The sequence below is a fragment of the Thalassophryne amazonica genome, chromosome 21, assembly GCF_902500255.1.
Source record: "Thalassophryne amazonica chromosome 21, fThaAma1.1, whole genome shotgun sequence".
Lineage (NCBI taxonomy): Eukaryota > Metazoa > Chordata > Actinopteri > Batrachoidiformes > Batrachoididae > Thalassophryne > Thalassophryne amazonica.
The window spans coordinates 3768852-3840940 of record NC_047123.1 but is presented as its reverse complement, the minus strand read 5'-3'; the positions used below and the strand labels follow the sequence as shown (position 1 = coordinate 3840940).

The window sequence follows — 72089 nt, the reverse complement described above, 5'->3', positions numbered from 1 at the left end:
CTGTGTGGGAGGAGCCAGAAATGCCAGTGTTGACATCAAACGGTGGAGTTTGGATGAAGGTCGAGGATGACGGAAACACACAAAATGATTTTTAGATATGGATTCAGCGCATCTTGACATTATTGTTCTTTATTCATCTTTCGTGGTTTTGCTGTAATTGAAGTGCACATGTGTAATGAGCACACGCTGGCAGAAAATCACACCGGCCAAACACAAAGGAACACCTCAATCTGAGGGGAATGCCTAGATTCCAGAGGGCAGTGCCTTGATTCTGGCAGGGAATGCCTCAATCCTGGAGGGGAAATGCCTGAATTCCATTGGGGAACACCTTGATCCTGGCGGGGAATGCCTTGATTCCAGCTGGGAATGCCTCAGTCTTAGTGGAGGAACGCCTCAATCCTGAAAGCCTCAATTCTGAAGGGGAACACTTTGATTCCGGCAGGGAACGCCTCCATTCCAGCTGGGAATGCCTCAGTCTTGGCGGGGGAGGGCCACACACTGAAAATAACCTGTAAATGTTCCAGAAAAACTGTAACTAAAAGAAAGTGAAGTTCCCATCTGACTGGTGTTCCACTGGAGGGTAATGGTGCAGCTCTTCCACCGAAATGATCCAATAGCTGTAGTCCATCTCTCCAGGGCTGTGTGAAGACAGAGGTCTGGTTTTTTCCCAATGACTGAATCCAGAAAGCCACTGAAAGCCTGGATCCTAGTCTTGATCCGGAATAGTCGCTGTACTTTTTATCCCTTGTTAATTTGTGTACTTTGGATCAGGGACACCAGGTGATGTGTCTGGAATTCTCTGTGATCCAAATGGAAGCAGTGGGGAAAATGTTTTTCTATATCTGCTACAAATGAGGATATGTACACTTTTTTGCAAAACTGGCCTTTTGTGGAAAAAGGGACAAAAATCCACAATACTGGAATCACGCACACGTTTGTCTTTGTGTCCACAGTTTGTGTCCAAGCGACTGGACTCAGCAGGTTTTCTTATTGGCCTCTTGTACAGCAGGAACGCCTCGTGTGAAATGTGATCAACAAGGCAAGAAGCTTACAGTTGGAACCACAACAGTTCATCAGCTGCGGCAGCGCTGCAGATTTATGAGGAGGCTGGCCGGACTCCCATCCTGCACCAAGCCGGAACAAAGACCCCCTGAGCCACAATGACAGGCTGCAGCTGCTTCCTCTGCTACGATCTGAGAGCAACGCTGCCCTCTAGAGTGTCTGCATCTGTAAGTGCAAGATAGAGATGAAGGCTGCAGGTACAGCAACAGACGGACGGACAGGCTGATTTTTACTGCTGTGATGACAAATCAGACTTGATCCAGACTCTGTTGTCTGACGTTCATGAAGCTCATTCAGTCATTTTTTTTATTTTCTTCAGACTGACATTCAGCCAAAACACCTCAAAATGATCTGCTGTCCAGCTCTTTTGCTCCATGCTAACTCCGTTCAATGACCTGTTCTGATCTGATTCCTTTGTTCCTGTAATTACATCCACCAAGGGCCTCATAAAATCATCTGCATTTATTTATCTGTCTGTCTTTTAACAGGATTATATCAAAACTACTACATGGATTTTGATTAAATTTTCACCACAAATAGATATTAGGCCACGGAAGAACCCATTAAAGTTTGGAGGTGATCCCGATCTGGATTCTGGATCAAGATTTCACTTCATATAGGCTTTGAAGGATTACGTCAAAACTACTTCACAGATCCTCATCAAATTTGAACCACAGATAGATATTAGGGCATGGAAACGCCCCGAATTTTGGAGGTGATCCAGTTCTGGATTGGTGGAATTCACCCAAGTACAGTCTTGTGCTAAATATGAATGAAATTGGTCAACTGGTCCTTGAGATCTTCAGCTAACAAGGGTGGCAATGACAATATCTTTAATATTTCGCTGTGACCTTGAAATTGACCCCAAGGTTACCGCAACTGACTGGTGTTAGGGGCTGACCCAAGTACACTCTTGTACTGAATATGAATGAAATCGGTCAACTGGTCCTTGAGATATTTAGCTAACAAGGGTGGCAATGATCATATCTCTAAAATCATGCTGTGACCTTGAAATTGTCCCCAAGGTCATCGTAACTGACTGGTTTTAGGGGATCACCCAAGTACAGTCTTGTGCTAAATATGAATGAAATCTGTCAACTGGTCCTTGAGATGTTCAGCTAACAAGGTGGCAATGATCATATCTTTAATATCTCGCTGTGACCTTGAAATTGACCCCAGTTGACCGTGACGAGATCCTGAGGCACATTGTTGTGCCATACATCCAAGAACATCACCTCATGTTGCAGCAGGATAATGCACGGCCCCATGTTGCAAGGATCTGTACACAATTCTTGGAAGCTGAAAATGTCCCAGTTCTTGCATGGCCGGCATACTCACCGGACATGTCACCCATTGAGCATGTTTGGGATGCTCTGGACCGGCGTATACGACAGCGTGTACCAGTTCCTGCCAATATCCAGCAACTTCGCACAGCCATTGAAGAGGAGTGGACCAACATTCCACAGGCCACAATTGACAACCTGATCAACTCTATGCGAAGGAGATGTGTTGCACTGCATGAGGCAAATGGTGGTCACACCAGATACTGACTGGTATCCCCCCCAATAAAACAAAACTGCACCTTTCAGAGTGGCCTTTTATTGTGGGCAGTCTAAGGCACACCTGTGCACTAATCATGGTGTCTAATCAGCATCTTAATATGGCACACCTGTGAGGTGGGATGGATTATCTCAGCAAAGGAGAAGTGCTCACTATCACAGATTTAGACTGGTTTGTGAACAATATTTGAGGGAAATGGTGATATTGTGTATGTGGAAAAAGTTTTAGATCTTTGAGTTCATCTCATACAAAATGTGAGCAAAACCAAAAGTGTTGCGTTTATATTTTTGAGTGTATATATATATATGCAGGTTCGGTGAATCGGAATCTTTAAATTGTCCATAGGTGTGCATACAGGTGTGAGTCTGTTTGTGTGTATGTGGGCCTGTGGCAGACTGGTGAGAACCCGCCTCACGCCCTGTGACTGCTCGGATAGGCTCCAGCTCTCCTGTATAGAGAAAAAAATGGTGTTACTGACATGAAATTTTCACCAGATGTAGGTAACAATCTAAGTAATACATAAAGAAACTAAAACAAATAAATAGAGAAATTAAGTTATGTGTTATAAAATGGAATGACAGGGAAAAAGTACTGAACACGCATACTGAAATTTATTTCATACTTTGTAGAAGCAGCTGACACTGCTGGTCGCTCATCAGACAGCTTCATAGACTTCACAAAGGTTAAGAAAACAGCAGCTCAGAAAAGAAACAAAAATCAGTCAGCATGAGTAATCCACCATAGCATCAGCTTTAACAGCAAATTAAGAGCCTGGTCAAGTCCTAAATGTCGCTAATAATCCCCAGGAAATGGATTTGGCAGAGACATGTGAAATAGTCTGTCCACTGGAGTTATTTAAATCCAGATTAAATACTCTTTGTCTGCTTTGACATCTGTTCAGGATCCAGCCTGGAGGAGTTGCAGTTGTCCAAGGTTCTGTCTGGTGGATGAAAATGGGACCACCAGGACTGGCAGGTTCCTCTGCTGCATTCCAGGGAGGATCGGCAAGGAGCACAGGTACTTGCAAGGTTGGGTAGGATTACTTTGAAATGTAATCCAAAAGGAATCAGATTACAAGTAATCCAAATGTATGTACATACATGTAATCCACATGTATTTTCAAAGTAATCCTACCCAGCTTGGGTACTTGTCAAGAGTTGTGGAGTGCTATGTTGAAGGGACAAGTCCAGGACAAGAACATGGGAGGTGTTTAAGATCTGGATCTTAACTAGGGGATCCGGACTTTTTCATGGGGTCATATGGACATGAATCATGAGTTGTTTTCAGCCAGAGACACCACTGATTACTAGTGACTGCAACAAAGTCAGGCTGATTTGTCATGAGACATGTCCGGTAGACTTTTTTGCAGTTGCGCACTTGTTTGTCAGGAAAATGATCATTCCTCCACATTGATTACAGACCTGCAGCGGGTCTGTAATCAACTTTTCTTTTGAACCTTGAACCAATCAAAGCAGTGATCCGCAGATCGAAGCAGTGCTTCGATCTATGATTCGTGGAGTTATTGTTTTATTTCGCTTTATCATAATTTTTTCATATGCATATGTCTGAGCATATGTCTGTGAGTAATATTTAATATTTTTATGTTAAACCGACCTGTTATGGTCTTCTGAAACAGTTGATAGATGTATTTTATAACTTAAAAACGGGACAGATACTAACGCGTTAGCATGTCTATGGCGTTTTCAATGTTAAAGTTAGCATTAAGCTGTTCGCATCAGCACGTTTGTGTTGATTTGTTTTCTCAGCATTCATTGTCGTAAGAGTCAAATTGTAATTTTTTTATTCATATATTAATAGCAACAATAATAGTCTACATAATAGACAATAATAGTCAATAATAATAGACTAATAATGTTACAATACAGTTTTAGAGAAAGAGACAAAAAGAACCTAATGAAACAAAACACAACAGAAAAGATAAAACCATGTAACAGTGAACATAAATAAATACATATAGAAATAACTGTTTCCTGTGAACACCTAGTGAGTAGCCTACTCTCGTTTAGGTTTTGAAACCTTGTTTCTGAAGTGGTTTTGTGTGTTGTGCACAATTTTCAGTATTTTGACTAATACTACCAGTCATTTACAAGTCTAGATCAACTTTGTAATATAAAAAAAAAAAATCAGTCCGTTTTTGATTAACATTTACTTGTACTTTTACTTTCAATACTTGAGTACATTTAGTTGTACATTACTTGCCATACTTAAGTACAATAAATACTAGATACTTTAAGACTTTTACTTGAGTAGCATTTCAGTTGGTGAATTGAACTTCTACCAAAGTCATTTTTTTAAAGGGTATCTGTACTTTTAATTAAGTGTGATTTTCCGGTACTTTATACAACACTGATCCAGTATCTTTGGGTCCCTGTGAGCAGCTTTTGGATCCTTTCACAGATATACACATATTGTATTTTCCAGAGTATCGGTTATATACAGAAAGTTATACACAGAGAAATCACATGTTCTTCTTTAAAAAATAAGTGGAGGAGTTCAAATAGCTCCTGGTCTTGTTCACTAATGGGGGTAAGATGGATTGGGGCTGCACCTGGTCTTCTGTGGACATTGTACCGGACTGTTGTGGTGAAGAATGAGCGGCTGCGCCAGAAAGCGAGACTCTCGATTTACCAGTTGATTTACACTTTTATCTTCACTTACAGTCATGAACTTTGGCTAATGACCAAAAGATCAAGGTCACAGATACAAGCAGCGGAAATGAGATTCCTCTTTTGGGTATCTGGACTTTACAGTCAGGGACAAGATGAGAAGCACAACTATCTGAGAGGGACTTGCATTCGAGCTGCTGCTTCTTGACATTGAATGGAGTGAGCTGAGGAGGTTGGGGCAACTGGTGAAGATGTCCCTTGGTCGTCAACCTCTCAATGGTGTTTGTATTGTGGGTCGATCACAGCAGCTTGTGGGCAGGCGGAGGTCGCGGTTACACTTAACTGTCCACTTCACCCACGAAGCATTTGATGCTGCAGGCTTTTCACCTATTTTCTGCAGCGCAGCTCTGAGTTGACAACAGTTGTCGTCTGAAAACGCAGTGATGGCAGCACATCTGCACTGAGCTTTATGAAGACATTTTTACTCTTTTTTCTTTAAAACTCTGTGCCGCTTCGTGTGTGTCCTTGCTAAAAACAGCTGATCCGCATGCATTAACAAATACTAACGCTTGTTTTTCCACACAAATGCGCCTAAAGTCTCTTTCTGAGGATGATGTGAAGTAAGAAATAAATGCTGAAAACGTAAAAAAAATTCCCTACCTGTCAATCTGGTTGTTTTTTCCGTAAATACATCGTCAATTCTTCCTGCACAGACAGCAAACCAGGGGAAAATCCAGAAGGGGGGGGTGCTCCCCTCCACACCCTTAGATTAAAGGTCCACTTTTGAAGACAATTTTTCATTTAATAGTTCCATTTATAAATAATGTAGATTAAAAATTGTAAGTTTTACTGTGACTGTTGTGTGTTGGGGGGTGTGGCTGGATATTTTGGTGTTCTTTTCTTTTCTTTGCTCTCCAGGTGGCATGAGAACTGATTTGTCCGTGGAGAAGGTGCTGGCTGAAGAATCCTTCACCCTCATCAACATCATGTGTAGCACCTGTGAATGGTGCTCACATGCAACCTTAAAGACTTTCAGCTGAAGCAGATAATTGGATGGCGTTCTGCATTTAAGTCATGTGTGATTCAAGCAGAACTGCCGGGAACTCGACCTTGTGATGTTCGTTTGTGAGACGCTGAGGACCGCGCCTGGGTTTGACACATCGAGCCCGTGAAGCAAGGAAGGGTGAGGGACACATGCTGTCAGCACACATCAAAGGTGATTAAGTGTTTGACTAATTGTTGATAGTAACTTGGTATTTTGTTACGCAGTATACTTGAATTGTGATGAGGATTGTGCAGCTCGCTTCTCACTGCTGTGGCATGCGGACAAGTGGTCCTCCACCTGTTGTGAGAAGCTGCTCATTTGCATAAAGCTTAAAATACAGACCTGTATGTGTTGCTGATAGTGTGTGTCTTTTGAAGGATATTAGTTGTAACTGCTAACTTACCTCACCTCTTCTATGCTTCGCAGAGAGTCGGTTTGTCGTGTCCACCTGGGGGGTGTTTGGCGGTGGTAGTGGGTCCAGGAGCGCCGGGCTTCGATCCTTTTGGGCGCTGGAGAGCGTGCCAGCCTTCACTCCACCAGAGGGACGCTATTTCTGTTTTTACACTTTTTATGCACCAGCGGGGGAAATAAATATATTGTTTTTGGAACCGCTTTTCTGGTTATTTGTAGCGCTGGGTTCCGTCTGACGCAGGTCCGCTCCTCAACCCGCGTCGACACATAACAGTAGTTCCCGGCCATTCCATAATGGACCCAGCGGCAGAGGCGGTTCCTTTTGCCGAAAAAGTTCAAGAACACTTGGAGAAAATATGGGAGCAATTACAGCATCTCGCAAACCAAATTAAACAAACAGACGCCCGTGTTATGGAGCTTGCAGCGCAAGCCGTTCCGCTTCCTGCTGCTCCAGCTGCGGCACCATCGATACTAGTGCAGATAACTCCGTCACCCAGAGATTCGGCGTCCGAACCGATTGTTTGTCGTCCGGAGCCTTGTGTGGTGATGCAATGTTCTCTGGTTTCTGCTCAGTCAGGTTGGAGTGCCGCAGCTTTACGAGGAATGTTTGTAGATGGGTTAAATGAGTCATTAAAAGACGAGCCGGCAGTCTGTGACGAGCCAAACGATTTAGATGAGCTAATATCGTTGGTGATTCGTATAGATGATCGGATGAAGGAGCTTGACGCGAGACAGGGCGGCCATCAGAGCGGGTTTTTTCATCTCGGGGCTTTCCCCGACACAAATCTGGGCCGCCTCTTCTTCGCCCCACTGAGGCTCTTCCGACGGGACCTCTGGCTCCTCTTGCTGACGAGCCCATGCAGCTCGGACGAACGGAGATCACTGTATTGCCCCGACATATAAGCGTCAAGAAAAATAATGGTGACGTATCTCCAGGTGTTCTGGGACAGGCAAAATAACACACATAAAAAAAAAAAAATAAAAAATCTAGTACGGGTTAATGTTTTGTTTTCTTTAAATAGGGGTTATAATTTGTTTGGGGAGTCAGAGGCGTGTCTGGTGGAGTGAATGTTAGGCGGATAGAAGCCCGTCTGGGCTCACTTAATCGTTAATTTTTTATGTGTTTTTAGGTATTTTCTGTTTGGGTTGTTGGGTCGTTTTATTTTGTTGTTTTTTATTTCCCTACATCCCTAACCCCAACCTCACTTACCCCAAGACTGTTTGTCTTGTGGGTTGTGGGGTGGTGCAGGTTGGTCACGCTGAGTGTTCTCAGAAGACCTCTGCACCTGGGGGGGGTGTTAGGGGCGTTTTTCTTGGTTTGGTTAGGGCCCGGTTCCACTCCAGCCTCGGTGAGCCTTTGTACCGTTCGTCATTGGTGTTGCCGGGGTGTGGTGCAGCAGAGACTTACCTCAGTTGGAGGGGTGGGCCGATCTGTTGCCATTCGCCATTTCGGTAGTTCCACCCCTCCCGAGAGGCTGGGGTATGGTCGAGTTGGGGCACCGGACGTATTTCCGGTTCTCCGCTGCGCCTTGGGGTTGGGGCTGGGTTAGTTTTTCCTGTTCCCTTCCCCGGCTTAATGTTTTGAGCCGTTCGCCAAAACTGAGCCGCCGAGGGGCTCTGGGAGGGACCTGGGGTCTTTCGGGGTGCCGGGGAGGGTAACAGGGTTTACGGTCATTTTATATCCCCCCGGGGTTGTTTTTGTAGTCCTCCGGGGGTTGAGTTTTGATTTTGTTCTGTTTCCTTCCGGGTTCCACCTCCAGGGTTGATGGGACGGTCCTTTGGGGGAAAATTGGCTTGGGGCCAACTAGCCAAGTGTGGCCGAGTCTGGGGTTCCGGGGCTGTGGGGAGGGTACATCCTGGGGTTGATGGTATGGTCTTCTGGGGGGCGCCGTTTGCTCCATGTATACCTGGGGACCTGTGTGGGATTCTGGTTCTGGCTGTTCCTCCTGGAACTGGTGGTAAAGGCCTTCTGGGGGGGGTTGGGCTCTGCAGGTCGTTCTGGGGGGGTTGTTTGTTATTTTTCTTTTATGTATTTATGTTTGTATTGTGTTTGTGGGGCTGTGTTGGGTTTTTGCGTTTGGGAGTTTTTCTTTTCTTCCCGGGGTTTGATGGGACGGTCCCCTGGGGAGGTTTTGGGTGGGTTTTGTGTTTTTTCCTGTGTGTTGGATTGTACTGGGGAATGTTTTGGGGCTTTTGTTGTTGCCAGCCGGCCTTCCAGCTGCGGTGCCCTGTCCTGCTGTCTGCTTCCTGACGAGGACCCCGGAGGGAGGTTCTGTTTTCGGGCCTGGTCTGTTCGGTCGCCGGGAGGCTTCCCGTTAAAGGGGGGGTACTGTTGTGTGTTGGGGGGTGTGGCTGGATATTTTGGTGTTCTTTTCTTTTCTTTGCTCTCCAGGTGGCATTTGTCTGTGGAGAAGGTGCTGGCTGAAGAATCCTTCACCCTCATCAACATCATGTGTCGCACCTGTGAATGGTGCTCACATGCAACCTTAAAGACTTTCAGCTGAAGCAGATAATTGGATGGCGTTCTGCATTAAAGTCATGTGTGATTCAAGCAGAACTGCCGGGAACTCGACCTTGTGATGTTCATTTGTGAGACGCTGAGGACCGCGCCTGGGTTTGACACATCGAGCCCGTGAAGCAAGGAAGGGTGAGGGACACATGCTGTCAGCACACATCAAAGGTGATTAAGTGTTTGACTAATTGTTGATAGTAACTTGGTATTTTGTTACGCAGTATACTTGAATTGTGATGAGGATTGTGCAGCTCGCTTCTCACTGCTGTGGCATGCGGACAAGTGGTCCTCCACCTGTTGTGAGAAGCTGCTCATTTGCATAAAGCTTAAAATACAGACCTGAATGTGTTGCTGATAGTGTGTGTCTTTTGAAGGATATTAGTTGTAACTGCTAACTTACCTCACCTCTTCTATGCTTCGCAGAGAGTCGGTTTGTCGTGTCCACCTGGGGGGTGTTTGGCGGTGGTAGTGGGTCCAGGAGCGCCGGGCTTCGATCCTTTTGGGCGCTGGAGAGCGTGCCAGCCTTCACTCCACCAGAGGGACGCTATTTCTGTTTTTACAGTTTTTATGCACCAGCGGGGGAAATAAATATATTGTTTTTGGAACCGCTTTTCTGGTTATTTGTAGCGCTGGGTTCCGTCTGACGCAGGTCCGCTCCTCAACCCGCGTCGACACATAACAGTGACAGTGCTGTCAACATTTCAATATGAGGTCAAGAAAGATGTCTTTATTTTACTTTTAATAAAACAAGTATTTATGCTCACTGAAGTCAAGAAAGGGTGACTATAAAGTGAGTTTTGGCAAAACGGGTTATCATTTTCAGATTGAGGTGACGGGGGGGTTGTTTTGTCAGCAGTAGTAACTAACTAATAAAGTAATTAGTAATCTAACTTAGTTACTTTTAAAATTGAGTCATCAGTAAAGTAACTAAGTTACTTTTTCAAGCAGTAATCAGTAGTTGGATTACTTTTTCAAAGTAACACGTGCTCACAGACAAAAAGTAAAGTTATTGTTGGACACTTTCAGTTCCTGGTGTTGTATATTTTACAGGTTACATTTCAGTTAGATGTCTGACAGTGTCATGTTTGTTAAGAAACACACAGTTAATGTTAAAGGACAATTTGTTGGAGTCAAAAAGTGAAGTTACATGATTTAAGTGAAATGTTTGTAAATAAAAACAAAGCTAATGATATTGGAAGCAGTTACAGTCAAAAAGTAAGGAACAACTGATGGATAAAACATTTTCAAAGTCATCATAAAACTGTAATGGTATCATTACGTATTTGTATCGGTACTCTGTATCAATGAGTGCCCAAAAGTAAGTACTTGTATTTGTACTCAGTCTGGGAAAAAAGTGGTATCGGTGCATCCCTAGTTATTTCCATTGTGGACATTTAAAAATGACAACAATAGAAGTAACAATAAAAGAAAATAATAATAATAATGTTAATAATAGTGTGTATATGACAACAGAACATAAACAATTTATAAATGGATTAAGACAATAAATTAACATTAAAAAATTATGTAATTAACAGCAAATAAAAGGGCTGAGTTCTTCTTCTAAAACCTTTTGAGGTCTAAGGTTCTAAAAACATTCTGGACTCACACACCATTGCAATGCATTATACAAGCTTTGTACAATTTATTACCACCCTTGAAAAATGTCAGCTACCTATTTTCTAAACGCTACCCAATCTAGAGTCCGTGGATCCCCATGGGCACCACGCTAGTTATTATTTTTCCTTTACATAAGGGGCCGTAACTTCAGTTTATGAACCAGCAGAAAATATTAATGGTCCAGTTCACACCAGAGAGCTGTTGTGGGTTTCCCCACGAAAAAGACGCATTAATGAGGAACGAATAAAAACGGTTTGGTGTGAAACAGTGGACAACTCTCGCTTCTTGCCTGTTACAATAGACAAGAGTCCCGGTTAGAGACTTTAATCAGCAGAAAGGTGAGTCACGATTGACATCTTTAAATGGCTTTGATGAAGGTTGATGAATAAATTGTCAAATCAAAAAAATGGCGAGATGACATCACGGTGGTGTTGCATAGGAGTTATTCCACTGTCTGGGGAGAACCTCGCGTCGCTATATAAACAGTTCCTGAAAGTTATGGATAAGAAATGTGTAAGATGGCGTCACTGCTTAATTATAAAGAATAAAACCTACTGAATTTTGCGGATGCCTCATTTTTAAAACTTATTTTTAAGTGTGTGATCAACTTTGCTCCAGAAATCCTCTGTTAGCTGGTAAACAAACAAACCCAGTTAGGGGAAGGGTTAGAAATAGTAAAATAAAATAAATGTGTTACCATATGACTTACATTTTTGTGACGGGAGCACGAATAAAAAGTGTGAGTGGGCTGAACAAAGCAGTGAAATAATAGGAGTGGAACGAGCAGTAACAGTAACTAAACTCTGGAATGAAAATAGCACCTGAAATTAAAACATTGACAGAGCTCAAGGTTTTTAACACACGAGCAAAACAATGACTGAAACAAAAAAAAAAAAAAGCCTCTGAACGTTGACTTTTGAATGTTATTGTACTATTTTAACTTCCTGTTCTTATACATTTTGTGTTATTGCTTTGGTCTTAATATGTTTTATAAACTTAGCTCTTAATCCTTTTTGTTTAAATAGTAAAAGTCCATCCAAGGATGGGGGTTGTGAATTAGTCTCCATAGAAACTTGCATGCATTAAATCTGTTTTATATTTCATAAGAAATAATGTTTCATGCATTTGTCCCTGTAGAAAAGAAGCAGAGAGAGAGAGGAAAAAAATCAGGGAAGTGCGGGATGAGCTGCTTGGACTATTGCCAATGATTGTTTTAGGGTTCTTCATATTTATTTCACTCTCTAATATATTTGTCTATCATCCTTTTCATCTTTTCATCCTCACTCAGAGCATCAAGAATCAGTCTCAATGCTTGTGCTGCTGGAAATCTTGCTATAGGTCTGTTGGCTCCGCTGAAAAACAGTAAACTGTAGAGATGAGCAAATTACAAAACCATCTGAAGTTATGATGTTGATAACCTCATGGATCTTCCAGGGAGACTACGTTTTGGATTATACTTGCCAAATACGGATCGGCCAGTCCTTGCAAAATTCTATGAACAAATGCAGAACAAATAGACAAATTCATGGTAGGAAACTTTTTCCAATTAAAATCAGAAAAATGGTGCAGAAAAATATATACCCAGGGTCATAAATGAGCCCACTTGGTCACTTGAGGGTTAATCGAACACTCAGTGATATTTATTAAGACCTTTTTATTAACGTTCATCAGCTGCTGCACATATTCAGCAGTGGATATGTGAGCAGAATCTGTTCCCATAAAATCAGACCTCTGCTCTGCATTTTTAACATGCACTGTCTCATGCATCCCATCCTCCTCCCATCTGTTCCTAATCAAACATCACTGCCAAGACTGAGATTCTCTTCCCCATAAAAAAAACAACTCTCAAGCTGAAGCAGGATCCCACTGAAAAACTGCACGTAGAAAGAAAACCATCTCGTCTGTGTACATTTGTCACATGAAGAGGAAGCACCGCTCGATGCTTCTCTAAATGTTTACTTTGTGCACATGTGCAAGAATTTGACACGTGAACCCACATTAAAATAAATATTTAGCTTTGCAGAAAACAACTCTTCAATATCTAAATGATTTACTTCATATAAACAAGATAATCGTACCATAAAGACTGAGAGCAATCTGACATTTGACCCCAGTGACCTCGACCTTCATCCAAGTGACTGACCTCTGGCTGACCTTGTCAGGGCCATTCTGGAAGTGTGTTGCATGTTTGGTCCAAATTGTGCTGATCACATTCCTTGACCTTTGCCAAAATGAATTCTTAAAGGACAGTTTTGGGGGTCAACCTTCATTGACCCCCGGAATCAGGTGGAAATCAGTAAACGTATCTTGGAGGAGTTTGTCAACAAACAGACGTGGTCTTGATTGGATCATGGGATTGAATTGGACAAATTTGACCTTGTTAGGCAATTCCAGAGCTCATCTCCATATACAGTGGTGTGATAAAGTGTTTACCCCCTGGAGCTTTTACACGTTTGACATTTTTAGGACATCAAAAAATAAATAAATAAATTGGGCGTTGTATATTAAATGATGCCATTTAAACTCACAGTGAAAAGAAATCTCTACATCATGAATTAAAAGAAATAAAAATCTAAAAGCCAAAATAATGGTGTGAAGAAGTAAGTCCTCCCTTCAATATAACACATGTAAACCATCACTTTTACATCCAGGTTTCTTCAGACAAGTCAGTGAATGGATACATGAACATTCCCAAGACACTGATTATGTCTTGGACTTTATTTGCATGAATTATGTAGAAATACAAACAGTTTGGCACTCTATGGTAAATCTGCATGGAATAGACACTTCTCAAAACCTGAGTGATTGTGCAAGAAGGAGAAGAGTGAGGAAAGCCACAAAGACACCCAGAAGAAGCTTCTGTGGCAGTGATTGGAGAAATTGTGCACAGTGTCCACCCCAGCTTCACATGCTGCATCCTGTCAGACAGGAAGTTAGTGATCCGCCTACAGACAGGTAGAGGTCAGGTAGAGGTCACTGAAGGATTACACAGGGGCCAACATTTAAAAATTCTCCAATGATATACCACTTTATTTGTCTGATTAGAAAAATTACAAAAAGATATACTTTGGACTTTGAATGTTCTGGATTTATGAGTTAAAACACCAAAAATGCTGATAAAGGTCAAATTCCATTTGTACAGGGGTCAAAAGTTAAAGTTGGTCCAATTTTGTTAAAAAGTGATGTAAATTATTGGTTGAGTTAATAGAGTTTTAAAAAGATCTAGTTTGCACCATCTGTTATGCTTCGTTATCATGTTGTGGGGTAACATATGTCAATGTTGTTTGACCTTTGCTTTGGAGACCAAACATTCAACATGGTCAGAAATGTTCCATGTTTCCTCCTGCTCATTTATTTTTAGCACACATGATCACCTGAGCACCAGTTATGTGCACGGTAGCTTATAGTTGTTGCAGTCCAGGCCATCTCCTGTTGTGTGGGCCGCTGAAGAGGAGGTACTGCTGGCCCACCACCACCAGAGGGCGCCCTGCCTGGAGTGCGGGCTCCAGGCACCAGAGGGCGCCGCCGCCCCACAAGAGCTGCCTCGGTAACAGCTGTCACCCATCACCTGAGACAGCTGACGGCAATTATCACTGGGGTATATCAGCAGGACGGCATCTCCACCTCATCGCCGAGATATCGTTCTACCTGGAAGGTAATAATCTCAGCTGACTGCTTGACAGTAACCTTTGTGATTTTTGTGAGTGCTTGCAGACTTTTTTTCTCCAACGAGAGGTGGAGGTAGCTTCCCTGCCGTGCAGGTTGCTGGGTGCAAACGCGCCCACGTTTAATTGTGTTCTTGTTCCTCGCCAGCAGTACCAGGTCCGACACGCGGAGGCAGTGGCCACCTGGGAGTTCGGAACTTGGCGGCTCCAGTATTCCCGGGGTCCTGTGGCGGAGGAAACCGTGTGGTTCCGGTTCTACTTTGGAGAGGCGTCTCCTATCTTCGAGCCTGCCCACACGACGCCTTTGTGAATTGAACTTTGTCCATTGTTGTAATTTGTTGTGTTTGTTGTGCACGTTCGCAACAGTAAAGTGTTGTTATTTGACCTATTCCATTGTCCGTTCATTTGCGCCCCCTGTTGTGGGTCCGTGTTCCTACACTTTCCCAACAATCTCCCCTTCCTTTGCAGGGTGGGACAAGTCCTTTCTTGTGTAGATGATGAAACAATGATCATTTGCAGTGCCAGGAAAAGGTCATTCATCATCGAACTTGATCAAGACCTTCAAGACATGTATTGTTTGTAGGCCAGTGCTATTTCTTTGAAATGTTATTCAGAGTATAGGATATTTCTGGCTCTATGGCCTGAAAAATGAGGTCAAGATCAGTCATAACTGAAGCAGTGAAGCCTAAATCTTAAAGGGAGACATGTTTGATCCAAATGTGATGAACCTGCCTGTCTTCATCACACAGACAGTAGTTTTGGCTCTCTGACCTTTGATATTTGTTCAAGGGCACTCATCATCAAACTTGACCTCAACCTTCAAGGGATGTTTTGCTGGTGCACATTAATATAACAGTAAAATTATAAATTAATTTAGGAAAAGAGATCATCACATTATTTTACAGTAAACATCAAAATTTCTTATATGATCTACAGGAAAACTGTTGATGTGTTTGTCTGTTTAAATCCAAACATGTTGAGATCAAATGCCTTTATGACATCACTTGGTGCCTTTCATCCTGATTTTAGTTTTTGATGGGTTTGTGAGATTAATCCAGAATGACTGAAAATTCTTCCTTTTAAAATTCTGGAGTGGTGAAAACACTGAAAATCACCCAAAATACGATATTTCCCTGAACTGCATTGTTCTTGAGAAAAACAAAATTCAGCGAAATAACACACGGTTCAAGAAAATTAACACGTTGTAAAGATTGTGGGAGAGAACTTCAACTACCAGTAAAAGTATTTACAGAAATATTTCACCTGGTTTCAGTCAAAACTCTACACAATAGTGTAAATGCTAAAATGACTCAGAAATCTCCAGCTTTTGGTAATAAATAAATAAATAAATTACACTGGTATCATTTTCTTCAAGTGCATAGTTTGTGGAAATGATTCAGTGACTAAAATGAACCAAGAAGCCTTGATGGTTAACCAAAAACATTTCATTCTGTTCTGCAAAGTCAAATCTCACACATACTGCTGGTAGTCCATAAATTCCAATACTATGAAGCAGTAATTAGTCAGTGTCCACGGAAATAAAACTGCAGTGCTGTAAGTGTGCGCACATCCTGACCTACTAGGCCTACGGAAGAGGAACATGGGACAAACCTGTTTTTTTTTTTTTTTTAAGCTACAGACTTGGCACAAGCGAGAAAGCTGATACATTTAAACCCGTTCTTGCCGTCGGGGATTAACAAAAGGATCAAAACATTACAGGAAACATTAGCAGGCACGGCTAACCTGAAAGTTAGCTTCACTCATCCGCTCATTCCACTCATCCATCTGTTACAACACGAGGGAACGTCCTACTAGTCCAGGGGTGGGCAACTTGTTCTAGAAAGAGCCAAGAGGGTGCAGGTTTTCTTTGCAGCCACTGACTCCAGCAGGTGATTTCACTGATTAACTGATTCCATCTGCTCAAAGTGATATTAATCAGTGAAATCACCTGGAGTCAGTGGCTGCAAAGAAAACCTGCACCCTTTTGGCCTTTTCTGGAACAAGTTACCCACCCCTGCACTAGTCCAAAGGTTCAGGTCAGTAAATGAATAGATTTTGATGCCGTTTCAGTCGGCTGCACTATGAGCTGTATACTTACATGTGCTTTTCATTTCAATTAAAGACATTTCTTTCATCTGTGATGCAAAAGTAAATGTTAGTTTAATAAAATAAACACGTCACTTTGTTTTTAGCTTTGCTGGTTACAATGTAAATGTCAAACACGATATTCCATAATTAAGACTTTGGCATTTAATTCAAATGGCAATTATCCAACCTTCAGGGGTGACTTTGTGAAACGTGATGTTTGGCTTCATTTGGAGTAAATACACACACAGACTAGTGAACCTTTCCCACAACGCTAAACCAATAGGGCTGCGCTGTCTCCTTTGAACCCTGTGTGATATCACGGGATTTGACCACTTATGGGGACCGCCGTTTCCGTTGTGCAATATATATACAACATAACTTGGTGTACTGGTTTGTTTTCAGCTGCAGTCACTGAAGCAGTCGCAAAACTGGAGTTTTTTTCAGTTCCCAGTGGAGAAGAGAAGACGAGGTGAATGTGAGGCGTCGTATCAGTAAGTGTTAGCCTACACAGCTAACCAGAGTAGCTCCATTCTCTCGCCTGCAAAACCGCCTCCACGTTTGAGCTCCAGGTCTTAAACAAGCCGCAACACATGTCCACTTTCCACTGCACTGTCACTTTTTCTTTGCATTGTCACTTTCTTTGTGTGTAATTTGCCCAAAAACTCAGAGAAAATGCCATGTTTTTTGTCCCCAGAAGTAGTGAAAGTACGTCATATGTGTCATATTTTACCCCTTTAGCGTCCGCCCTCAAACGAGACTGCGCTGCCCAATTAACTGAAGCTCCTGCTAACTTTTGAATGATGAAGTGGTACAGAGAAGGATTTTCTTAAAAAAGACCTCAAAGTTCAGCTACAATTTGCCAGAAGGTACATCTGAGTTGTAAGCCTGGATTTAATGGTTAGGTGAAAGAAAATCGTCCTCTATACCACTTCACCATGAAGCTGTATAACTGGAGATACAAAATGCAAAACACACACTGTGCACAATTTCTCTAATCACAGCCAGGTTAATCTGGGTTGTCTGGGTGTTTTGGTGGCTTTCCTCACTCTTCTTCTTGCACAGTCACTCAGTTTTTAGAACTGTCAGATTTTTCTGAAAACAGAGGCTGTCTGCCTGTCAGATTCAGGCCAAATATAGAAACTAGCAAACATTATCATTCATCTGTAAGAGCCACAACTTGAGCCAATTTCAGTTAAAGTTAAAATTTGTATTTTACATGAGCAGAAATATCCACTGGTTAGAAAGCACAAAAGATTTAAAAAATAAAACTAGAGCACCGCCCTCACAGAGAGTAACAACTTCTAATTCCACAAATTTTTACTTTGGAAAAAATTTTCAAGGTCAAAGACCTGTTAGAAGTAGCTTTTACTAAACTAAAATATAACACAAAATATAGATCAAAAGGGCTTTTCAATGTTAAAAAGAATCAAATATCCACAAACTCCGAAGTATGGATCAGATGCAGATCAAACTTAGTCTCTTCACTGAGAAGTGCCAGTTTGCACCTCACTGTCCCAAATCAGAGCGACTGAGCAAGGGCGTAGGTTTGGTCTCAGCTTTGGTAGGGACAATACCCCCCCGGCCCCCCTGCCCACCACCACCACCCCCTAACCCACTCATACCATTAGACGCACAAGTACAGCATAATACATAACATATGACGACATAATGCTGAATAATTTAACACTTTATTTACATTATTAAGTGTGTAGGCAAACAAACAAATAGCTTAAATAACAAAATTGCACCCAAAATCACGAATCTATTCTATAGGCCTACACCTGAGAGAACAAGACAACAAAAAAAATACTTGTGGAGCTAACAAAAAAAAAAAAAAAAAAGTGTTTGCAACCAAGATGTATAATCTATTCTCTTCATCAATAATGCAGTTGTAGGTATCTGGCAACCTAATTTGCCAAAAAAAGGGCTTTACAATGATATATATGGTGTATTACGGTAAACGTAAGCCTGTGATGTCATAACGCAGAGGAAAAACACGGAAGTTTCACACTAATGCGCCGCTGATTCTCATTACCGTAAATTCTCATGTAAGCCCTCACGCTGAAAATTTTCAACACTGACAGCAAGCCAAGAACCCGTGCTCTCCAACAGCATGCAATATGTTGCATATATTACGGTAAAGTGCGTTCGGTGACTTTTGAAACGAGGCAGAAGTATGAAAAAGAGCGCAAAACTGACAAAAAAGTACAGAGACAGACAGCAAACATAAATGTAGTAATTTTTGAGGAAAAGGCAGGATGTTAGTGTCATTTGTGAAGGCGTGCGTGCGTGTTTGTGTGGGTGTGCAGTTTATTTTAAGTGTGGCGCACAGCATTGTTCGCAAGCCCCGCCTCCCGCCCCGCCCTTCTTGTTTTTCTGCATCAGAGCAGTGTTGCCAGATATGAAATATGAAACTATCGTACCAAAACCTCAAAATTATCGTACACAAACAAAACGCATACAACGTAGCTATTTTAGCGTTTTTTTTTTTTAATTTACAAAGAATTTTATGTCACATTTTTAAACAGTAATTATAGTAATGGGGAAACTATGGCACAAAAAGAACGCAAATGCACTACCAGACTAGAAAGATTTTTTTTTTTTCTGTGAAGGGACACAAACGTGTTAATTACCAGACTAGAAAGAGTCGAATTCAACCTCGAGGTCGCTGTCGTCATCCGATGCCATGGACACTTGTGCAGATTTTGTTGAACACAGAAAAAAATGTTGAACTTTTTTTTATTTTTTTTGTATATCTCTTTGCTCTTGTGTTTTGTTCGTTTGTTATTGCATTTGTTGAAATAAAGTTTCGAAAAAAAAAGATGTTGGTTGGGGAATCTTCCTGTCCTGCAGAGATTGGATGGAACTCATTACTTTGTATGAGAGGAGGCGGGCTTTGCCCAAAGCCAGCATTTGATGCCGCCTGAGTGCAACACCTGCAAAATGATTCTTGGGTGTCAGAGAGAGATGTGTGTTTGGGCAACCAACTGAAATTATCGTACATATTGGGTTTGTTCCCATTATTGATCGTACATCGTACAGAGGGCAAAACTATCGTACAAATACGATAATTATCGTACATCTGGCAACACTGCACCGGAGCCACCCATCCTCTGCGCTCCGGGACCTCCCACTTTACAAATGAAGCGCTGCCTGCCACCAGATGCGCTTTGTTTACGTCCATGTGAGAAGAACGTGAGCCAATGAAATTGCAACATGGGTAACCCTGTCACTCTGGCACGTCGAAAACACAAAACGTGACGACTAAAATTATACTATCGAGTTCGCAAAAAAATAGTGAATGATTTTGTTATATAAACAAAAAAGCTAAATATTGGTAGGGACTATTTTGCCATCCCAAAATAATGGTTGTGACTTGTCCCTATGGTCCATATGCAAACCTACGCCCCTGCGACTGAGGCACTTTTGATTGAGATATAATGCAAAAGGTACATCAAATGGGTTTTTCTATACGTGTGCACGGCGATGGCTGCACGCCGTAAACCGCATTGTCTTATGAGCTAAACAAGGTCACGGTTGCAGACAGAGAGATTCTCTGTGATGGAGTCAGTCAGTGGAATTGATTGTTGAACAGATGAAACAATGACTTCCAACGTTACACCACCCAAAAATTAAAACTTCACGTGGCTAATGGCTTTTTTTTTATGAAGAAAAGGACTTCTCAGAGGTACTGGCGCTTGCATCCGTCACTATTATTGAGTCAGTGGAGAAGTGTAACTTCCACACGGTCCTGACAGTTGGCACCACGTGGACAACAGGGACTGAAGAACGTCCTGTCTGCCGTCTAAGTTGTGTGACGTGTCTGTTCAGAGATCTTAAAGCGACTGTTTTTAGCGTCTCTCCCACAGCTGCGAGCACAATACCCGTAAACTTAGCAGCTTCTGATGGTGTGACCTTGAAAAACAAACAGAAGGCTCAGTCTGGACTGTAAGCCGGACCTCCAGATCCCAGCAGCTGCTTCTCGTCTGCCTGCAGTGCAGAGTGAGTGCTGACACCTTTGACCTTTGCCCCCCCAACCAGACCAGGAGAGGGAGGGGGCTGTCTGTGGAGTCCAAGGTGAGATTGTGTCATAACACTGAATGTGCCGGTCAGCGGGGAAACGTTAACTCTCTGCCATTCTTCCTGCTGCTCGCCCTTTTCTCTCTCTCTCTCTCACGGTTCCCAGCCAACCATCTGTGTGTGATCGAGGCGCACGCTCAGCGGAGAGGCGAGTCCGCTAGGGGAGAGGAATCGGGGGAGGAGGGACAGAAAAGAGGGAAGTCCACACAACTTTGTGTTACAGAATCCGGGACGAAGCGCACTGTTGCATCTGAAGGTCGGAGCAGCAGGAAAAGGAAGCCGACAGGAGCTGCCAGAGACCCGGAGCGGCTTCAGCACAAACAGGAGAACGTGAGGAGGTCTACGGGGAGAAGCATGGCTGCTAAATCTGTGCTGTGTCTCTGCCTTATCGGCATCATCTCAGGGATCGTCAGTCCAGCTTCTGCCTTTGGCCAGTGGGAGCAGCAGTCCCTGCTGAATGTAAGACCCATTTTCTTGGTTTCCAGTCGTTTGGTGCTGAGTGTTCGATTCCCTGTGTGTGTGCTGTTGGTAAATGAGGCGCTTTGTTTGGGAAGTGGTTCATTTTGACTGTCAGGATCTGTGAGGACGTCTGTGAGCCAGACCGGACTTTCAGAGGTCACACGGGTCTGGATTTGTGTTGATGCTCACGTCTGTCATCAGACGGAACTCTGAGGCTGTGACGGGATCCGAGTCCGTGACACTGTCAGTGCCCCTCCCTGACGGCCTGCTAATGGAAACCAGCCGCCGAATGGTGGGGAGAGAGAGAGAGAGAGAGAGAGAGAGACCAGTCGTACAGTCAGACTCCCCAACTCAAGAGTCTCAGTGTTTTTACAAACAAACGTTTGTGTTTTAAGTTGTCTCCATTCATTTGGTAAAGAAATAACAAATTCAGAATCTGTCTTCTCCAAATAATCATTCTTGTGTATAAATTACTTCCCACCTTTGTTAAATTGGTGTCAGAAAACAACTCCAGCATTGTGAAGTCTGGGTCTCTGTGGAATCACCTCTGGTCCCGGATGGTAACCACACAAACGGAAAACTAGTCCATCAAAGTTTCCATCTATCTCCAGCAACTGGGTGACACTCAGAGGTGTCCTTGGTCTTCTTCAGCCGCTGGGGTCCTCAGCACTGAGGCACATGTGCCGGTGTCGCAGACTGAACAGATCGGTCCCACTGAAATGAATAGCTGATGGTTTGTCACTGATGCTCCTCATCCAAATCTTCTAGTAAATATTCATTTGACACAGTCATTCCAGTGGTACCCAACGATCCTTCTAAGAGACTAAGTACCAAAGACAGTCGCCATACTCAGCTGCACTGAGTATTTAACAAACTGCTGATCTGCTGGGATTTTTACACACAACCATCTCTAGAGTTTATAGAGAATGGTCCAAAGAAGAGAAGATATCCAGTGAGCAGCAGACGTGTGGACAAAAATGCCTTGTTGATGTGAGAGGAGAATGGACAGACTGGTTGAATGGGCGACTGCGTGATGTCATCATGTCAGTATGGAACAACATCTCTGAGGAATGTTTCCAACACTTGACAAATCTATGCCATGAAGAATTAAGGGAGTTCTGAAGGCAAAGGGGGTCCAACCTGGTACTAGCAAGGTGTACCTAATAAAGTGGCCAGTGAGTGTATATTGTGGTGTGTAGAAGGTGCAGTCAGCCCTCTGGTGCTCTTCACTGGATCAGTAATGAAACAAATCAGCAGACTTGGTTCAGAAACAGAATCCTTTCATCCTAGTTTGTGTTGAGTTGTTGGTGTTTGAGTGACAGAACACCTCGCCCCGGTTTAGAGTTGGGATGAGACTCTCACGACCCGGAGACGATCCCGTCCCAAGGACTCAGAGGAGGTACTGTGAGTAGCTCCTTTAACATAAATACAGCAGATGCTTCCTGCAAAAACAAGCTGCAGCCTTTAATCTGCTGAGTTCTTCCACTCGGAGGAAACTCAGAGCTCAGCAACAGTCACACGCCCGATACTCTAAAAGGAGATGTTCTGGAGACCGCTGTGATGTAGGCAGAGGCGTCACAGTGTTGACTTTGGATGAGCAGCTCCTGTTTTCATGCCTGACCCAGTTCAGTGTGGCAGAGACAGAGATCCCCCCCCCGTGTGACACACCAACATGCTAAAAACGCGTGACACACACGGGGAAAAAAAATTTAAAAAGCTGCTGAGTGGAAGCAGAGAGTGTTTTGTGTGTTGAATGTCATCTTTGTTCCCTGTGCACACTGAGAGGTCACAGCAGAGGTCATGTCGCTGAGCGTGCACAAATGTCCTCTGCTGATTTCCACCAGCTTCCTGTCATCATGTCTGAACGTCTCATTTCCACCTTCACATAAAGTCTGATGCTGCCGCGTGACTCAAAGGAAAACCCGCAGACTGTAAACTCAAGGCCACAGTGACCTTTAACCTTCAGAAACTGCTTGATTTTTGGACTACTACTTGACCTGGTGCACCTAAACAGAAACATGCACTAATACGTCCACTATGACTTTTAATAATCATCTGTGTTGAGGTCAAAGGTTAAGGTGTAATTTGAGGAAAACCAGGAACATCCCATCACATTCTGTGACCTTTCGATGCTGATTATCACCTGAGCCGTTGTAGTTCAACATGTCACAGTATCAGATCAGATAGCTGCTGCCCCCCCCCCCCCCCCCCCCCCCCGTTTTAAGTTGTCTCAGACATCTGAGGCTCCTCAGGCGTCACACAGCTGACGGGACTCGGGATCTGGATCTGTGCCGCTTTCCCACTGTGGATCATTAACTCCCAGTAGGGTGTAACTCCTGGTCCTCTGTGTGGCACCTGTTGTGTTTGAGTTCCACGGTGTTAATGTGCAAGGGTGGAACAGCGGACGGGTCTGGTGTGGACGGGTGTGTGAATAAGTCGTTGTTCACAAGATGTTTCACGTCAGCGGACTGACAAAGGTGCGTCTTTGTCTCAAAGATTCTTCTGACGATAAATCAGAGGAAACGGTGGCCCGAGTGTCTGTGGAATGTTCCGTCTGTTGGCTGATCTGGATTCACCACATCAACGTGCACTTGAGTCAAACGGTCGCGATCTGACATTCTGCTGTGAACAAAGCGCTATTGTAGGCGGTGGCCAACTGCGCCTCGACCGCTCAAAGACGTTCAGAGTGAGGCATGTGCATGTGTGCGTGTGCACGTCAAACTGTGACTGTGAACTCTTGACACCAAACCATCCTGAGAAACTGAACAAACGTCACTCACGCTCCAGCTTTTAAAAGTCTTTTTTTTAACAGAGCTGCTGCTCTTCAAAAAAATTTACTCACAAATCATTTTGTTCACTTTTAATGCGCCAGCTGGAACACTGAGTCCATCCAACACAACAATCCAGAACGTCCCGAGACAGAAAGACGCCTCTGGTGCAGTGACTGGTCATTTGACTGTGTTTTTGTTACCAGTGTTTAAAAGAAAAATTAGCACATTTTCTGGAGTATAAGTCACTTTTTTTAATGTATAAAAATGTTTTTACAGTACATAAGTCACAGGACCTCCCAAAGCAGTAAACAAACAAACAAAAAACACAACTTATACTCCAGAAAAGCTGGTATGTCTTAAAAACGATGACTCGAGTGTCAGTATTTAGCTTCTTGATGATCTTAGAATGCAGCATAAAGGCTTTACTTCTTTGACATTTTCTGGGGGGGGCTCCAACTACCCACCCCACCCCCACCCCCCCAGTAGGGGCGTTTTCTTTCACTTGAAGTTGGATCCACTCTTGTGGTGACAATAAAGAAATAAATGAATGACTAAATAAAATAGCTTGAACACAAAAAACAACCTTGTGAAGAAAAGATGCTTCATCTGTTTTATACTCGTCCACCCAACTGTAAATGTGCACCGGCCTTTCTTGGGGAACTGTGTCAGACTCCCCATCCAGGGGGAGTCCAGGACTCCCGTCCACTTCACGGTGTGGAATCTGAAGATAAGCACAGGGACCAGTGGGGTTGAGGGCCTGTTTTGGACTTAATATTGAGCAGACTGGTACAAAAAACAAATCAGAGTTTGATGTCAGTGAGCATATTGGGACGTTAATCCCAGGAATTTAAAGCCGATGTTCTAAACCGCTTTTAGCGTGACTGTGTATGCTAACGTTAACACGGCTGCAAACTCCAAGTGACAGAAGGCAAAAGACCTCGATCCCACTTCTTCTCCGTAAGAGCGGTCAGGGGATCGAACACTGTGCATTCAAGCAACCACTAACAGTTTTAAGGCCAAACTCTGCAAAGACGGGTCAGGTCTGGTTGACCCATACCAGTATGTTCTACTACTGAGTGTAACTCCAGACACGCAATTCAAGACCAGTGATATCTTTATGGTAACTATTGACCATACAAGAGGTGAGTTAACTGTGGTCAACATTTTCTTTCAGTCATCAAACCTCCCAACGCCACAACGTCTGATATAAAGCGTGTCATCCTCCACATGTGGAAGTGTGATCATTTCCAGAACTCGTTCATCGCTGGAGGCTATTTATTGTTATTTAAGACTGTAAATGTAATGAGTGTCATTCTTATTTATTTTCCCTGCAGCTGTGTGAAAAGGGATATTTCCTCAGCGAACAAGACGTGTGCTTACCGTGCAACTGTAAAGGCCACGCGGACTACTGTGAGGACATCACTGGCATTTGTATCGTGAGTTGTTGTCCTCAGTGTTTGTCCTCTACAGTTTCCTCAACAAACATCACGTTTAGCTCAAAGTCCAAATCCTCCTCCTCCTCCTCCTTTGCAGGACTGCAGGGACCACAGCACGGGCGATTTCTGCGAGATGTGTGAAGACAACTACATGGCAGCTGTTGGCCCGGACGGATTGCACACCTGCCGACCCTGCGCCTGCCCCCTCGCCATCCCATCCAATAAGTAAGCTTCACTCCCGCAGACCGCAGGCTTCGTGCTGGGAAGTAATGTGTAATACTTTCCCCCGTGTGTCCGACCAGTTTTGCAGTTATGTGTGACAGAGGAGGGGCCATTCTGCGCTGCAAGTGCCAGGAGGGCTACGCTGGACATTCCTGTGAGAGGTCAGTGCTGACAGGGATTTGGACGTCCCACCAGGAAGCCTGATTTGTCCAGTGATAGTGTCTGTAGCCGCTGATGGATGAGGGCAGACCGCCGCTGAACTGTTTTACTGTCGCCTGTGTGCTTGCTCAGGGGGGTTGGTAAAGTTAGACCTTACTCGCGTGTGAAGCACCTTGAAGCAGCTTTGTTGTGATTTGGTGCTGTATAAATAAAATAAATTGAAATTAAATGATTTCTCAGATCAGCTCCCCTCTCTGTCCCTCATCCACTGTCTGGAAAGCATCAAAACCTGGACGCCGTCCAGCCTTCTCAAGCTTTAACAATAATAAACCGAGCCCCAAACAGAAACTGAGTGATTTTTGCTTCATCAAGGAGGTCGAGAGCCTCGGTGTCAGTCTGGACACCACACTCTCATTTCAGTCACATATCAAACACATCTCTAAATCCACCTTTTATCGCCTTGAGAACATCTCTACACATCTTGCCACGCTCCATCTCTACAGCATTCATCACCTCCTGTTGGGTCGGTCTAATGAAGCTGTGGACAAGCTGCCGTATCAGCACCTCCACACTCACTCACGCACATTCATTGGCTCACAGTTATTTCCTGGATCTACTACAAAGTCCTTCTTACCTACAATCCCCCCCGTACCTTCCCTTTCCACCTCCTCGTGGACTCTGCAGTCCACACTCATGGGACTTCCCCCCATACTAGATTGTAATCCTTCGAGGACGGATCCTTCAGTACTGCCAGCCAAGATCCACAGCGCCCAGCCTCTGGACATCTTTAAAGCACAGCTGAAGTTTCAACATTTTACCAGGGCCTAAAGGCTTTCCTGTAAAGCCCCCTTAGGTTCCATATTGTTGTTATTATTATTATTATTATTATTACTTGTTAACTAGTCGTTAACAACATAATTTGCACGATGCGACCTATTTAAAGGAACAAATAAAAGGAAGAATTTTGAGGTACATCAAATCACCACCAAAATATAACCTACTCTTCATGACCCAACAGCTGTTTTAACGCTAAATTTTCTTTTCACCTTTTGAAATTGTTTTTACAAAGATGGCAGCAGTGACATAAGCTCCACCCTCCTCGCCAAGTCTGACATTTTGCAGTAACATTACATCCTGCAGTTTAAAAATGAAGATCCCCCCCCCCCTTCAAGTTCTTCGTTGTTACAGGCGGTGATGTTATCAGTCACCTGCAGTCTTCCTCATCCAGGTGTGCTCCTGGTTACTATGGCAACCCAATGGCAATCGGCAACTCCTGCAAGAGATGTGACTGCAATGGCAACTCCGACCCCAATCTGATCTTCAGCGAGTGCCACAACGTGACCGGCCAGTGCCTGCACTGCTGGGACAACACCGCTGGTGCCAATTGTGAGAGGTGTGCACCTGGTTTCTATGGCGACGCCATCAGTGCCAAGGACTGCAGAGGTGGGAACCACCAGTCAGCTTACACTCACTCAAGAAGACACATTATAGAGGTCAGAACTTGAAAAAACAAAACAGTAATCCTGAAAGTCCAGTGTCACGGTCATGTGGGTTTTAGTTCATAAACTATTCTGACTAACAACCAAAAATCCTGTTAAGCAACTTACAAGTGAGCTGAGCCTGTGAGTTGGTTCAGGCAGACAACTCCAGCTGATAATTACTACACACGTCCTACACAGTCTACATTATCCACAAAACACTCTCTCCAAATTGGGCAGGCAGTTTAAGACGTCAAAGTCCCTGCTCGCCATCTGCCTGTCAAACACTGCCACTGCTGCTGTTCAGCTCCACCTGTGGGCTCTAATATCTAATCATTACTCTCCAGTGTGACAAGGTTTACTGTCATTACAATTGCAAATGAGTCCGAATACGACTGTTTGATACTTTTTATTCAGGAGTCTCACTGGAAGAAGCAGAGCTGGTTGACATACTATGTGACTGGTTACATTTAACTGGTTAAATTTCTGAAAATCTACCTGGCAACAGCACAGATTAGATAATCCTATGAGGGTGTAACACACACGTCACAGTTTCAGGGACACAGTATGATTCAAATCATGGTAGATTCCTGTCAGGTTTCTTCATACAAGCAGAGGTGATGAGAGGCAGCCAAGTCGTCGCTGCACCACTTTGACCCGATGACCCGACCGAGCACGGTGGAAAAACAAGACAAGGTCATGCATCCGGCTTGAGGATCAACTCTGTGCTTTCAAGTCCTGTATGCACAAAAATAACTGTGTTCAGTGTGTGTGTGTGTGAGACTACATTTAGCCTTTGGAGTCGTCATCACTGAAGGTGTCCTCTGTGTGTATGTGTATCTTGCAGAGTGTGAGTGTGATCAATGCGGCACCTCTTCATGTGACGACAGAACAGGAGTGTGTCACTGCAAACCGGGCGTCACCGGGCGACTCTGTGACCAGTGTGAGGTGAGGCGATCCATGTCTGTCCAACACTCTGGAATGTTTTATGAGGTTGGGGTTTCCATTAGCTAGCATATAGAGTATGTATGTATTTTTTCTTCCTACAGTAAACTAGCAGGGTGAACTTTAGATAGAAACCTAAAACATATTACATCATAGCTTCTGTTTCTATAAAAAAAATAACCATATTTATAGCTTAGCCTACTAGCTATAATTTAGTTTTACAATAAATCTACAGACTAGGTATACATATACTACAATCTTCTCCTGTATGAATATTTAGGTTTCAGGAGCTAACTATGTAGTAACTATATTTCTTTTATATGTTGTTTACTACCCTGATTGTGTAAATGTCACTTATATACCTGCTGTCCATATTCTTGAGCCGCTTAGGTGTGTAGGGAGAGTTCTCATGGGATAAAAAAGCTTTTCAACCGACCATCACTGGTTCTCAACTCCAGACACCTAAGTGGATCTACTCTTCTTTTTTATATTTAGATATACTTTAGTAAACACTAGTAGACTTCTACCTTAGATTTGGAATGTATAATAGAAGATATACCTTACTATATTTTCATGAAAAAGGAGATTTTCTTATCATTTGATCAGCTTTGTTCCTGCAATAACTAAGAAATGGTTACAGATGTTGGTTGGTTGGTTGGTTGGTTGGTTGAGTGTTTTTTTTTTTTCACAGGATATCTTACAAGGATGTGAAATTTGTTGGCAAAGTCAGTTCAAGCAAGATTTGTGACTTCTTTGATCCAGATCCCATCTTAGATCTTGAGCCCTGGACTTGGCTCCTGTGATCCTTTTTTCCGAATTACAGATTACTTCAGAGATTAGGATCAAAGGTCACCCCTTTACCATGATTCTTTTGATCCTGATTGCAATATCAAAGAAAGAAAGACATGTGGCAATGAAAACATAACCTCCATGAGAAGGTACAAAGATCAGGATCAAGATCAAAGATAAGTGATCAGAATGGGGTCAAACATTTTGTTTGAAGCTTGGTGATCATGACCAAAAGTTAGCAATCAAGACCAAGGATCAGGATCATTACTCTTCCTTTGATCATCTTTGTTTCCCCAACTACTAATATGTAGTTACAGATAATGCAGGAAGCTCAGATTTCATCTCCAGGTGGTTGGTTGGTTAGTTGGTTTATTACAGGATATCTTACAAGGACATGAAATATGTTGGGAAGATCAGCTTCAGGTCAAGGAAGAGTTATGACAACTTTGATCCAGATCCTGCCTTTGATCTTTGACCTCTGAGATAACCTGTAACCCAGGTTATGGATGAATTTAGTAATTCGCATCAAAGGTCATCTCTTGATCTTGATTCGTTTGATCCTGAATCCAGTATCAAAGCAACACAGATGGCAATGAAAACATAACCTCCATGGGAAGGTACAAAGATCAGGATCAAAGATAAGTGATCAGAATGGGGTCAGACATTTGGATCAAGCAAAATACAAGCTTTATTTTCAATTTTTTAAAATAAATTCTTTGTGTTCTGTGTGATATATGACATCACATAGATACTTGTGATCTGTCAATCATAAAATGATCTGATTGAATATAATCAGATTATTATTAATATATAAATAACAGGGGACTTCGGTATTTTTTCACATCCTTGAAAGTTGAAGTGATCACACATTTTACATATATTATACTTATATTTTTATGAATATTAAACAGTCGTTTAATTTCCAGGCACTGTGTTTTATGTGTGATGTGGACTTTATGTTGTTAAAACGAACATTTTAGCGACATAACGACAACCTTGACAACGAAGTCCAGGCTGTCGGGCCCAGAGGAGGAAGACAACCTTCGTCCCTAGGCCTGTCCAGCTCCTAAACACTGAACCTTAACCTCCTCATGGCTTGAAACTGATGCATGAAGCACATTTTAAAGGCACTTTATTTAAAAGCACATTATAATCCAGCACTTAGAAGTTTTTTAGCTGTTGGATGTGGTTATGTGGCCTGTGTATTGTTGATGGTTGTGTACTGTGTGTCTGTGTTACTTTTTTAAGCCCTTCAAGCTCCTGCCGTGCCTTTTTAAAATCGCCCCTTAGGGATAAATAGTGATCTGAATTAAAACGTCATCTGGACTGTGGTGATTTGAGTGTTTTGTTGGATGGGGACCAGCTGGGTCCACGCTGGGGTCTCACACTGCGTTTGTCCTGCCTGTGCTGTAGGAGGGATACTCTGGTTTCTCCAGCTGTCAGGGATGCCGGCGTTGTGAATGTGGGCCGGCTTCGGTGCGCCCCACCTGTCACCCACTCACCCAAAGCTGTCTGTGCCGCCCGGGGGCCGGAGGTCGTTACTGCGAGCGCTGCCTCCAAGGCCACTGGGACTACAGCCCATCCGGCTGTCAGAGTAAGTAAACTGTCCACCAGGAGACATGTCGAGCATTCTAACACCCCCGCACCATTCAGTTTAGAACTCACGATGCATGTTTACCCAGATGACAAGCGTGCCACCGGGGCTCCCACGCCCACTGGAGCAGTAGTGTGCATGATGTCACGTTAAGAACTGAATCCACACATTCACACAGCTGCTGAAACCCTCAGTCCCACAGCGGCGAGGCCCAGATGTGCTGGCGTCCAGCCAACATCAGGGGGTTTGCTAACTGTCCCGTGCCAGCTGGACAACAACTTAAACCAGTGTGGACAAGCATCTGTCTGATGAGGTCCTTCTGGATGTGTTTCCCCTCCTGCAGAGTGTGACTGTGAGAGTGGACACTGTGACACACACACCGGCGACTGTCTGTTAGAGGCCGCAACCGTCAGCCGGTGCAACATGAGTAAGTGGACTTCACGAAGGTTGATGACTGTACGCTCTTTGTTCCCGAGGTTCTAGCGTCCATGATCCTTCCTGGGTTTCAGGTTGTGATGAATGCATTTGGCATCTGACTGGAGACATGCGTCTGTCCAATAAGACACTGGACCAGCTGAGAGTCAGTGTGTTAAATATCTCCACCGGCGCCGCTGCTAACGACCGTCTCAAATACTACAACTACACGGCTCATGGCCTGCAGGTGAGCACTCCACAGCACTGAGAGCTGTCAGTCAGCACAGTTAGTGTGGCTTTTGTTTTTCCTCTGTGTGAGTCACCGTGTAACACAATTAAAACACAGCACATGTCTACATGGCATGAATTACATTATGAGTTATTATTTTGAGTTTTAATTCATGTGTTCTCGAGTCAAGATTGAGTAGAACTGATTTCAGTTCCAGGACGAGACAGTAAGAGACACGAAACCGGACTCGAGTTCTATAACACAAATACAAGGACTCAGTCAGTGTCAGTGTCCTTTTATTTGCATTTTTCATACCGGCCCAACATTTTCTGATTTATGGTTGTAGGTCACCAGGTAAAATAAAAAAAAAAAAGTCAAACACAATGAGGTGATGATTTGTTAAAATAAAATCAGGTCTCCAAAAAACATTTTTACAGTGTTAAATTAACACTGCAGTGAGTGCATATGGTCCCATCCCACATGGTGTTAAATCAGATCTATTGTATCATTAAATCAGCTCTGTCAACTTAATTTAACACTATCTCAGAGTTGATTTAACACTTCTGAATCAGGCCATATGCACCTGTGTAGTGTTAATTTAACACTGCAGTCTGTACTTCTGCAGATATCATTAATAAACATCAGTGTTGAAATGCACTGAACATCACTTCCTGTTGCACCAGAACAATTTTTTTTTATGAATGTCATGTAATTCTTGAATTAAACTGCAGTTTGTTTGTTTTTGTTTGCTGGCAGACTCAGTTTTTAGGTTGGAGGAACAGGTCCTCTGTGATGAAGGTCCAGGTGGCGGAGCTGGAAGCGACCACACTCGATGTCATGTTGGACATCAATCAGCAGGAGGAATCGGTCAGACACCATCACACCGTTACAGTCAGCTTTCACCTTGGCCTTTAGCTCCTGGTAGCACACAGTCAAACAGTTCTTGCAGTATAAGGTTTAAGATTTCAATATGCCTGGTTGCTGTCCGGGTGCAGGTCCAGTAAAGGCCTAAGTTGTAAATATCAACAGTTATGTCCTTTTCCCAGTGCTCTCTGTAGTCAACATCAGTCCTGTACTTGTATACTTATAGCTTGGAGGGAAGCATTGAGATCTAAATACCCTCTGGCCACCCTGTGGGACATGATGGGTACTGAGGGTAGGTTTGAACCCTGTGTCCCTGCAGGATGGTGTCTGCACTCATTATCAGTAAGAAGAAATGTTCAGATTTTTCTGTCATTGTAATTCCGTTACCCCGCGACCCAATCCTAGATGAGCGGTTGAAGATCTACGTATGTAATTCCATTTCTGTAGAATTACCCTGTAACAGGCTGTAGTGACGTGGCCCACTGAACGGTGTTATTGATTACTGTGTGTGGTGGATCTGACAGGAGAGCTTGGTGAAGACTTTGGGTGACAGGCTGGATGAAGACACGCTTCAGACCTTCAGCTTGGCCCAACAGCTCAGCACAAACCTCACTGATCTCAACCTGCAGATTGAAGGTATCAGGACTCAAACTGCTGACTGCCCGGGTCACAGTCGGGTCATTCCCACTGCATGTGAAGCTGGAGAGATTTAACCCAACAGCATTTGGGGTCGATTACTGGAGACCCATAAAATCATGTGTCTTAGGAGGTTTGTCTGACTCGCAGCATCGTGTCACTCATGTTTGTGCAGAGATGATCCAAGACTGGGAGCTGTACAGTGTTCAGCCGAATGTGGACCCTGAGGTGGTCAAAAAGAGCACGGAGGCGGCCCAGAGTATGGTGGCCTGGATGAGGAAACTGGACCTGTCACCACGAGAACCCATCGCCACCGACGAGTCGACTGAAGCTCATGACTGTGAGCAGCTACAGACACAGATCACAAATTACTGACCACAACCTTCAACAAAAACACTGTTTGCTGAGTAAATTTCAGAATATTTCTCTCAGTTCAGTTAAATCTGTTTAAGAAGTGTAAAGCCTTCAAACATTTTCTATACCGATAACATCGCTGATACCTTGACTTTGATACTGGTTCCTGAGTGGTAGCTTTTTTTTTTTTTTATGCTACCAAAATTATTTAAGATAAATTTTATTAATAAGACATTTACAAACCTTTGTTTTATTGTTTCTGTAAGTTTACAGAAATGATCTGTTTTAGCATCTTGGCATTTTTCCACTCATCATAAACGGCATTTAACAAGAAAAAAATGATTCAGTACAACCCGAACATGTGTTAACATGAAGATAAATTAATTACATGAGGAAAGGCGGCAAAACTGAGACCTGAGCTGCCTGCTGGACCTCCTGGACGTCTGCAGTATTTGAGCAGTAGTACACTGATGATTGTGTAGGTTTTTTTTTTTAGTGCAAAAAAAGGTTGCGTACCCAATCTGGGCCTGAAAATGGGTGTCGCTGGGTGCAACTGATGGTTGTAGAAGATTGTGGGAAACCAGGAAAGTTTTAAACATGTTTAAATAATTTGTGGTGATGGGATAAGTTGCGATTCGCATGACATGATTAATCCGATTTAATTGGTACAGATCGCGAGTACCCGTGTGTAAGAATAAGCGGAAGTATGAGGTAGAATCTGTAGTAACCTGGACCGAGCGTTCTCTCAGCGAAGCCTACTTCTGATGCTCCTCCCTAACAAGAAACCCGTGAAAAGGATTTAAAGCTCAGCGTTGAGATTTTAAGAGACAAATGCTTCTTAGTGCAAAAACAAACCAAAAATATCACACCAAAGCAAACCAAGACCTTCTCGAGGCAAAGACGTGGAGTATTCCTCAATGGCTAAATCATTGTGGCAATCGCTCAGTGGTGAGGACGATCATCTCCTGATTGAGTCCTGGACGGGATGGTAGGTGCGGAGATAACTGAATGGGTCCTGTCTTGTTTTGCCCTGTTTCTGACAGCACGCAGTTGCTGCGTGAAGCTTCTGCCGGCCAGGATCTTGCTTGTCTGTCCTCCTTTTCGTCTGTGCTGTTTATCCACTTCCATTGCTGTCCAGTTGCCTCGGTCCGTTGCTCGTCCTTTCCAGGTCTTCCAATTAATGGAGCAGCTCTTAAGGTTGTGCTTGAGGAGGTTCTTGTAGCCCTCCTCTGGACTGTTTTCCTTCATTCAGCTGGGGATAGAAGATCAGCTTGGAAAGTCAACTGCCATCCATGGCTGGTCCTTAAAGATGGCACACTCTCTGGTTCTTGATGATGACACACTCTCTGTAGCTTGGCTTCAGCCAGGACACTGATGTTGGTACAACAGTCATCTTCCCACCGGATGTGGAGGATTCTCCTCAGGCAGCACTGGTGGATTAGCTCGAGGACCTTCAGGTGGTGGCAGTAGTGTGGTCCAGGTCTCATCCATATAGCAATGTTGGCGTAAGCGTAAAAGTTTGAAAAAACATCTCAAGAAAAGAAAGTATTTGGTGACGTCCATGGGTTCTAGACTTCAGTCCTTATATACTCAACAAAAATATAAACGCAACACTTTTGGTTTTGCTCCCATTTTGTATGAGATGAACTCAAAGATCTAAAACTTTTTCCACATACACAATATCACCATTTCCCTCAAATATTGTTCACAAACCAGTCTAAATCTGTGATAGTGAGCACTTCTCCTTTGCTGAGATAATCCATCCCACCTCACAGGTGTGCCATATCAAGATGCTGATTAGACACCATGATTAGTGCACAGGTGTGCCTTAGACTGCCCACAATAAAAGGCCACTCTGAAAGGTGCAGTTTTGTTTTATTGGGGGGGGATACCAGTCAGTATCTGGTGTGACCACCATTTGCCTCATGCAGTGCAACACATCTCCTTCGCATCATCCGTGAAGAGAACACCTCTCCAACATGCCAAACACCAGCGAATGTGAGCATTTGCCCACTCAAGTCGGTTACAACGACGAACGAACTGGAGTCAGGTCGAGACCCCGATGAGGACGACGAGCATGCAGATGAGCTTCCCTGAGACGGTTTCTGACAGTTTGTGCAGAAATTCTTTGGTTATGCAAACCGATTGTTTCAGCAGCTGTCCGAGTGGCTGGTCTCAGACGATCTTGAAGGTGAACATGCTGGATGTGGAGGTCCTGGGCTGGTGTGGTTACACGTGGTTTGCGGTTGTGAGGCTGGTTGGATGTACTGCCAAATTCTCTGAAACGCCTTTGGAGACGGCTTATGGTAGAGAAATGAACATTCAATACACGAGCAACAGCTCTGGTTGACATTCCTGCTGTCAGCATGCCAATTGCACGCTCCCTCAAATCTTGCGACATCTGTGGCATTGTGCTGTGTGATAAAACTGCACCTTTCAGAGTGGCCTTTTATTGTGGGCAGTCTAAGGCACGCCTGTGCACTAATCATGGTGTCTAATCAGCATCTTGATATGGCACACCTGTGAGGTGGGATGGATTATCTCAGCAAAGGAGAAGTGCTCACTATCACGATTTAGACTGGTTTGTGAACAATATTGAGGGAAATGGTGATATTGTGTATGTGGAAAAAGTTTTAGATCTTTGAGTTCATCTCATACAAAATGGGAGCAAAACCAAAAGTGTTGCGTTTATATTTTTGTTGAGTGTATCTATAATTATGTTGGTTTTTCCCAGTCATTTTGTTGCCTCTGAAAACAGGAGTGTTGGCTGTAATTTCTTAATGGTTAATGCAAAATTTAAAAAAAAAAACCTTGAATGTTTAATTTCATCTCCATTGTGGTGGAGTGTAAAAGCAAAATTACAAAAGTTCACTGTCCAAATACATTTGGACCTGACAGTATTTCAAAGGTTTTCATTTAATTTCAGATTTGTATTTATTTATTTATTTATTTATTTATTTATTTATTTATTTTTTCACATTCCTGCATCGTCTTGAGGTCCAATCACAATTCCACTTATGCTTTTCACTAACTGGAAAAGCGACTTTCCTGATGATGTCATAAAGGCTGGTGTCCTTTCAGTGCTGCGGCATGTTCGTCAGATGGAGAAGAAGCTGATGAGCACAGACGGCCGTCTCTCATCTATCAGGGAGGTCCTGTCACGTTTCAATGCCAAACTGTCAGAGGCCCAGGAGCTTCTCCAGACGGCAGCCAGCACCATCCAGCAGGCAGAGGACAGGAACATGGCCAACGTCCTCAAATTCCAGAGGAATGAGGTGATTTCCCATCACCCTCTGGGGCCTTTTCTCCCACTCTCCACTCTCATCTCTGTGTGGAATTATTAGTGTTGCTCGGCTTCTCTGCTTCTCTAGTCCTGGTGTTTAAGTGCAAAATGGCAGAAACACAAACCATGTGTGTGGGCTCGAGGCGCGCCGGATGATGCCCACGCAGGGGGAGAAGCTGCAGCGCAGATATTGTTCCCGTAAGGACATTCAGACATGGTTGAGTTTTCCCACAGCCAAAGAATTACTAACATACTTGAGAACATTTCATAATTCGCACACCAGTCCAAGAATTAACGCTTCAGTTTAAGAATCCTCTGACGGCCGGCATTCTGCACGATTTGTGCTGCATTCCATTTCCAGAGGGAAAAATCAGACTTCTGTCCAGGGGCGTAGTCAGAATTCAGATGCTGGGGGAGGGGGAGCATCTCAGCATTTGGAGCATTTTAAAAATTTGAAGCATTTTCTGAAGCAGTTTATTCATTTTGTGTTTCCAGCACTTGAGAACAGTGAAACACGAGGGGGGTTTCCATGACACTCCAAACCACTTAATTTCAAACAGCTAACTGAAAACACACTTAATGGAAACACGTGTATTTCACGAAAACAAAACACTCAAGTATCACCAAAAAGTATCCACGCTCACATAAGGTGGTTTTTCTGTCGATTCCAAAAACCATATTTCACAAAACTGCAAGGAAAACATTTTTTCCAAAATTATAGGTCATGTATAAATACAGGACGTGTACATGTAGATGGAGGCAGGAACCAAGAGCTTCTTAAAGCTTATAAGAGGCGAATGCTATGACAATATTTGCATTAGAAAAAACAATGGAAATCCCATATATTTCCCACAACCTGCGTATCTTTTGCCTTGATGATTGGAATGAGAGTTATCATGAGGAAAAACAAACCCAGGATTCACATAAAATCACTCAGTGGAAACACTGTCATTTTGCTGTTGTGTTTCACCGACATTCGGAAAATATCAACTTTTGCACACATCTGTAACGGAAACCCCATACTATCTGAAGCAGTTGCTTCATTGTGTTTCTAGGTCTTGGAAACAAAAAATCATTTTCTGAAGCGATTGGGTCACTTCGAGTTTAAAGTGTTTTAAAAAATCACTAACTTTCTGAAGCATTTCCTGGACCCATTTTTGTCATTTGGTATTTTAAGCCTTTGGAAACAGTTATTAATTTTCTGAAACGATTGATTCATTTAGTGTTTCATGCACTTTGAAAGTGCATGAAGCATTTTCTAAAGCAGGTAAATGATTTACTGTGTCATCCATTTAAAAAAGTGATACCTTTCTCAAGCAATTGAATCATTTGGTTCACACTTTCTGAAAGCATAGTTTCTCCAAACAGAGTGTAGAACATTTCAGGCTCAGTTTAAACCAAAATTTCACCCATACAAGCGTATTGTAGCATTTGGAGGATGAATCATTTTTTGAAGCAATCAGTTTAGTGTTTCAGGTGTTTTGAAATATGGCTCTGAAGCAGTTGGCTCAGTTGGTAATAGTGAATCATTTCCTGAATTCATTGTTTCATTTAGTGGTTTGAGCCTTTGGAATCACTTATTCATTTTATGAAGTAATTGGTTAATTTAGTGTTTTTAAGCATTTTGAAAAGTGACAATTTCTGAAGCATTTGGGTCATTGAAAATAGTGGGTCATTTCCTGAAACTGTTGTTTCATTTGGTGTTTTGAGCCCTTGTTTTGTTAAACATTTGGTAATTTCATGTTTCAAATATTTCATAAATGTGAATAACTGATGAAGCCAATGTTTCATCATAGTTTCTGTTCGAGTTCGACCGATACATTGGTTGGTCGATAATATCACCCGGCATGAGCCTTCCACAAACATGAGTATCAGTAACTTTTTTCCCAAGTAAATAATGCAGAAAATTCCTTTGGCTGTTGGAAATAGTGTCATTGGTTAATTTGTCCAGCAGAGGGCAATCAGACAGCATTGTTTGTAGTGCTGTCTAGCATGGCTGGGACCCCATTACCCAAGAGAGAAGAAACAGAGGCAAATTGACCAGCTGCCATTCAATTTCAATCAGAGTGGGTGATTTACAGCAACAAGAGACAAGTGGTTGCTATGCTGCCAGCTAGACGGGGCCAAAATAGATGAGAAATCTATTTAATGCAAATAGTGAATGATGCAACATAGTGACGTGTCATTCTGAGTGAAAGCAGCGTGACGTACGTTGGATGATTGTTGGTTATATTTGTAGTTATTTATAATGAAGTTCATGTTTAAACTGTAAAACATCAAACCTCAGTTACATTTCTTTGTCATAAGAGGTTGATAATGAAATTTAATCCCTGACATTTTTGGCAGATATATTGGTATCTTAAATCTGTATCGTTATCATATGGAACCAACAAAATCCATATTGGTTGGGCTCCAGCTTCTGCAGTCAGTATGTGTTGACCATTTCACTGTTAATATTAAAGGTTTGGGATTCGGCTATTTGATGGGCCGTTGGTAATGATGTCACAGATTAACTCCGCCCCTCTGTTTGACCTCACCTGGTGGAGTCTGTGGTTGGAAGGAAAACCTGCAGACTGTTTGCGCTTCACAGAATTAGTTTGACGTATGTGCAGCATCACAAAGCACCACTGCACAGATGAAGACGTGTTTCTGTCCACCTCAGACAACATGCATGAAACTAAGATTTCACACTAAAAGTCTGTCCACACCCACAAACCTAAAATATGCATAAACATTTTTCCAGATGTAGAAAGCATGTGGGCACATTGCTTTGTTTTTTGATCTCAGTCAATGTGAAACACGTTGGACAAATATGAGCCCGCTTGCCACTCCCACATTTAACCATATATGGGTGTAGACGCATACTTTTATGTGCCGATGTTTTCTTCATGAAGAGAACAGAAGAGGAGTTCATGCCCTCCAACAGAACATCTGAACAGTTATTTACACAAGCCTCTGATTTGTAACATCCGTGGCGTCATCATTGAAGTCATGAACACGGGCGGCTCTGGTGGGGGGGCTTGATGTAGTTGCAGCCCTCACAAGAATTTCAGTACCATAACTGCACCAGAAAACTGAGATTTTCAATGGGACCCACCGTGTCAGTTCACAACACGCACATAATCATACATGTTGTTTGTTGTTTTTCTTTTACTTATTCTGTTTGTTGTATGCTGGTAGGATTAAAAATGGATTGTTTATGTGGAAAGTGCCTCCTTCCAGGAATCAGGACCTGGCAAGCTTAAAAAGCAGGACAGTCCAAATTTTAAAAGAATGAAGGAGAATAGCGCCATCTATAGGATAACAGCCTTTATCCTGACTCAACTGTTGTTAGCTACATTGGTTCTTAATTATTCATCCTGTAAGCTTTCCGAAATTTTCCATTTGTGTCATGTCAGACGGGTGATTATTATGACTGTTTAACCTTTTACAACCTCAGGATTTTTTTTTTTTTTTTTTTTACAGCAATGTTGTGTGTTGGGGGGTGTGGCTGGATATTTTGGTGTTCTTTTCTTTTCTTTGCTCTCCAGGTGGCATGAGAACTGATTTGTCTGTGGAGAAGGTGCTGGCTGAAGAATCCTTCACCCTCATCAACATCATGTGCAGCACCTGTGACTGGTGCTCACATGCAACCTTAAAGACTTTCAGCTGAAGCAGATAATTGGATGGCGTTCTGCTTTTAAGTCATGTGTGATTCAAGCAGAACTGCCGGGAACTCGACCTTGTGATGTTCGTTTGTGAGATGCTGAGGACCGCGCCTGGGTTTGACACATCGAGCCCGTGAAGGAGGAAGGGTGAGGGACACATGCTGTCAGCACACATCAAAGGTGATTAAGTATTTGACTAATTGTTGATAGTAACTTGGTATTTTGTTACGCAGTATATTTGAATTGTGATGAGGATTGTGCAGCTCGCTTCTCACTGCTGTGGCGTGCGGACAAGTGATCCTCCACCTGTTGTGAGAAGCTGCTCATTTGCATAAAGCTTAAAATACAGACCTGAATGTGTTGCTGATAGTATGTGTCTTTTGAAGGATATTAGTTGTAACTGCTGACTTACCTCACCCCTTCTATCCTTCGCAGAGAGTCGGTTTGTCGTGTCCACCTGGGGGGTGTTTGGCGGTAGTGGTGAGTCCAGGAGCGCCGGGCTTCGATCCTTTTGGGCGCTGGAGAGCGTGCCAGCCTTCACTCCACCAGAAGGACGCTATTTCTGTTTTTACACTTTTTATGCACCAGCGGGTGAAATAAATATATTGTTTTTGGAACCGCTTTTCTGGTTATTTGTAGCGCTGGGTTCCGTCTGACGCAGGTCCGCTCCTCAACCCGCGTCGACACATAACAAGCAATTTCCAACTGATTTCCCCAGAATGGCCTATTACGCTTGAATATATTGTTTGAAAAAAAAAAGAAACATGAATTTGTATTAACCGAGAGAAAGCCTTTTAAATTTTTAGGAAACTGAGTGAGCGCCAACTTCAGACATTCTCTGGTTCAACAGTGATGGTAAAATCACTTAAATATTTTGGCAAGAGAGGATTTTATTTCAAATCAGACCTTTCTTCAAAATAAACATTTAAAGAATACAACAAGCCAGCTCCTTGAACAAATGTTTGTGATGTTTCTAAACATGTCAGATCTAACTGCAAATAGATTTGGAATCAGGAAGCAAATAAAAAAAATATTATGGTATTTGTTGCCGTTGTTGTCCCTATTTTGGAGCAAAATGGACATGATTTAAAAAAAAACTTTGTATCATCAGTTCCTCCTTTTTTTAAATTTTATTTCTTTATTTATTTTTGTCTTGTTCAGCTGGGTGCACATTGTGGCAACCATAATTTTACACATTTTATGCCTGTTGCCATGATTAAACAAAAGCTGATAGAATCACCGACCCATCAATCAAATCCTCTTCTCCATCATTGTCAAATTACACAGAAGGACTTTAAAATTTAAAACACCCCCTGAAGTGATGTTTTCAATAACAAGCTATGCTTTTTGCATTTTGTTGAGAAATAGGGATTGTGAAACTTAACAAATTAGCGAAAACACTTGCTGTTTCTATTTGTTGTGTATTATACTTGTGAAATAATAACATACGTATGTAGTAGATATGATACTTTAAATTTACCTTAAAATGTATATTTGCACATTTACTACAGATTGTCATAAAATCACACCCCACCAATGAAAAAAACTCCTGAAGAACCACTGACTATTAAACTGCACTGAATCATCATGATGGTTATGAATGACTGTGTGTGTTTGTAGCACACTGTCAAAGGTGTGCTGGACAGACTCGTGGTTGTGGACACCGGTGCACACTCCCAGATCTGACCTGCACACCCACAGAGTACTCAGACCTCTGAAACTGTCTTAGAAGTAGTTTGGCTGTAAAGTCACGTGATTGTTATTTGCCGTAAACGTCAACCTGCAGAAATGCTGGATTTGTTATTTTTGTTACATCTAACATCGCATCCGGTGATTATTTGTGTAAAATGCTGATTGGAATTTGGATGCAGGAGGTTAATGTTTTTTTTGGCCGCTCCTCTCCGTTCCTTTGCTTTTACAGCTGAGGTCAGACTGCGGTTTTGTTTCGGAATGACAATAAATAGCAACGTGTGTTATCTGATGAATCTGCGTGTTGACCGGTGCGTTAACCAAACACGGGGCCTCTCCTAATCCAGAGCAGCACAGACCGGTTGACACCAGCTGCACCACAGCGTGCAAAATAGCCTCATCGTTACACCCACAGTGTGGATGCTTATAAACAGGAGCCTGTGTTATGCAGAGCATCCGAAAAGTATTCACAGCGCTTCACTTTTTCCTCATTTTATGTTACAGCCTTATTCCAAAAGGGGAGTAAATTCATTTTTTCCCTCACACTTGTACTCACAACACCCCATAATAACAACATGAAAAAAGGCATTAAAATAAAAACTAAGAAATCACATGTTCATAAGTATCCACAACTTTTGTTCAATACTTTGTTGATGCACCTTTGGCAGCACTTCCAGCCTCAAGTCTTCTTGAATATGATGCCACAAGCTTGGTGCACCTATCTTTGGGCAGTTTGGTCCATTCCTCTTTGCAGCACCTCTCAAGCTCCATCAGGTTGGATGGGGAGCGTCGGTGCACAGACATTTTCAGATCTCTCCAGAGATGTTCAGTCAGATTCAGGTCTGGGCTCTGGCTGGGCCACTCAAGGACCTTCAGAGAGTTGTCCTGAAGCCACTCCTTTGATATCTTGGCTGTGTGTTTAGGGTCACTGTCCTGCTGAAAGACGAACCGTCGCCCCAGTCTGAGGTCAAGAGCACACCGGAGCAGGTTTTTATCCAGGATGTCTCTGTTCATTGCTGCATTCATCTTTCCCTCAATCCTGACTAGTCTCCCAGTTCCTGCTGTTGAAAAACATCCCCACAGCATGATGCTGCCACCACCATGCTTCACTGTAGGAATGGTGCCTGGTTTCCTCCAAACACAACACCAAAGAGTTCAATCTTTGTCTTATCAGACCAGAGAATTTTGTTTCTCCTGGTCTAAGAGTCCTTCAGGTGCCTTTTGTCAAACTCCAGGTGGGCTGCCATGTGCTTTTTACTAAGGAGTGGCTTCTGTCTGGCCACTCTACCATACAGGCCTGATTGGTGGATTGCTGTAGAGATGGTTGTCCTTCTGGGAGGTTCTCCTTTCTCCAAAGAGGAATGCTGGAGCTCTGACAGAGTGACCATCGGGTTCTTGGTCACCTCCTTGACTAAGGTCCTTCTTCCCCGATCGCTCAGTTTAGACGGGCGTCCAGCTCTAAGAACAGTCCTGGTGGATCTGAAGTTCTTCCATTTACAGGTAATGGAGGCCACTGTGCTCATTGGGACCTTCAAAGCAGCAGAAATGTTTCTGTACCCTTCACCAGATTTGTGCCTCCAGACAATCCTGTCTCAGAGGTCTACAGACAATTCCTCTGACTTCATGCTTGGTTTGTGCTCTGACTGTCAACTGTGAGACCTTATATGTAGACAGGTGTGTCTTTCCAAATCATGTCCATTCAACTGAATTTACCCCAGGTGGACGCCAGTTAAGCTGTAGAAACAGCTCAAGGATGATCAGTGGGAACAGGAGGCACCTGAGCTCAGTTTTGAGCTTCATGACAAAGGCTGTGAATATTTATGTACACGTGATTTCTTTTCACATGTACAAAAGAGAAAATTTGAATGAATTTCATCCATTTGGAATAAGACTGTAATGTAACAAAATGTGGAACAAGTGAACTGCTGTGAATACTTTCTGGATGTAGCAGGCTGAGGACAGAAACCTGCTCTTCTTCTTTCTAATTTTTTTCTTCTTCAGGTCACTATTTCTCATAAAACACCAGTTAATCACCACATGTACCACTGCCCCTAAAAACCTTCACTGTGGCTGATTTTGCTTACGTGTCTTCCCCTGTCCATCCACAAGGTGAAGCAACAGAAGCTGGTGGACGACCACGCTGCTGTCAACGACACACTGGACTCAGCCGCCGACCTCATCTCTGAAACAAACATCACGCTGTCCGAGGTGGACGCTATGGTGCAGGTGGGCGCTGACATCACGTCCACGACCTGAGTCGCCCTGAACGTTCCCGGGTGTGAGAATGTTATTTGTAAGATATTTCTGGTAGTATGTAAATTCTCAGCCAATCAGAAAGTCAGTACCCACTATGTCATTCAGCTGATTAGCATATGATTAACATATCAATGCACACGCGCCGAAACGTGAGCAATCACTGGACACCACTTTAAGTTGGACCAATGAAATGCATTCTGGGTAAAATGTACTGATAAATAAATGAGTCCTTATTCTGTAGATTGTAATGTTTTATGCTGCTGCTGTGGTGAACATGTTGAAGTTCCTTAGATCTTGTCACAGTTATGTCCGTAGGTGTTTTTGATGTCTAAATTATGAAACAACATGACACCACAAGTGAGTAGTTGGGTTGGATTATGTGCTTCATAATGTCAAGCTTCGTGTTGTTGGGGTGATGTTGGAATGATCCCAGATGTTTCTCCTGCTTGCTCATAAAAAGCAGAAAATTTAACAACTGAAACTTTTTCTGCTCAGAGATCCAGAACCAGGACGTCTCCACCTTAATCTAATAGACAGAGATCCAGATCAGCGTGTCTCGGGGTTTAGAGTGAATCAATTTGAGGGAAAGACTCGTAATGGCCTGCGACAAGTTCTAAAGGAAGCCAATTTGATTAGGAAGCCATTTGTGGATTGCTTCAGATTAAATAAGCGATGATCTCACACGGTTCTTCAGCTTTAGCCAAATGGTTGTTTATTGCGTTATCCTGTTGTGGGGAGTTGAAGTCAAACCCAGGAACCAGGAGAAGTGTGTGTCTGTGTACGTGTGGTCTAACAGTCAAAAGGTTTATAGGTGTTTTTTTTTTTTTTTTTTGTTGGTTTCTTTGTTTGTTTGTTTTTAAACATTAAAGTGTCTGAATTGTAAACAATCAAATGTCTGTCTGTGCGCGCAGAACGTGACCATGTATCACGCAGCAATCGATGGCGCTAGTGACAAGCTGACGGAGAAGACAGACCGCCTCGCCATGGCAGATAGAGACCTGGTGCAGAGGGCGATCGAGCATGCCGAAGAGCTGGAGAGAGAGGCCAACGAGCTGGAGGAGTGAGACATTCAGTACAAACATCAGAATCACACCACGTCGTCATTCAGGCTGACCCAACACTCGCGCTGTGTCACCGTGCACAGCATTGGCGCTTTAGGCTCACAGTGTGGCGCAGAGGTTTAAGGCATGAGCATCATTAGGATTTGATCGGTATCGATACTCCTTATCAATACCAATACAGTACATTTTGCTGTTCTAATTCAACACCTTGTCTGAGATATAATTTTATGGAACAGAACACAGTTCATCAGATGGTGGAAAGCTGATGTTTAACCCTAATGACCTTGACCACAGGGATAAGGACACTGACTCAAATGGTTGACCTTTGGCTGACCTTGCCAGGGACACTCCAGAAATCCCCCATGTATGTGTGCTAAGTTGGTCCACATCAGGTTGAGAAAAAAAAATTCCAAGACGTTGACCCCAGTGACCTTGTGAAATGAACCCTTGAAGGCCAAGGTTGACTTTGACCTTCATCCTCATAGTAACTTGGTAGAATCTGGCCTGAGCCCTGTGAGGAGTAGACCAATAAACAGAGAGACAGAGTCGTGAAGTAAACTGACTTTTGGTAAATTTGATGTTGTCTGGTAACTTTCTGAACCCTCCTCTGACATTTTGATCAGAAAGCACAATTCTCTGTGTGTGGTCGGAGTGTTGATGACCCCAGTGATGGAGAAGACCAAGGACACGCCCTCGCTTCACCCGGCTTTAGCAGACAGATGGTCTTGAGAGGTGCGGATGGACCGGTTTTCTGTCTGGGTGGTTGCATTTCAGCACCTAAGGTGGTTCTGGAGTGTTGTGGTTTGGACAAAGCATGGCACTGGTGCACGCTCCCAGACCTGACTCGACTCTGTGTGCCAAGTTTGGAGAAAATCTCATTTTTGATGTTTGGCATTACCCCCAATCTCCTAACACGTTAAAGACAATGACAGGGTTGATCTTCAACCACATTCAGCGTTTGGTGGGCGTGCGGCCCAGGGAGGGCAGGGAAGTGAATATTTGGCATTTTGAAGACATTTCGTGGCCCGTAATGTGTTCCATGGTGTCTCCTGCAGAGACCTGAGGCAGAGTGATGCAAACGGCTTCGTGCAGCGCGCCATAAGCGCCGCCAATGTCTACAACAACATTGTGAAGTATATCGACGACGCCAACATCACCTCACTCACCACGCTGAACCAGTCCCAAAGAGCCGAAGACGTAGGATCGCAGACCCACATGGTACATGTTCCGATCCATGTCGCCACGGCAACACTGTAGCCTGGATGTTCTGTGTTTCAGGCCATTTCTGCGATCAACACACAGCTGGGACTCCTCGTAACGCAGAGCGACAGCGTCTTGAAGGAATCTGTTTCATTGCAATCAGAACAAATCGGTACGAGGCTTTTTTTTCCGTAAATGTGTCTGACATGTTTCTCTTAATTTAAGCTTCTCACTGTTTCAGATGTTGAAGCTGAGGTCGCCGATAAACTGAAGTACATTGAAGAGACCAAAGAGACGATGGACCAAAATGCCAGGATGCTTGCAGAAATCGTGCAGGACATCGACAGCATTCAGATCAGTAAGAAGACACTCGAGTACTTTTAAAGAACTTTATTCTCAGAAGCCTCTTTCTCAACCTTCTGAGTTCTGGGAATCGCAGCAACAGTGGCCTGGGTGGCCACCAGACAGACGCTTTGTTCAAGCTACATGTAACTTTAATCTCACTTGCTCCTAATTTCCATCTTGCCTGTGATGACAGGATTGTTTCCTGCTACAATCCCAGACATGTCCAATAGGTGGCAGATAGGTATATGGGATATTACATAAGCAAAACCAAAATTTTTATTGATCCGTGTATTGACGTTATCCACATTTTAATCAGTTTATCTTCATTATTTGGCCTTTCTAATTGTGATTCTGATCCGTGTATTGGCTCCCAATTCAGTTCAGACTGCAGTTTAAAATATTGGTGATGACCATTAGAGCTCTGCACGGTCAAATGCCTCTATGTTGGTGAACTCTTGCACCCTTATGTAACGAGCAGGTCTCTGAGGTCCTCGGACCGGAACCTGTTGGTTCTCCCTCGGTCAAGGCAAAAGGAGACTGTGTGCGTTTGAGGTTGTGGCTCCCAAACTGTGGACTGCACTGCCACCCATATGGTTTGGGGGTTGACCTTAATGTAACTGGAAGGCCGGCTGTGCTTTGGCAGAAGATCGCACTCAACTGGGGGCCATCTAGTTTGTGTCACAATTAATGATAAAAGGTAAAATCATGAAAATTTGCCAAACCTTCAGCCGTAAAGATGAGATCGATTTCAGAACGTCTACAATCTGGGTCCAGAACCGGAGCTGACTGGTCCTGCAGGAGGAAGGAGACATAGCGAGACCTGATGTCTTCACGCCAATCAAATCAGTTGTTTTAGAGTTCTGGGAGCAGGGACACGCCCACAGAGCTCCAACTCCTGCTGGACTTAATCAGTGTTAAAATCGTGTGACTAAAGCGGTTGCTGTAAAGATGACTGTGCATTCTGTCCAGTTGTCATGGTAACACAGGTTAATGTGTTTCGCTGATGAATCTTTGCTGTGTATCTTTTGGCATCATGTGTCAGAACCTTGACTGAGTTTATTTCTGGATCTACGCAGACAGAACATCTAAGCGTCTGGACTTTACCCAGGAGATTGCTTACCAGACCGTGAACAGGTCTGTGGAGGTTCTCCAGAACATCACCCCCATCAGCAGCAAGGTGGAGGAATGGGCGAGCAACATGAGAAACAACGAGTACTCCACAACCGCCTATGAAGAGGCCGTCGTCTCTGCCGGCGAAGCAGGTATCACCTCAGAACGATTCAGCAGAACATGAGAATTTACTTCTGGGAAAGACTTGAGGATGGACTGGATCAGATCAGGTCATCTGAGGTCATATTTATAAATACACACAATTGCAAAAGATCATCTAAAAGAAATCATAACTGTAGTAACCTCAGAGCAACTCTACATACAAAACTACATCTGAAGACTGACTGATTCAATCAGAGAAAACTTAACAATGGCCAGGAAAACCTTCCTTTAACAGGAAGAAACCTTCACCAGAACAGACTCAGGCGAGTGGCCAGTCGTTTGATGGAAATGACACTGATGTTTTAAGATCCATTCTTGAAAAGATATTCAAGTAATTCGAGCAGCATTGGGGAATCTGTCATCACAGCAACCCCAGAATTTAGTTCAATATCCCAAAGAGTCCATCAAGCAAACAACCAGGAATTGTCCGGAGGTCAGATAGGTTGGTCACTATCAAGATGGAAGATGGCGCCTGTGACTGGCGTGGCCGTCGCTCGGCTCCTGTTGTGTTGGTTACTAATGGCCACTTTTACAACATTTGTTATTTTAGCAGCCTGACTAGCAGATGGAGGTGTCTTGGCTTTACGGACTTACGATCGGGACTCTTTGTTTCATATCAAGGAGACAATGGAGAGCCTATTTGCTTCACGAGACAGGTTCAACCAGGCGTTTCCTCTGCCCCTAACTATCAGCTCCGACTCACCTGATTATCTGCTGCTGTTGAGGGCGCCGTGTAAGATCCGCAGGAGACTGAGGAAAAAAGGCTTTTTGGATAAGAGGAGAAGAGGCTCGCGGACTGGTGTCCAGGTGAAGAGAAGGCGTGCAGCGGCGTGCTTGGGCGCCAGCACCGGTGGCCGAGGACGGGCTCACTTCCTCTACCACATTCCTCTCTTTGATGTGTGCGATGGCACATCTGCATCGACACCTGTTCGGTTAGGTACGGGTGTTCTAGACTTTTCTCAGCTCTGGTATCCTGGTGGCGTAGTTCCATCGCTACTGTGCACTTCCGTGTTTACGCCTCCGCCTGCACGGATCAGCTGGAGTCCACGTGACCACTGTCTTCGTCCTATCCCATTGCGAGCCTCAGACAGCGCCTATGTGACATCGTCCACCTTGCGCCTTGGTTTATTGAACGTGCATTCAATCGCCAATAAATCATTTTCCCTGAATGATCTTATATCAACGGAAATGTTGGACTTAATGTGCCTTTTGGAGACTTGGCAGAGAAGAGGAATTTCTTCATTTAAATGAGCTCTGCCCTGCTGGGTTCTGTGTCCTTGGGAAGCCCTGCCCCTGTCGCCGTGGTGGGGGCCTTGCCATCGTTTATAAAGAGGATTATGTTTGTAAAGGGGTACAGTCACAGGATTTTCCCTCCTTTGAATCACAGTTGGTCAAGGTGGGTTTCTCAAACCCATTTTTCTGTGTGTTGGTTTATCGCCCCCCCCCCCCCCCCCCCCCAGGCCCTGCTACTGCCTTTCTTAAGGATTTTAGTGACTTTTTATCCTCTATTATAACGTTGGAATCTGTTTTAATTCTTGGAGATTTTAACCTTCATGTTGATGACACGTTATCTTGCTCTGCTATGGAGCTTTTATCGTTGACTGAAGCTTTTAATTTTGTGCAACATGTTTCTGAGCCCACTCACCAAAAGGGTCACATTTTAGATTTAGTTTTTACACTTGGCCTAGACATTTTAAATATGTCTATAAAAGATGTCCACTTGAGCGACCATAGTCTTGTTTCGTTTGACCTGCATTCCAGCTCTGATCAGAAGCCCTTAGAAGTTAAGTCTCGGAGGCGTATCATCACTGCTGAAACTGCAGAAAGATTTTCTTCTATGTTTAATCCTTGTTTGTTCACTGATTTTCTTGATGTGGACATTTTTATCCAGTGTTTTAACCAACACTGTGATACTATTCTTGATCAGTTGGCTCCTGTTAAATACAACGTGTCTTTACAGAAAAATGAGTGCCCTTGGATTAATGAAGAGCTCTTAAGTCTTAAGAGACTGTGTCGTAGGACTGAACGCCTGTGGAAATCCTCTAAACTTGAGGTTCACAGGCTTCATCTCAGGGAGCTGGTTCTATCATATAACAAAATGGCAGAGAGTGCCCGTTCTGTCTACATACGTCAGCTGGTGTCTGTGAATAAGAAGAATCCCAGAGTGTTGTTTGATACAATCAACTCTCTTGTATGTCCTGCTGCTTCAGTTACTCCTGTGTTTTCTGAAGCTGACAGCAATGCTTTGAGTTTTTTCACTGACAAAATCAAGTTAAGGATAAAATTCCACCCTCCCTGTGTGGTACTTCTACTGTTATTGAGCCTGTTCTCAGCATTTGGTCTTCATTTAGGGCTGTGACACTTGCTGATATTTCCGCATCGGTGAGCAAGATGAAACCTTCCTCTTGCTCATTGGACATCCTTCCCTACAGGCTCTTTATTAAAGTATTTGAGGTAATTGGTCCATATGTTACTAGAATGGTAAATCTTTTTTTGTCCACCGGTGTGTTTCCCAGTGCTTTTAAGCATGCCATAGTGTTGCCTCTACTGAAAAAACCAGGTTTAAATCAAATGGAGCTAAGTAGTTTTAGACCTATTTCTAAGCTCCCATTCCTGTCTAAGATCCTCGAGAGGGTGGTTTCAGACCAACTGACACTCTTCCTGGATCAGAATAACATTCATGACAGGTTTCAGTCCGGTTTTCGTAGACAACACTCTTCGGAAACGGCTCTTTTGAAAGTGTCCAGCGACATTGATGTCTGCTGATGCTGGGAAATCCACCGTGTTGGTTCTTTTGGATTTGTCCTCTGCCTTTAGATACTGTTGACCATCAGGTCCTGCTGAATAGACTGAGGGATCATGTCGGACTGTCGGAGTCAGTTCTTCGGTGTTTTTTTTTTTCATATCTGTCTGGGCGCAGCTTTAGCGTTTTTGCTAACCAGATAAGGTCAGAGTCTGCGGACCTGTTATGTGGAGTCCATCAGGGTTCTGTATTGGGCCCCATTTTGTTTTTATTGTACTTGATCCCTTTAGTTAGGCTCATTCAAAGATTTACTGATGTCTCTTACCAGTTATTTGTGGATGACATCCAGCTTTACTGCTCCTTTAAGCCATCTGAGATTAAGAGGCTTGATTCCCTCCTCCATTGTTTGGCGGAAATTAAACAATGGCTAACGAATAACTTTCTTCAGCTTAACGCAGACAAAACAGAGACATTGGTTATTGCCCCTGATGCCCATATTCCAGGTATTCAGCAGTACTTGGGAGACCTGGGCCAGTCTGCTAAATCATGTCTTTGAAACCTGGGTGTCATTTTTGACAAAGACATGTCGTTGGTACAGCATTGTAAACAGCTGACGAGGAATTGCTTCTTTCAATTAAGAAACATCTCTAAGCTCAGGAAAATGGTGTCTCGAAATGATTTAGAGCTTATTATTCATGCTTTTGTGTCAACACGTTTAGACTATTGTAACAGTTTGTTTTCATGTCTAAACAAGAAGGAGTTGCGTCGACTGCAGCTGGTACAGAACTCTGCAGCAAGAATTCTGACACAAGCTAACAGAAGGACTCATATTTCCCCAATTTTAAAGGAGCTTCATTGGCTGCCAGTGTCCTTCAGGTTCAATTTTAAAATTTTGGTTTTAACTTTTAGAGCTCTACATGGCCAGGCGCCTCCCTATATCTGTGACCTTATCCAGCCTTATGCCCCTGCCAGGGCTTTGAGGTCTGTGGACCAAAATCTGTTGATGGTTCCTCGCACCCATTTTTCAACCAGAGGAGAGCGATCCTTCCAGGCTGTTGCTCCCAGGCTTTGGAATGGTCTCCCGCTCTCTCTGCGCTCACTGGACTCTGTCGATACTTTTAAAAGCCAACTTAAGACTTTCTTTTTTACTCAAGCGTTTGCTTAGCTTTTAGGCTGCTCTGTGATCTTATGTTATGTTTTATGTTTTTATGTCTCGGCCATTGTCTGATGTTTTGTGTGGTGTACTCTGCTTTTATGTTGTGAAGCACCTTGTGGCTCTTGTCTGTGAAAGGTGCTATATAAATAAAATTTACTTACTTACTTACTTACTTACCCCCTAGGGTGGCAGAACCTCAGCGGTATTTTGGTTACATATCTACAGGGACTTTAAAAAAAGGTATGATAGCCATCACAGGGTCGTAGCTGTAGCCAGTTAGGAGTCAATGAAGGATTCCACAGAGGTCAAATTTAAAAAAATACTCCAGTCATATTAAGAAGTAAGTGGCTGGGCTCAGAATAAACACCTCTGAATCTTAAACACTGGTAATCTTCTAGAAAAGGATGGACTTCACCATCCAGGATGGAAATGAGTTGATGCTCCAACTGAAGGAGCTCAAGTGTCTGGAGGTGTTGCTCACTAGTGAGACAATATTCATAGGAGAGTTGAGGTGTTATCATATCTTCTAATCCTCACCTGTGTTACACCTGTGTTAAGGTACTTTTGGATGTTGGTCCAACGAATGACATCACAGATACAAGTGGATAAAACATAATTTCCTTAAAGGGGGCGAGGGGGTGCAGGACTCACCCTTTGAGCAGAATGAGGACTTCTGACCTCCAGAAGGAGTTCAGAATAGAAGCACTGCTGATCTACATAAAAGGGAGTCAGTCGAGGTGGTCCGAGGAGCTTATTAGAACTTCTCTTGACGTCTCCCTTTGGGTGGTTCCTGCACTCTTATTTCACAGGTCTTCCTGGGACTGTTTGGGTTTCCTTCAGACACTCCGGTTTCTTCCCACCATCCAAACATGCCTGTCAGGTTTATCTTCCATCAGCAGTTTACGGCATAATAGGAACTTGAGTCACTACAACAACACTGACCCCGTTAAAAACAGCGAGGGCAGAAACCCCTGTTGGCATGGCAACGTGACTGGAAGCGTGCCCTCGATAGTCAAATCTGACAGTTTTGCTCACTGTTTAATTCTTGTATCTTCAGCTTTAGTTTCATAAAACTCAGATAACTTTCATGAATTTAGAACTTTAGTCACACGACATGGACAAGAAAGACCAGAACACTGTGCTCTCGGCCCAAACGGCCCGTCTTTTAGACAACGTGCCCTCTGATGTGCTCCAAGAGGAAGAACATTTATGGACAAAGCTAACCGGTTACAGCCTGTTTTACAGACCTTGAGTCACTTTATCTCAATTTGAATATTAGACAAAACAATCCCCTGAACCAGCGTCAAATCACACATCACTGCTGGACCCGGTTACACCAAAAACAAATAAATGAGTGAACTGAGCAAAATGAATAAATGTAAATAAATGAATAAGTATAAATAAATGGATTCATAAAAAGGCATATGGGAAAACAACAACATTAACCAAAATGAATAAATGTAATAAGTTTGACTACAGGTAAATAAATGGATACACAGAAAAAAGTACTAATGGAAAAAAAAACCATCAGGACCTACTTTTTTCTTGAGTGTCAGACAATCAGGATTTTTCCTTCAAAACAGGTTTCTTCTGTAAACCAGTGGGTTTTTTGACTTTTGAAGGTGACTTTAAAACGGTGTTGTACAGTGCGTACAGAATGATGCTGAATGATTTGTTTTCTTCTTGTTCTGCATGATTTGTAGTGGACAACCTGAATGTTCTTGTCCCTGAACTACTGGACAAACTGAAGGTGGTTGAGGAGAAAAAACCGACCACTAACGTGACCACCAACATCATGAGGATCAGGGAGCTCATAGCTCAGGCCAGGAGCGTGGCCAAGAAAGTTAGTTCACCGCCATTATCATTTCACTGACCCACCTTTGAGGACACATTTATGTCTTGCTTTGTTATGTACAAATATTGTTTAGTAACCCACTTTGCACCAGATCCAAGTGTCCATGAAGTTCAACGGCCAGTCGTCAGTAGAGGTTCATCCTCACACCAATCTGGAAGAACTGAAGGCAATGACGTCCATCAGCTTGTTTCTTAGAGTGGACCCTGACAAGGACCCGATAGAGGATCGATTCATCTTCTACCTGGGAGACAGAAATGTGAGGAAACTGGGGGAGGGGTTTTGAACTTGGTAGTGGATTCTATGTGCATAGAAGGTGGTGTACCATCCATTCACTAACTGGCTGGTTGTGAGTGAGTTGTTCTGCTGTGGCGCGACTGCATGATAGTAAACTTACCAGTAAAGCACACGAGTACGAAGAAGAGTAATTCCTCTTCAGAAAGTCACATCAGGTTTAGGACTATGCACTGGTGGTGAGTACTGACTTGTAAATCATCACGCAACTGCTTTGAGTTGCAACTGGCAACCACCCGAGCAGACCCACAGTCGAAAGTAACCTTCTACTTTAGCCGGGTGTTATATTCGCTGATGAAGCGAGACAAAGGAACACCTCCATTTCGGAGTGTTAGAGGACAAGTTGGGACATGTCCAGCTCTCCACAAGTTCTTTTATACTCACTCGACTGGTAAGCACTGAAAGCCGAGATAGACATGTCCCAACTTGTCCTCTAACACTCCGAAACGGAGGTGTTCCTTTGTCTCGCTTCATCAGTGAATCGGTCGTGACGCGCGAAGCCTCCGCGCGGCTTTCCATGACAAAATCTCTTGTTAAAAGTGAAATCTGCCGGAAAATGGCTGATGTCCAGGTCTTGTGATAACCAGAGAAAGAGCACACGACGGTCTCGTATCCACAGAGCCATCAGCTTAGAAATGATCCAGTGGTTTGTGCCGCATCGTCGCAGCTCGCAGCGCGGCGCACCGACCGTCCTTTAAAGGGGTCCTTAAACCTGTAGTTAAAGTCCTTATTCTCTGTGAAGCCCGTAAAATTTTCACTGAAAGCCAGATAAATTTTTCGAATGGTTTCCAGGTGCCAGTCTCTAACAGCTTCTGAAAAAATTCTGATGGAAAAAAAGTCCTTTTCATTCTGCCATTTCCAGACAATGAAAATCCGACGAGGGGGCGGGACCACTCCTTCCCAAGGCGTGCTCACAGGCGAATGACATCACTGACAGGCGTGGAAAAACCCACGCATGCGCACGAGGGTTCAAGCATGTCTGACGTAAAAACATATGAATGAAATCCATATAGTTTTTGAAAAAAATAAAAAGGTACGATACTTTACGGACAGACCTCGTATGTCCAGTGAAGGTAAGGCGGGGCTCAGTTTGGACACCCATGTCTCTTATGGATTTGGTCTGCAGAAGCAGTGAAATGTCGATCTGGACACGTGAAAATTTATGTTAAATGTAATGATTGGCTCCTTCATCTAAATAAAACATGGGAGAAGCAGGGGGACACCCTGGAGTCTTCTACGGCAAGGACAGACGGAGCAAGTCCAGTTTGTTATTTATGTTAAAAGGTGCAGAAGCCTTCAGTCCATTTGTCTTACAAGTGCAGAACAGACAGAAGTCAGGATTTTTTTTTTTTAGAGTAGAATAATCCTCTGATCCACTACTTTACAAACTCACACTGAGAGAACTTGTCCAAAGCAAGATTTGCTGGAAACACAGAGGACACTTGGCTCTTTCTAAAGGTCTCCAAGAGTCATCTGTGACAACAGAGCAACTGTGCACCTCCAGAGTTGTAGAGAATTTACATCAAGACCATCAGACCCGGGAACAGAAACTCCACAGCTCCCCAGTTTGGGGCCCCTGTTGAATTTAAAGCTTTTCACTGTGGAATAGTAGCTTTTGCCTTCAAAAGAGACGACAGTCACTGTGCGTGAGAGGGTTTAAAATGTTTTCTGTTTTCTGTAGGAAACTCGTGTCTCAGTGATGATTCTTTGTTTTGTGACACATCAAAAGGAAGAACTGTTTTAGTTTTCTTAGTGAAGCCAACTCGCCGCGATTCAACCCACTGTGACCTCGTCGGCTGGTTTTTGCTTCAGGGTAAGAAAGACTACATGGGGCTTGCCATCAAGAACGACAACCTGGTGTCCATCTACAACCTCGGGGGAGAAGATGTCGAAATCCCGCTGGGTTCAAAGCCTGTCAGCCAATGGCCCGCACTCTTCAACTACATTAAAGTAGAAAGGTGCTGATAACCACTTTAATCTCAGGCGGTAACTCTGACGCAAGTGTGCCAAGACCTGATATATTCATCTGTAGCCATCACCTCGCCATTGCTGGTGGTAAAATAAGTACTCATGCTCCTTTGTGCCCCCTACAGGCTGGGCAGACATGGCAAACTCTTCCTCACCATACCGAGCCAGACGTACACAGACGAGCAGAAGTTCATCCAGAAAGGCGAGGCCTTGGGTACCGACTCGCTGTTCGACATTGACCCCAAAGATGTCGTGTTCGTTGTGGGTGGTGTTCCTGAGGGCGTCCGGGTAAAGTATTTTCTCCTCAAACAGCTGATATTTCCATTTAACTCAAAAATTCATTGAGAACAAGATGTCAAATCACAACACGACGTATCCTGAAAGTTTAATTATCAACATGACTGTATTTCTGGGGGGGGCGCTGATGTTGGCAAAATGACATGTTGGAGCCACTAGTTGAGTTCACAACCAATAATCATAATAGCAAGAAGTCACACTGTCATCTGGTCGGCATCAACAAACCACTTTTCCTCACTACTATACTGCCCCTTGTGGATAGTGGAGGAAATTATGGAAAAATCCTTCAAATTATGTTATAAGCATGAAAGTTGGCATAAAGAGTCACATTGAGGTACTCTTCAAAATTTTATAAGGAGCCAAGTGAAAATCAAAGATGGCTGCCATTTTTCAATGTGGTCGCTAAATTTCAAGCCAAAATTTTTCCCATGTCTTTGAAGATTATTGATGGATTTGGGGAATACCCTAAACCCAGTTTTGCCATTAATTGCCCATCAAGAGACCTTTTATCCATCCATTTTCTTCCGCTCTATCCGGAGTCGGGTCGCGGGGGCAGCAGCTCAAGCAAAGCCGCCCAGACCTCCCGATCCACACACACCTCCTCCAGCTCCTCCGGGGGAACCCCAAGGCGTTCCCAAGCCAGCCGAGAGTTGTAGTCCCTCCAGCGTGTCCTGGGTCTTCCCCGGGGCCTCCTCCCAGTGGGACGTGCCTGGAACACCTCTCCAGCGAGGCGTCCAGGGGGCATCCAGAAAAGATGCCCGAGCCACCTCAACTGGCTCCTTTCGACGTGGAGGAGCAGCGGCTCGACTCCGAGCTCCTCCCGAGTGAGGTCTCCTCCGAGGAGGAGGAGGAGGAGGAGACCTTTTATAATGTGTAAATATTTATTGGGATAACATGTTTTTAAACTTGAATTAATATTTTATTTTCTTGACCCAGTCAGGGACAAAAAACATTCTATAAACTACTTTCATAGTTACCATTAAAATTGGACAGAAAATGCAAAGGATCTATTCAAATTTTAACGGGACAATTTATTTTTCCTTCATTGTTATTACATTTTAAAATTAAAATAAATTTTGTGGACAGAAACTTCAATTTCAGCTGTTTGACTGTTCAGTCACTGACAAGTTACACACATAAATGTTAATTTATTAATTTTTAAAAGCTAACATCTGTTTTAGAAGTCTAAAAAACAAATCTAAACTGTAATTATTCAAATATGTTGTTTCCTTCATGAGCTACATCAAAATTAGATTTTCACCATTGCTGTCGGCAGACATCTTGAAAAATGACAGCCATCTTGGATTTCTCTTTGGGTCATCAGCTCATTTTGAAGAGTTTCCACAAACGTTCCATGCTTGTATCATTTGAACAAAGAGTAGTCATCAGTTATCTGTTATCAGTGAGCTGCTCTGCTATAAACTGAAGTGGTAAATGTTCGTCAACACATTATTCATCATGTGACTGATCTTATCGGTGTTTAGCCTTGTGTCCGTGTTTTGGTGTAAATTCTAATTCATCCTGGTGGGATTTGTGTTTTAGTTGCCCCCTCCGCTGAGTCTCGCCCCGTTTGTGGGCTGCATCGAGTTGGCATCGTTGAACAACGAGGTGATCAGTTTGTACAACTTTAAAGAGACCCACAGAATGGACGTGGTCGAATCGCCGCCGTGTCCCAGGTACCCATTGGTTGGGGTTGACCTTTAACCCTCACTCAGCTGTTGTTGTGCGGTCCAATCAGATTGCTCTCTGTGCTCTCAGGTACAAGTTGGCGTTCTCTCAGAGTCGTATTGCCAGCTACCTGTTCGACGGCACCGGTTACGCTCTCATTAACAACATCGAGAGGCGGGGCAAATTTGGAGTCGTTACCAGATTTGATATTTCAGTGCGAACAGTCGCAACCAATGGCGTCCTCTTCGTCATGGCCAATGGAGTAAGTCCAAAATACAAACACCTTGTTTTCGCATTCAAATGTGTAACTGCTGAAAATGGGATTGCAGGTTTATCCCCAAAAATGTTTATTAAACTGCTATTTTAAATTGATCTATTTAGCTATTTAAAAGCTATTTTTCACAGCTGTAGCTTGTGCTTATCAGGAGAAATCCCGTCCTTCTGTACACTTTCATATCGTAACCTCAATCACAATTTTTATACAAGAATACTGCGAGGTCAAAAATGATGCATTTCTGACATTTAGAAATGTATTTTTTGCTGAATTTTGGGTTTCAAGTAAGACATGCACCACAAGCCCTGAAGTGCTCCACATTGCTCACTAGATGGAGACAAAAGCTGCTCAAATGTGCAGCAAGATCTCGACTGTTTATTCATTTGAAAAGTTAACTTTTGGTGAAAATAAGACGGACTGACAGACAAAAGTCGAATTACTACAGTTGAGTCCCTGAACTTATGGGAACGTACTTCTATTCCAACGGACTTAATAGTATAATTAAGTTTAAAAGAGCATAGTTAGTTGAGAATAACTTTACCTGTTAATAATTATTTATAAAGCATTTTTAGGTCTGAAATTTCAAAGTATTATATAGAATTAATATAATAGTTGTGCCACTTTGGGGCAAATCTGGTTTAAATTCAAACTCCTTGACCCCAGTGGTGTCGACCTTCATCAGATTGAACCCTTTAAGGGTGATTCCAGAGTCGACCATCAGCCACAGAGCAGGTTTGGGGGAAATCAGTTCAAGGACCTGAGAGGACTCGAGCACAGAGACGGACACGACCTCGATCCCCATGACTGACCAGTGGTAAATTAGTCCTCTTCTGGGCAATTCTGGAATCCACTTCCATTTCATATGTGTGCAGAGATTAGGACAAATCAAAATGAAAATCTAAATGTTAACCTTTGACCCCAATGACTTTGGCCTTTGCCAAAACAATCCCTTGAATTCCAGGACAAATTCCAGCCACAGACCAAGTTTGACAGGAATCATCCAAAGGACCTGACAGGAGTAAAGAACAAATGACCGACTGTTTCTCGGATTATAACACGATTGATCCCGGGTTAAACTGAAGGGACACTTTATCTTTTTGGAACCATGGTAACGTTGTGCCTCAGTGCTTCATGCTTTATCTGACAGAGTTAAATATTTGACTGGTATTTTGCAGGTAAATTATCATCACCATCGCACGTGATGTGTTTTAATCTTTGTTTCAGGATAACTACTTCCTGTTGGAGCTGAAGAATGGTTTCCTGCGCCTCATGTATGACTTTGGCTTCAGCACCGGGCCAAACCTTTTTGAGAGTAATCTACCAAAGCTGCAAATAAATGACGCGCGATACCACGAGGTAAGAGTTTGGTTCCGCCATCTGCTGTCAGCGTGAACCTGGCTGCTGTAACTGTGCCACTGTCGTGTCTACGCAGGTGTCGGTCATCTACCACCACTCAAAGAAGGTTATTCTGCTGGTGGACAAAAGCCACATTAAATCTATGGAGAATCCAAAAACCACGCTGCCCTTCTCAGATATCTATATAGGGGGCGCTCCATCACACATCCTAAAATCGAGGTGAGTTCCTGTTATCCAAACATTGCTCAGATTACACATGCAACACAGGGATACCCACCCACTGTGTCACTACACGACACCGACAGTATGTGTGTGTGTCACCTCAGGCCGGAGCTGTCCTCGGTGGTCGGCCTGAAAGGCTGCATGAAAGGATTCCAGTTCCAGAAAAAAGACTTCAACCTCCTGGAGGAGCCGGGCACCATCGGCATCAGCAGCGGCTGCCCTGAGGAGTCTTTTGTAAGCGCTTCCATCTCCACATGCAGCTAAAAGCAAATAAGAGGATCAGGCGGTGCATTCTCATGTGCACGCACACACACATGCACACACTGAGAATCCACACACACATGCACACACTGAGAATCCACATGTTGAGAATCCACATGTTGCCACTGGAGGCTGGTTGAAGTGTGAGCTGAAGTAAAGGAGAGCTAATGAGATGTTGAGGTGAGATGTGTCTGTATTGTGACAGATGTCTCGTAAAGCTTATTTCAATGGGGAGAGTTTCCTGGAATCCACAGCAAAGATTTCACCCTTCGACAAATTTGAAGGAGGCCTCAACTTTAGAACGCTGCAGCCGAGCGGACTCCTGTTCTACCACAGTGACGGGGTACGAGGAACTCTCTCACACACTTACTAGTCAGTTTGTTGACCAATGCTTAAAAATATAAGTGTAATTACATATTTTGTTTGCTCAAAAGGCACCAATAAAGAAACTATCTGCACGCTTGCTGTAAAAAGCTTTTATCTCCTCCTCCTTCAGCCTGATGAGTTCAGCATCTCTTTGGAGAACGGAGCAGTGGTGCTGAACACCAGAGGAACAAAAATCAAATCACACAGGAAGCAGTACAACGACGGAAGAACGCACTTCTTAGTGGCCTCCGTGAATAATCAGAAGTAAGTCTTTAATATCGCGACTGCACGCGAACAGCGCACCGACCTAATGTGGAATACATTATTATTATCAAAATGTAGATCATTTTTGGCTTTAAGTTTCTCGTCTTTGTGAGGTATGAACTGGTGGTAGACGACAAAGACAAGCAGGAGAAGAAACGTCCAGCATCAGCCACAAGATCCTCATCGGACTCCGATGTAAAAAACGTCTACTTTGGAGGATCTCCAAGCAGCAGCTTCAAGAACCTGACTGGCTGCATCAGCAACGCCTACATCAACAGGTAAAAAACATCACACAGAGCCAAAAAGTCTACAAAGCATGAACAGAAAATCCTGACTTAGAATGAGTCGGACTTTAGTTGAAGTGGAAAAACTACACAGACTCCAATCTGGGGTCCAAGGTCAGGTTCTTGATTTTTCCATCCATTCACTAATTCCCCTTTTTAAGGTACTTTGCTTTCATATCATGCCCATGTGTTGTAAATCAAAATGTTCACAACAATCTCAGATTTCTGAATGTGAGACATGTTTGTCTAGAGCAGTGTTTTTCAACCTTTTTTGAGTCGCGGCACCCTTTTTATATTTACAAAATCCTGCGGCACACCACCAACTAAAATAATGTTATAATGCTATTACCTCTGGTTTTGCGCAAAACCCAATTATCGCAATAGAAAATCGATACAGAAAACATCGCATTTCGAAAATCCTCAAGCATTTTGCGCTCTGATCTCAAGTAGGGCTGTCACGATTACAAATTTCTGGAGACGATTAATTGTCAGACAAATAATTGCGATTGACGAGTATATTGTATATTTTTTTTCTTTTTTTCCCCTTCTTTATATTCTACTATTGTAGTATAATTACACAACTCTGGAAGAACGTTTGGCTTCTGTGACTGGAGAAACTGGGAATGGTGCAACATTTTTATTTTTATCTTCATTTTACATACAGTCCCAACTTTTTCTGATTTGTGGTTGTTTCTGTTGCATTTCTGAAATTGTTTCTCCTCATCAGTCACATTTTGTGCTTAAACACTGCATTAAGCTCAAGATTGAACAAATAAATACCTTTGGAAAATAACAGCTGTTAAAGTTCAGAGTTCTCACCTGCTTTTTGTGATCTGTGCGTCTGAACATTTTTTTTGTGTGTGTATCTCAGTTCATTCATATATTCTCATTTTTTAAATATGTTTTTAAAGATATTTGACCGTTTATTTCATCTCATGATCTCATAAATTCAGCATACGACGCGCACATGGTGTGAACAGGACGGTAACGGCAGAATCACACCTTTAGAGAAAGTTCAGAGAGAAGTAAAAGCTTCACGTTTTCGTTTTGTTAACATGTTCACTCCATTTAAAATCCTCTCTCTGCTCCGCGCTTGCTGCGCACTGAACGTGTCGCGCCTGCATTCAGGAATCCCCCTCCCTCGCAGTCTGCAGCCTGTTAACTCCGCGCGCGTGCACACACAGGCACAGACACACACACCGACAGCTCCGCATTTTAGACGGCTTTTGAAGGAGACGGCACTGTTTTAATCGGCCGTCAGCCTCCTTGTTATTGTCCCGCCTTAAGACGAGAGCGAGGCTGCAGCACAATGACGTCAGATTCTGAGTCGTTTTATGCTTTGTGGATAAAATAAATAATTCACGGTAATCGCGAATATGAAAAATAATCGCAAATATGAAAAATACCCACGGCACCCCTGAGGATCGATCACGGCACCCTAGGGTGCCGCGGCACCCCGGTTGAGAATCACTGGTCTAGAGCACTATGTGTAATATTTAATTTGACTCTCTATATCAATTTATGAAATGTATTCTTCAAATCTTCAGTGAATATACATTTTTTTATTCATGTGGATCAACTGTTTTGGTGTTAGAAATGGGTTTACCAATGTCTTCAGGTCATGAGAGTAAGGTCATATACATATGAAAAAGATTTTAAAACAATGTATAATAAATAAAAGAAATAAATAAAATATGCACCATGCAGTGCAACATCACTTCCTGCTGGGAACTACATGGCAGAGAACATTCCAGAACAGTATATTTTGTCAAATAATATCCCTTTCCTGTGTGCTGTCTTCTACTCTTGTCATATAATTCCTTTGTCAATGAATAAAATCCTTTTGTAATGAAAACTGATGTCAAAAAATTAAATTTCTGCCTTGGGGGAAAAAACTTCTGCACCATCCTGACAAAAATATTCCCTCCACATGTTTATTCATGTGGATTTTGATTGTGACACTAAATTTTTTTTAAAAAGCTGCTTTCAGGTCACAGAACCTTTCTTTTAGAATTTATGGCCTGCGCTGGTGCTTTAGTTGAGGATCTACCAGTTACAGATGCTTGAGTCAGAGTGCAGCCTCTCACAGCAGATAGACTGAGGAGACATACCCAAGTGACCTTCTCCAGCCTTCAGGATTGACTGTGAGTCAAAGATCATCTGGAGGAGAGATTTGTTGTACAGATGAGAATTTGTGGTTTTAGGAAGCGGTCGAAGGAAGTCTTTGTGATGTTCTGGTGCTGATCTATTAATAGAAACATGATGAAAAGTACACTTAGACATGCCGGCGTGTACATGGACCTCAGCTGGTTAACCAGAATTGGTTTGTGCATAGAAGGAAATTGTGAGGTTTATACCCCACTATTTGTCCGTTTGCATAAAACAGAGTGTAAAAATAAGACAGGACACAGGGTTTGTTCCCATGGAGACTCTGTCCATTGCAGAGAACATCTCTGCAGCTCTCGTCCATTTGGCAGTCTGGCTGTCTCTCTTAAACCCTTCATCTTTGTTTCTGCAGACAAGACAGGGACATCGAGCCAGAGGACTTTCAGCGCTACTCTGTGAATGTTCAGACATCCCTGCAGGACTGTCCACTACCCCATCCTGCCCTGCTGTCAAACCACAGGGAGAACACTTCCAGAACCAAACAGAACCACTCACAAAGGGTAAACTAAACTATTTTACATGAGTGGTTCTCAGTTCTGGTTCCTGCTTCTTTTCTTCTGTCTTCAGTCTCTTTCTGCTTAAACAGCAACTGATTATAACTAAACCCAGGATGTTGTTCACAGCGTCTTAGTGGTTTTTATTATGTTTGTTCTTTTTTTACCTCTGCTTGTGAGGTAAAACTTTTAACCACGTACATTTGTTGAATTGCTCAATTTACAAAATAAATAAATAAATAAATGGTGAACTGACTTTCATGGAAATGTGGAGTCTTTCCTTGAACTAAAACAATTACTTTTCAGGATAGAGCCTTATAAAAATAGTTTCAACATGAAGCTTAGACAGTGTATCACTTGAGATACTCACTCACTCATTTTCAACCGCTTACTCCAATTAAGGGTGACGGTGGGCTGGAGCCTATCCCAGCAGGCATAGGGCATGAGATGCTGTCAGAACTATTTTTATTTTAATTCCTTTCTATTAGACCATAAGAACTGATTGGCCAGACAGACTGACTGAGGTGGAAAAGATGTGCAGCAGGTTAGAGTGATAAAAGATAAAGGAAATGTGCTGACAAGTGAACAGAGTATGTTGAGAAGGTGGAGGGAGCATTTTGAGGAGCTGATGAATGAAATGAATGAAAGACAGCAGGCAGGATGATGTTCAGAGAGCTCACCAGGCAGGGAGACAAATTAATGAGAAACTGAGGACGGCTGTGAAGTGGATGGAGAGTTGGTCCAGATGACAAACCAGTCGAGGCATGGAAATGTTTAGGAGAGATAACAATGTTTAATACAACCTTGGAAAGAGAGAGTATGCACAAGGAGAGGAGAAGTGTACTGGTTCTGATTTTTTAAAATGGTGATGTGCACAACTGTAGTAACTATAGAGGAATAAATCTGATCAACCACAGCATGAAGTTATGGGAAAGAGTAGTAGAAGCTAGGCTAGGTGAAGCTAGGTGAAGGTCTGCAAGCAGCAACATGGTTTAATACTGAGAAAAAGCACCCCGGGGGAAATGTTTTCTCTAAGTGTGCTGATGGAGACGTATAGAGAAGACCAGAAGGAGTTACACTGTGTATTTTTGGGTATAGAGAAAGCTTATGACAGGGTGCCAAGGTTGTGGTTTTACGTAAAGTCTGGAGTGACAGAAAAGTATGTGAATGTGGTGCAGGATATGTACAAGGGCAGTGTGACAGCAGTTCAGTCTTCAGTAGTAATGACAAATGTGTTCAAACTCAAGGTGAGATTGCATCAAGGATGGGTTCTGAGCCCTTTTTTTTGCAATGGTGATGGACAGCTTGAGGGACAATATGAGAGAGAAGTTTCCATGGGCTATAATGTTTACAGATGACATTGTGATCTGTAGTGAGATAATAAAGCAGATTGAGACAACCTTGAAGAGGTGGAGAAATGCTCGGGAGAGGCGGGGAATGAAAGTCAGCCGGAGGTGGTTTATGGCTGCATGGGAGGACCAGGAGGTAGGTGGCATGATGTCAGCAGAAGATTCAGATGAGAGGGTGAAATGGAGACAACTGATCAGCTGTGAAGACCTCTAACTGGACCAGGTAAAAGAAGAAAAAAGATGGTCCATTCCAAACAGTACATTCAGTACATTTCAGTGAACACTCAGAGTTTGGGGATCTTTTCTTTTGATGCAGAACTTTATCTACTGGTCAAGAATTCCTAGAACTCATTGTGGTGTTTTAGGTACAAAGGGAAGTGTCAGTCCTCCCTCTCAAACTAATGGATCTGAAGAGTGACAACCGAGGGACAACAGAAGCCCCCGTACCCTGTTACCTCTCCTCAAGTCCCAAAGCCATCCCCCAAGCCTTCCACTATGGTGGCGTCACTCAGAGCAGGCACCATTACACAGATGTACCAGACTTCCTGTCTGAGAGGTATGTCTGTAGTGAACTCCTAGGTATCACTTCAAGGTTCAGAAATCCTTCTCTGCTTCAGGGTTTGTTGTAACCTGAGTGAATCCACCTTCTGTATTCCAGGTTCAATGTCTCCCTGTCCCTGAAGACCCATTTGTCCTTTGGCCTCATCTTTTATGTATGTGATGTCCAAGAAGACAACTTCCTGGCCCTGTTCATGTCTTACGGGAGGCTGGTGTACATGTTCAATGTAGGAGATCAAAGAGTCAAGCTGGAGACTGAAGAGAAATTAAATGACAGGGGATGGCATGATGTGAGTTCATCCTCTGATTCTGACCCGTGTGTCAATCATTTGTATCTGCACAGGCGAGTGTGTGTTTCTAGTGGTGTGTCTCCTCAGTGCATCTCCTCTTCTGTTCTCCTGCTGTAGGTTATTTTTATCCGTGATGGGAATGCAGGACAGTTAATAATTGATGGCGTTATAGTGCTGAAAGACAATGCTCTCGGAAACAGTGTCTCCTGGAACGTCAGTGGTACTATCTACGTCGGCGGCATTCCTCATCGGAAAGGCCACAAGACCATCCAGCCGGTACCACACCAGAACAGCACCGACACCACGGACACACCAGCTACAGTTTACACAATCAAATCATACACAGGGGACATGTGACATGGCCAGTCCATGAAAGTGGTGAAAGATGCATCTAATTAGAAACCATGTATCGCTGACTTTGGGTGACCTAGAAAAGTCATAAGTTTTTTTTATTTTAACTGTTAGGGTTAGGGTGCAGGCAGGATCACTTTGTACAACACCTTCCAGCCAAGCTACAATCATGAGCCAGGCGGACGTGTCGACATGTTCCTTGCTGCAGAGGGTTTTCCAGGAAGTGGTGAAGAAAGGAAACACCAAGGAGGTGCACTTGTTGCTGCAGAACATGACAAACTGCAAATTAAACATCAACTCCTTCAGCTCAGAAGGACAGACGGCGCTCCACCTGTCTGTCGTTAATGGGAACTTGGAGCTGGTAAAACTGCTGGTGACATTTGCTGCTCTCAGACTGCAGGCTTACTTGTAGTTCCTAGGGTTTGTAAGAGTAGAATGGGAGGCAGAGCCTTCAGCTTTCAGGCTCCTCTCCTATGGAACCAGCTCCCAATTCAGATCAGGGAGACAGACACCCTCTCTACTTTTAAGATTAGGCTTAAAACTTTCCTTTTTGCTAAAGCTTATAGTTAGGGCTGGATCAGGTGACCCTGAACCATCCCTTAGTTATGCTGCTATAGACTTAGACTGCTGGGGGGTTCCCATGATGCACTGTTTCTTTCTCTTTTTGCTCTGTATGCACCACTCTGTATTTAATCATTAGTGATCGATCTCTGCTCCCCTCCACAGCATGTCTTTTTCCTGATTCTCTCCCTCAGCCCCAACCAGTCCCAGCAGAAGACTGCCCCTCCCTGAGCCTGGTTCTGCTGGAGGTTTCTTCCTGTTAAAAGGGAGTTTTTCCTTCTCATTGTCGCCAAGTGCTTGCTCACAGGGGGTCATTTTGACCGTTGGGGTTTTTCTGTAATTATTGTATGGCTTTGCCTTACAATATAAAGCGCCTTGGGGCAACTGTTGTGATTTAGCGCTATATAAATAAAATTGATTTGATTTGGCGCAGATATCCGACCAGCCAACAGGGAAGGCTGGAGAACAGTCATTTATAGCTACACAGTTGTACCAAATTTAAGGACAAACAAACAAAACAAAAAAACAACTTTGCAAGCATCACGACCACCAACCACTGCAAAGCAACCAAACGCGGTGCTCTTTGCACTCTCAAATCCAAAACATGGTGCTGCTTTTACGCAGGGTTTCTTCGCGAAAATTTCAGATAAAATAAATAAAATGAAACAGCCACGCCAGCCAGTTTTGTCAGTACTGATGTTTTCCCCTAAAGTGTGTAACACCTGTCGTGCGCTGCACTCCAGCAGGAGCCGATCCGTGTGTGTGTGTGCATCAGCGTGTGCGCATTTGGAGTCCAGAGCGCCGATGGCCCGCTTTTCACCCACTATAGTGTCCTCTTCCTCAGCGGGAGTGCAGATTCAATCTGTCATCTTTTATTTTCTTGTCTTTTAAACTTGTTTTATGTCACAGACAAACAGGGCACGTGCTGCTCAGCGTCACAGTGACGGCCCAGTCAGACGCACTGACTCGCTGCGCCCTCACTTGACCAGGCTGTTACAGATACATGGTCACCCCCTCTCATGGGTTACATAATGTGTGTGAATATGATGGCCACCGTAGCTGTAACACCATGTGGCCCCCTGCCCCACGGCAAGTCAAAGGCTCTGCACGGTGCGACACTTACACCCATAATGAACGTGATATTTTAATTTTTTTATTTATTTATTAAAAAAACATTACAGATCTGTTGTCAGTCCCATGACCTGTTGCATCAGTGACATTTGGCTAGATTAGAGGGTATTTATTGGTGGGTGGGTGGGGAGGGGGTGCTAGTTATTATTAGACTTCAGTATTACTCAAACTTAACATCAGTGTATTTGAATCTGATAAATCCAGACCTGTAAAGCTCTGATCAGGTCCTGCAGCTTTCTATAAAACAGGTGCACCTTCTGAAGCCTTCAGCATGGTTTTCTGACTCTGCAGTCATCGCTGCAGACGGAAACCGCTGCTGTGACTAAATCAGACAGCATCCCGTGTGTGGGTGTTTTTGTAAATCTCTTACTTCCTGTGATTTATTTCCACAGTCGGCATTGTGTTGTCTATTTATAACGCTTCCATTTCCTTGCACGTGTCTTCAGCAAAGCTTGAGACACGGCTTCACCGGCTGTGTGAAGAACCTTCAGCTCGATGGACAGCTGCTGCCGTCTCCGTCACAGACGTCCGGGGTCACGCCGTGTTTTGAAGGACAGTCTGAGACGGGGATATATTTCTCACAGGAAGGAGGATACGTGATGCCAGGTAACTGGATGTCTTAAAGTTATGTGTGTGTGTGTCTGTCTGTGTGTATGTGTGGACACACCCCCTCCCACTGTGCACATTTGTGCAGGATTTGCACAGGTGTCTGGAAGCATCTGTTTGATTCCATGGCTCATGAGATTCTTCCACGTTAATGGAGCTGTTGTGTTCAGGCGAGAGAACGTGAGACTCTCTGGGCAGCTGTCCTGCTGTGGGGAAGTGCAGATGCACGGGGGTCCGGGGGTTCTGAGGGTCTGAGGGTGGGGTCGGGTTGGTTGGGAGACTTCAGGTCCACAGGCTTTAGTGAGTGAGCTGCAGCTGCTGAGTTCAATCATTTCACACGTGCACGCTCTGCAGAGAACATGGCTGAAGAATGGAGCAAAGAAAGAGGAGACATTCTTCTTTATGTCTGTCTTCACCCTTCAGAGGAATCACTGAAGCTCGGGGTGAACTTTGAGCTGATGATGGAGTTGCGCCCCCGTGTGGCATCTGCAGTGTTAGTGCACATGCCTGCATCAGTGGGTTTTTTCACACTGTACCTCCACCAAGCATCAGTAAGTCACCCACACACGAGCCAGCCTCACTTCAGGGGCGATAGACAATAACATGCCGTGTCTCTTTATCCAGGTGGTGGCTGTCGTGAACGATGGAGTGAATGAATTCTTTGCAAAGGTTTCTCCCACACGGGGCGTGTGTGCTGGCAACTGGTACCGGATTATTGGTGAGAATTCATGACGGTGGACCATCTTTTTACACGTTATCCTGATTCACTTCTCAGGTCAGATTAGGCCGAGGGCCAGTGGGATCCACCGTGCACCCCCCGGACAAATTTTCATAGGTGCCAAATTGTTCCCTCGGGTCTACAGGATGAGAATAATTTTTGTTTCCGTGAATAAACTCATTCCCATTAATATACAATGTTACCGTTTCCATGGTAACCTTTATTCTTTCAGATAGTAGTGGGTAGAGACTTTAAATCAGTCATATCGTGCTCATTTCTTAAGATAAAGTAACAAACTTGACAAAATGAAGCAGATACATTGTCCTTTATATACAGTATGCTAATTAGCTCATTTGCATATTCATGCATATTTGTTACAATGTTGTTGTTTTTTTACAAATTTTGCACAAAATCCAATTATCATCATTTCTAAAGCCTGTTGCAATATCAGATAGGTTTATATTGTAGACAGGTATGCTCCAGTATCCTCGCTAGATGTTATTGGTCAGCTGTTCACACTAAGGGCCCTATCTTGCCGATATATTGCACATAGTCAAAGCAGGTGCCTTTATGGCAACCACCCAGGCAGTTTCAGCTTCATAACTGATTTTTAACAGAATCTGTTTTCCTCACATGAATAGCAGCAGTACAGAACACAGTACATAAGTGTTTGTACAATAAATTGACAAAAGCCTCATTTCAAATTGAGCACCGTTTCTACAACGTAATATTCAAATACTCTTCACATAAGTGGGTTCACAACACACGTACAGTCTGCTAGCACACACAGCCACGCTGATTACTGCATCAAACTTAGCAAAAAACACCAAACTTATTTGCTGTAGATTTCAGGGTGTAAATGGCAGCGTGGAGTTGGAGATGCCACAGGTACCTTTGTGCTGTTTGCTTTCATATTGTTTTGGTTTAATTTACACGACACTCTGATAGAAAAGTGTCACCCTGACCCTGAATTTTTGAACCTGTAAATATTCTGATATTCAAAGTACCATGGACAGCTCCACGTACAGACAAAACCAAGCGGGAAGCTTCAGTGCTCTCAGATGAACCCCTGCGGGAAGGAGAAGTTGCAGTTCCTTGACCATAGAAGCCTATGCTAAAATGTCTAATTTTACAGCAGAAAGAAACATATTTAGAGCCTGGTACAAAAAAAATTTATTTTGGTCTCTATACATAGTTCCCTCCTCCATCTCAACTGTACCGGGGTGAGTTTTTTGTAACATCTTAGTTTAAGATGTTTTAAGCCATAAAATTCTGTCACTTTGAGTGACAGAGGCTCAGCCGAGTGTCTCCGCCTCTCATAGCATCTTTAGCTCAGTGTCTGCTCGATGTGGGTGCTCGCTGTTGTGGAGGGAGTGTCTGTTTGTTTGGAGTATTTTCTTACAAACACCTGGAATACCGTGGTTGTGGTGAAACGTTTTAACACATCATCTAAGACGTCCTCCTGTCATATTTGTGCTGACAGAAACTCTCGTCATATTGATTGCTATATGCTAACAGTGTTAGCACTTTTAGCAGCTGATCTTAGTAGCCTGATCTGTTAGGCCATGTTAATGCAGGATTACTGAGAAAATCAGAGGCTCATAATTTTTAATGCCCACACCAAAGTAAATCATCAGGAGAACTATAAGTCATTACAATAAAGTAAATATCGTCAGATTTTCTTTTTTTTTTGTTCATTTTCACAAGTATATCTTAAAAAATGGGAAAATGCTGATTTTTCATTCTTAAGATGAACAGAAATTATTTCTTAGGTGTTTTTTTTTAAATGTTTTATTTTCATAACTTGAGTCGAAGCTTTGCAGATCTTCCGAGTTAAAATCATGCGTTCTGTTCTCGTCCTCCTCAGTGCGCCGCAACGCCAACGTGGTGCATTTGGATGTGGATTCACAGGTCAGTCACGTGGTCGGACCCGTGAACTCCAGCGTCACAAACAGCAGCCAACCAGCCATCATCAGCCGACCTCCAGGTGAGCGAGCGGGCCGGGAGCTCCGCTGAAGTCCCTGCTGCTCTTCTTCACTCATTCGCTCTCCTCCTTTTCTCAGGACTCCTCCCCCTGGCGTCCAGCCACACCACGGAGGCGTACGTGGGCTGCATGAGGAACCTGATCATAAATAACAGGAAAGTGAATTTCCGCAGAGCCGCTGCGGTTGGCGGCGCAGTCAGCGTGGGAACCTGTCCTGCGGCGTAGCCCCGCCCCCAACATGGCAGCGACCAAACATTTATCTTCTGATAGACGTCATTTTTCCCTTTTGACTTTTCTTTGACTGTAACTTTTCGGCTTTAATTTCTTTCACACAAACCATCTTGTGTCAGAAATAAATCATTCAAAAAAAATTTTTTTTCCTGCAAAAGAAGAACAAATTTAAAGAGGTCGTTTGTGCGACGACATAAACTGCTGTGAGGATCAAAAACATCCACAAGAGATGGTCACCTCCCTTTGTAACCTGAAGGTTAAATGTTTGATTTTTGATAAATATGTTAAAATCTCAGTCTCAGCCCCTTTTTATGGTATTTAGTGTTTAATATTTCAAAATTATAGGTTTGATCTCTACTTCAGATCAAGTTTTATGTTCAAAATAGGAAACAGTTTGTGGAAAAACATTCAGGTTTAATTTCCTGCCATGAAACAGACACGTTGGACCGTGATGTTAATAAACTCACACTTTTTAAAAAAATCCAGAATTCTTCAGCCTTCTGATTTGTTGACAGAATGACAAAATTATTGAACCACTTTTCATGAAACATGATCAAAAATATTGGGCGTGGCCTGACATGAATACACCTTTCAGACCTGTGTAAAGGGGTGGAGCCAGTACTTTTCAAAGTTCTTTTGAGTTTTTGGCTCAGGTGTACTTTTTCCTTGAAAAATTACACTCTTAATTTCCTTAATTTATCATTTGGAGGAAAAAAAAATAAACTTTTTGCTAGAAACATGTTTAGTGTGTGCAAACAATAGGACCAGAGAGATGAAATAAAGTTTACATTGATCAGCAGAATACCTGTGATTGACTGGTAACTGTCAGACGTGGAGATAAATCCCAGTGTGCACAGTGTGCAGTTTGTATC

At 43.3% G+C, this 72089-nt stretch overlaps 1 protein-coding gene across 1 annotated transcript; it reads left to right on the top strand.

The window, feature by feature from the left end:
- Nucleotides 1-20891: 20891 nt before the first annotated feature.
- On the top strand, nt 20892-71369 carry lama4 (laminin, alpha 4). The gene is made up of 40 exons (XM_034161664.1): nt 20892-21129; nt 25235-25336; nt 25434-25561; nt 25639-25719; nt 26946-27160; nt 28043-28143; nt 30343-30523; nt 30867-30950; nt 31033-31184; nt 31923-32033; nt 32555-32666; nt 32842-33006; nt 36102-36295; nt 43749-43865; nt 44807-44955; nt 46012-46153; nt 46235-46328; nt 46398-46514; nt 47578-47763; nt 53376-53515; nt 53619-53783; nt 55631-55776; nt 55912-56074; nt 57626-57759; nt 57842-58013; nt 59250-59381; nt 59458-59600; nt 59708-59837; nt 60070-60207; nt 60361-60494; nt 60608-60772; nt 63297-63444; nt 65153-65343; nt 65446-65635; nt 65753-65911; nt 68125-68284; nt 68708-68835; nt 68909-69002; nt 70870-70989; nt 71066-71369. The coding sequence occupies exons 1-40, from the start codon at nt 21025-21027 to the stop codon at nt 71209-71211; spliced, it is 5634 nt and encodes a 1877-aa protein (XP_034017555.1). The 5' UTR covers nt 20892-21024; the 3' UTR covers nt 71212-71369.
- Nucleotides 71370-72089: the final 720 nt, after the last annotated feature.

What these genes read in the sequence shown, in the direction of transcription:
- lama4 (XM_034161664.1), top strand. Translation starts at nt 21,025, where the DNA reads ATGGCTGCTAAATCTGTGCTGTGTCTCTGCCTTATCGGCATCATCTCA. An exon ending in CAGCCCATCCGGCTGTCAGA is followed by an intron (nt 30,524 to 30,866) that starts GTAAGTAAACTG and finishes CCCCTCCTGCAG; the next exon opens with AGTGTGACTGTGAGAGTGGA. An exon ending in CCAGACTTCCTGTCTGAGAG is followed by an intron (nt 65,344 to 65,445) that starts GTATGTCTGTAG and finishes TCTGTATTCCAG; the next exon opens with GTTCAATGTCTCCCTGTCCC.